Source organism: Thalassophryne amazonica, chromosome 10, assembly GCF_902500255.1.
Source record: "Thalassophryne amazonica chromosome 10, fThaAma1.1, whole genome shotgun sequence".
Taxonomy (NCBI): domain Eukaryota; kingdom Metazoa; phylum Chordata; class Actinopteri; order Batrachoidiformes; family Batrachoididae; genus Thalassophryne; species Thalassophryne amazonica.
The window spans coordinates 98,976,166-99,040,180 of NC_047112.1; the positions used below are offsets into that span (position 1 = coordinate 98,976,166).

A 64,015-nucleotide genomic window follows, 5' to 3' on the forward strand; every position below is an offset into this window, starting at 1 on the left:
GTTTATCACCCTCAATCAAATGGGGCGGTGGAACGGGCTAATGGCATTTTAAAGAACAAACTAGCAAAAATCATAGCAGACAGCAATGGCAAACTAACCTGGCTGGATGCGTTGCCGCTTGCTTTATTGTCAATGCGCTCACAAACTAACCGACTAACCCATTTGACACCATTTGAAGCTCTTACAGGTCGGCCGATGCCTATTCCATACCTGAGAGGACCCTACGAAGGACCATCGCTGGAGCAGCTACAAGACGAATGGCATAATTATCTGAGACAGTTAACCCAAATACACAAAACTATCTTTTTGCAGGTCAAAGGTGCTACAGAAGACAGAGAAGCAGAGATTCCACTCGAAAATCAGAGCATCCAGCCTGGTGATCTGGTTTACGTCAAAGTGTTCAAAAAGAAGTGGGACAGGCCCCGCCGAGAAGGTCCTTTTAAAGTTATTCTTGCCTCACGTACAGCAGTCAAAGTAGACGGTAAGGACACTTGGTTTCATTTAAACCACTGCTGTAGGGTTGGTGGCCCAGCGCCCCTGCGGCCTCGGCAAGCTCGTCTTGGCAGAGCCGCCGGGCCAAGGGGGGAAGCACGAGAAGCCAGAGACCCTACAGCAGCACCGAGGGACGGCCACGCCTCCCTGCAGCCAGAAGAAGCACTGAGGGAAGGCCACGCCTCCCTGCAGCCAGGCGAACACCGGCCAAGGCGCTCACAGAGACTGATTGAACAAAGACGACGCACAGCTTCAGAGAGTAGTGGATCCCTGCCAGATAGAGCAGCGACAGACTCAGATGCAGACTCAGAAACAACTGGAGACGCAGGCCAACAGACAGACAATACAGACCGACAGATAGACAGGCCACAGGAGACATCAGACTCGGACAGCAACTTAGTAGATTTACCGACAGAAGAACCACAGGAAGTACAACCCAGACAAAGCACAGATACACCACACATCCCTAGTGACAGCTCATCTAGTGACGGCTCACTCAGTAGCACATCTAGTAGCACATCTCAACAGTCATCAGAGCAATGATTAAGGAATTATTCAAGGGATTGACAATACTACTGGTGGTCAGTATGGGAGAAAATAGACATCCAAAACATACAACGGACTGTGCCGTGGCCATGGCCGCAATAGCAGCTAAACAAGGCATTCTAAACACAGGAAAAACATATAATTTGGTATACATTAAATCAAAAGCCTACAAGAACATAGGAATACAGGGAAAGCTGGGGGATTACATATTAGGCAAAGCCATTAGCATCAAATGTGAAGAGGAGGGAACACTCAACATAGAGGTAATTTGTGATAAAGGAGGATGCAGGGAAACCAAGCAAGACGTAACTGTTACAGTACATGAAGCCACAAAATGGGTAAAAATCAAGCCAAGGAAAAAGAGGACAATTAGAAGCCTAGAAACAAGCAGTCACTTAGGGAGATGGGATCCCAGTACAGACCTAGCCCGCACACAAGGGTTGAAGACCAATTTATTTTACCAATGGTTGAAATTTTCGGCTAGGCAGATCAGTGAAAAGCCTTGCATAGCCTGTCACCGGAAAGGTGTGATACCTCAGGCTAAACCCCTACCTGATATCAACAACTGTTATAGGAGCCCCCAACATAACTCAGACCAAGCAGAATGCTATACACAATGTGTTATGAAAATGGCAGTAGGTGATGAAAAATATGCTGCTGACAGTAAACTTTGTCCAGTGCCCCTAAGTACAGAAGGAACCGTTCCACCTATGATTAAAATAGAGAAAGGGATGATACACCCATTCTGTATAGCTAAAGGCTTAGTAGCACAATACATAAGCGATTGGCAGGTAGGGACAACCCAGTCAAAACACCACATACAGTGTATGCAAAAGCAGCAAGAATACAAACCGGCCAAAACAGCATGGAACATTACCGTCTGTCACACCCTGCCAGCAGCAGGCATACAGTGTAAACAAATAGTACCGGCCACAGGGGGGTCTGTAATTGGACTGAATCTCACCCATGCTTCATGGGTATCTACTCCAAATTTAGCTAAGGGAACGGTACCCTTAGCTGACATCTTTTGGATATGCGGACAAAGAAGGAAACTCCTGTCATCGCTGTCCCCTAATTGGAAAGGCCTTTGTGCTCCTGTGATGCTCACAGGAGCTATAACAGTAATTGAAATGCCAAATTCAATACAACCCATGCCACAGAAACTTCGTAAGAAAAGAGGAATAATGACACTTAAAACAGACTACAATGTCACAGTAAGAAACGGGATACCAGAAGGGATACCCCGACAGTTAGAAGCCATAGACAGTAGCAGAGTTAAAGCAGATGAAGACGCGGATAAATGGGGATGGGCATTGGCGCTGTTCGGGGTTACTCCAAAAATCCGTTCTAGGTTCCAGGAGGTGCAGTGGATTAATTACTTGTGGTATAATCAGCAAAGATACCTGAACTGGACATTGGCAGCAGTAGGAGCCTTAACCGAACAGCTGCACGCCACCTCGCTAATGACAATGCAAAATAGATTAGCTATCGAGATGATGATGGCTGATGAACAAGGAGTTTGTATTATGATCAAAGCCACCGAATGTTGCACAGCTATTCCCATGCGTACAGGGGAAGACGGAAATTTGACAGAGCTCTTAATCACACTTGAAGAGATGCAACAGGAACTGTTAAGTAACTCCATAGGAGGGAGAAATGAAACTGACGATTCTGGATACATTGTAGGGAATGGAATGAATATTGGCCCACTGTTTTCACTGTTTGGGGCTCTAAGGAGAGGGTGGATATCATGGAAAGACTGGTTATACCAGATAGGTGTAGTCTTGGCACTAACAGGGGTGGCGGTCTTGCTGGTAATATGTTGTGGTATTCCCTTGATAAAATTTCTGGTCAATAAACTGATTGCATCTACAGTAGGACAGCTCCCACTGTTAGCCGTCCGAGCCCTAGAAGAAAGCACAAACGAAACAGACAGAGAACCAGAATATATGGAAATGGATGAAATACCAATTATCCTCCCCAACAGCCCCCAGCTACCTAATATTGTGGCGTATACCCCAGATAGGGAGGACTGGGATGGACCATGCTTGGTGATATTGTAGACGAGGAAGAAGACATGCACGCACATTTACATTCACACACATGCACCCACAAAAATGAGGGACAGGATAGACAATATCTGAAAGAATGACATGGAGCTGTAATAATGAACGTATATGTATATTACTAGGACACAGGAGTATGGCTGAGAGACCAGACTCCCCTGATCAGGGACCTATGCCTGATCTGCCTCTATCAAGTCTGATTGGACTCTCAGAACTGTTTGGAGAAGAGGATATACTGGAGGGACGGTCGAGCCATGACTGGTCGCCACAGCCGCCATCCATCCAGCACCTAAACCAGTTGGCAACAGAAGGATCTTCATCGTTCCAGCACCTGGCGATGACGGCTTCACAGAATCTGCCTGCAGCAAGAGTCGGCCCGAGGACTCCACCATCACCTGAAGGACCCTTTGGACTCAGGAACACACCCCTTCCGCAGATGCCATGGAGACAGTCACATGTGCCAGTGGCAATGATACCCTCCAGGGGAGGCAGCCAAGGTCGGCCATATGCAGCAACCGCCCGAGTGCATCCTAGACCCAATTCACTGCTAGGACCTGTCCCCAGCTTTCCACCCCCAAGGCAGGAGAGATATTCCGATTAGCCCAGTACCTCTGGAGGAGGATCAGCAGGGGTGGACCTTAGTCGAACTCACCGACCAGGACAGAGGGGAGCTTTGTACAGGCTGCTAAATGCCCAGAGTGTCCCAACCACTTGCCTGTGCGACATCAACAATACTCCCCCCACACACGAAATGCCTTCCCCCTTGTACTTCCTGTCCCCTGGACTGCACAACCTTAATCTGGTCATGGTCACCCCACTGGACATGGCAATCTTGGTTCGAGAGCTTCGTCTTCCACAAGAGTCTGTTCCAAAAACCTTGGAGCAGCTCCTGCCCCTCACAAATCACATTCCCCATGGGCTATTTGAGGAAATCATGCCACAACTGAGTCAGACAGCTGAATACCTGTTAAGGATACACCGTGACAATGCCAACATCTCTTGTGCTCAGGAGGGCCTCCATACTCAACTGTGTGGTCTTCAGTCTAGTATGGACATGCTAGCCAGCATGATGGAGCATATGGAAAGGGAACAGCTAGGGCTGGCCACCACCACCCTGAATGTGGGCAAGAATTCTCTGGGGGCCCTGTACAACCTGGCCAAGCAGCACAAGGAGCTGGAAAGATCCATCAGAGAACTGCGCGACTGTCTGAAAGCCAGAATTCCTGATCCTTCCCCCACTACCCCTGAAAGGCCAACCTCCCCATATTCCCCAACTTCTCCCAAAACTTCAGACGCTGAGTAAATGCTGAGGAGCGCGGACTGACGTAATGGCACTGAAAACGGACGATGACCTTGGTTCTTGAGCTTGAATTACGGACTGGTTTCAGAAATCTGAGTGTAAATAAAAAAAAACAAAGAAGGATATATGTTAGTAACGAAGGTCGGGTAAATGTCTGTCCTTACCATCATCTGCGTAACACAGATAAAGCTAAATGCATACACATAGATATCACATTGCAAAGTTATAAAAAGGGGACCCTTACACGGCGTGTTTGGAGATTTAGTAGTAAAGATGCACCATAGGGACCCCTTTTTCTTAAATTATAGCATGCCTTAGACATGCATCGCCTAAATTTGGCATCTGGCCAAAAAGGGCATTAGAAAACAAGCTGAAAAAGAAGAAAATCAAAGTGGAAAATGTTGAGAAATGGCCTATAATGAAAACCATTATATGATTGACTAAGGCAAATGACTTAAGGACGGACATGAAGGGAAACCATTTATTGTGTTTATCATTTAACTAGACATAGCTGCGCTAACCTTAGAATAGTTTCTTGATTGGTTGACTAAATAGTGGTAACGTAGGGGTTATTTGATGCATTTAAGTAATAAATGTGTGACTCTTTAACAAAATAATATGTAGAACCAAGTATAATGGGTTGGAGCATCTGGTTGAGTGAGACAATAGATGCCAGAAGATGATTGGTTGCACTGATGTCAATGTAAAGCCTTTACTTTGCCATGATTAAGAGGTTGCTGTAACTTGTTTTATGTGGCCATTTTAAGTGCCTTGAATTACACCAAAACTCAATGTTTGAATGTCACCTTGCGTTGATATAATCCAGCTAATTGATCACCTTGTGCCTTAGTATGTAGGTTCACCTGCACTTACACTTAAATATATTTACCGTGTGAAGTATCACTTATATTCATATCCGCACCAGAGTTATCAGTAATTCGAGTGATGTGTTTTTCTTTTTTATTGCAATGCATAAATGAGGATGTCTTGTCAGTAAACAACCCAAGAGTATAGTTGATGTAATGGGACTCTTTCGAGTCCCAGAGGAGGGACTGTAGAAGAATTTTTAGGTCCTTATTTGAACTATGATGAACTATCAAGTGTCCTGATCTGAACTGTATGTCCTCTGGCTGAACTAGCAGGTATTCAACCGAAAAAAAGGGCTCTATTAGTCATTCAGTCTGTCAGGGGCTTTCCAAGGCCTCTTAGGTGCTTTCCCGCAGGCCACGTGCAGGGGCCTCGGGCCAGCTGCACCTGTGGCTGAAGGTCTTTTAAAAAAATCAGTTGTAAATCCTTCACGTTTTAATGGGAGCATTTGTCACATTGAAATAATGGCCTAACACCTGCTTAGGGTTCACTAGAGGACGCTTCCAATAGAAAACCATGTCTTGGGAATGAAATAAATAAAAAAGTCGAAGGAGGAGCGATGCCCGCGGGTCTCCAATAAATAGATGAGCGCGGTTGTCACATATTCAGTCTCTCTAGAGGACTCAGTTTGTCTAAGCTCTGTGTCGAAGGCTTAAATAAACTTAAAAACTCTGTGCATTTTATCTTGCTTAAGGCTGAATTATTCTAAAGTGTTGTGTCCTTTTCTAGCATATCACTTGCAATTAGTTTGTGTTATCTAAAAGACGACATCCCGAGAAGACTAAAGACGAACCACGACAGTACAACCAATACATGGTAGGACTTTTACTTTCTGGTTTTCCACTTCTGATGTTTCCAACAGAAATTCAGAATAATAAAGTTGAGTCTTACCCTCAAGGCACTCCTTCTTTTTGTCCAGTTTTTCCAGAGCTTTGGCCCTCCTGAACAGCGCCTTGATGTAGCGTGGATTCAGGTCAACAGCTTGAGTGCAGTCCTGAACCACTTCTGCCCATTTCATCTGAAATGAAATCATTGTTCGAGATTAGCAGTTGTTGAAAAACTACTCCCCATTACAGTTAACATTTAGTGGCTGGAGCTGACAGAGAACTCTGCAGAGCGGAGAGCAGAAAAACATCAGTTTTCATTACCAAAATAAAAGAGCACACACAACTGATGCATATAGAAGGAAAGACAAAAATGCCAAACTTTCATTCTGCAATAAAGCTGGATTAAAGTTCAGTTAAGTTTCAATAACTGGGAAGTGGAGCTGTGCTTCTATGCAAACTTCAAGTCTGTATTTGGGATGCAAGGCCTATATAGGCTCTGAGACTCATTGGTGAAAGTATTCATTCCCAGATTGTGTAGTGTGAAGTGGAGGACAGTCTAGAACACAGTAGGGCAGTTGGATGATTCCAGTCCATTGCTGATAGGTAACAAATATCACGATGTGGAGCCATCACCGCAATGCTACACCCTCCACCATCCAACACACACACACACACACACACTTACTTTACCTCAAAGCTGATGTGAGCAAGGGGCCACATAAAAGGATGATACTACAATCCAAAACCTTCAAACATAAAGGGATATCATTGGGAAATTTTAAAATACAACGCCAATTCCAATGACGTTGGGACGTTGTATAAAATGTAAAAAAAAAATAAAATACGATTTGCAAATCCTCTTCAACCTATATTCAATCAAATACACCACAAAGACAAGATATTTAATGTTCAAACTGATAAAATTTATTGTTTTTGTGCAAGTATTTGCTCATTTTTAAATGGATGACTGCAACACATTTCAAAAAAGCTGGGATAGTGGTATGTTTACCACTGTGTTGCATCACCTTTCCTTCTAACAACACTCAATAAGCATTTGGGAACTGAGGACACTAACTGTTGAAGCTTTGTAGGTGGAATTTTTTCCCATTCTTTCTTGATGTACGACTTCAGTTCAACAGTGCTTCATAATGCGCCACACATTTTCAATGGCCGACAGGTCTGGATTGCAGGCAGGCCAGTCTAGTACCCGTACTCTTTTACTACGAAGCCACGCTGTTGTAACACGTGCAGAATGTCGCTTGGCATTGTGTTGCTCCAAAACCTGGATGCACCTTTCAGCACTGATGGTGCCATCACAGATGGGTAAGTTGCCCATGCCATGGGATAGTGGTATGTTTACCACTGTGTTACATGCCATGGGCAACTTACACACCCCATACATCACAGATGTTGGCTTTTGAACTTTGCGCTGGTAACAATCTGGACAGTCTTTTTCCTCTTTTGTCAGGAGGACACGACGTCCATGATTTCCAAAAACAATTTGAAATGTGGATTCATCAGACCACAGCACACTTTTCCACTTTGCGTCTGTCCATTTCAAATGAGCTTGGGCCCAGAGAAGGCAGCGGTGTTTCTGGATGCTGTTGATATATGGCTTTCGCTTTGCATGGAAGTGTTTTAACTTGCACTTGTAGACGTAGCGACGAACTGTGTTAACTGACAATGGTTTTCTGAAGTCTTTTCTGAGCCCATGCGGTAAGATCCTTTACACAATGATGTTGGTTTTTAATGCAGTGCCGCCTGAGGGATCGAAGGTCACAGGTATTCAATGTTGGTTTTCAGCCTTGCCGCTTACATGTAGAAAGTTCTCCAGATTCTCTGAATCATCTGATTATATTATGGACTGTAGATGATGGAATCTCTAAATTCCTTTCAACTGAACGCTGAGAAACATTGTTCTTAAACTGCTGGACTATTTTTTCATGCAGTTGTTCACAAAGTGGTGGTCCTCGCCCCATCTTTGCTTGTGAATGGCTGAACCTTTTGGGGATGCTCTCTTTATACTTAATCATGACACTCACAATTAGTGTCCTCAGTTCCCAAATGCTTATTGAGTGTTAGAAGGAAAGGTGATGTAACACAGTGGTAAACATACCACTGTCGCAGCTTTTTTGAAACGTGTTGCAGGTATCCATTTCAAAATGAGCAAATATTTGCACAAAAACAAAGTTTATCAGTTTGAACATTAAATATCTTGTCTTGGTGGTGTATTTGATTGAATATAGGATGAAGAGGATTTGCAAATCATTGTATTCTTTTTTTTTTTTTTTTTTTTTTTTTACATTTTACACAACATCCCAATTTCATTGAAATTGAGGTTGTAAGTAAACCCTCCCAAGTGAGGTAGCACTGGCTGTCCCCATATGGGGTAAAATCCCGCAATATCATGTTGCGGTTCTGATGAGACTGCATTGCCCTACTGCTGCACATTCACACAGAACATTTACTGAAATCAATTTTCCACTGTACATATTCCAACATATAACCAAGACAAATTATACAGTGAAAAAGAAAAATTGTTAAGATTTAAGGCATAAAAAGAATTCTCTTTGGCAGTACTATCATTTTATTTATTAGCCTTTAAATTGAGGAATCATAATATGACAATTTGTGCAGCGTTCGGGTGCAGCAACAAGCTTTGCGGAGTGAGCTCTCAAGTATTATATGCAATATTAATGATGTGGGGAAATGACAAAAACTGCTGAATAAAGCTTAGAAAATTATTACATTTTTTGTGTCGATCTGTATTCTGTAGTGACTTCAGTTTTACTGCCTGAATGCTTTGTCAGAAATATCACACCATTCTTTTAGTGATTCAATTAGAAGTCTCACTTTCATTATCCCTTTTTTATTAGCCTCGGATTTCTTGTTCACATCAAGTTTTCCATCATGAGATATTCTGTAAGAGCAAATTTATAGAATGGAAATGCCTTTTCTCTAAATTTGGTGGGTCACATGACAGTGACACTGTATATTCTACTAATATATGCTGATGAGATTAATTTGTCTATGATATACTCCATATTCCAGCGTAGTGTTTTCAGATTTCTTTCAACTTGGTCCAGAAATGATTGAATAATCTTACTTCAACCTTGGCTGCTGTGGCTGTTTCATTTTATTTATTTGAAATTTTCATGGAGAAGCACTCCGTAAAAGCGGCACCGCAGGTTGGGGCAGTCTTTAATATGATGTGAGCATGTGAAGCTCTTACTTTCACCCCTGATTATTTACCATCTTTAACTTAACTTCATAATAAAATTAAGGATCAGACTAGTATCTTGTGTGGTGGCAGGGGTGAGTGCTGTCCAACAAGTAAAGTGTAAAACCACCCTTAAAATTGTCATGTCCAGACATGTCATTCAGCTGCATATCCTCAAAATGTCCGGTGTTGAATCAATTTTGACACCTATCCCATCCCGTGAATTGTTTTCCTCAATCTGAATTATTGGTGACAGTAATGTGCATAAGTTTGCAAACCACTAATAAATGCCACAGATGAAGAAGTAGTTGCCACGCCATCACATGGTAATTGGTGGCCACTAGGCGCATGAAAAAGGAACAGAAAAACAATGGATGATGGCAAGTGTTACCTGAAAAGAAGAAAATGGAGCAAAAGAAAATGATGAAGGATGTAGGATGATGTGTCTTTCACTCCTGATTATTTCCCATCTTTAACTTAACTTCAGAATAAAATTAATTAAGGATCAGACTACAACCCCTGGCAAAAATTATGTAATCACCGGCCTCGGAGGATGTTCATTCAGTTTAATTTTGTAGAAAAAAAAAAGCAGATCACAGACATGACACAAAACCAAAGTCATTTCAAATGGGAACCTTCTGGCTTTAAGAAACGCTATATGAAATCAGGAAAAAAAATTGTGGCAGTCAGTATCAGTTACTTTTTTAGACCAAGCAGAGGGAAAAAAATATGGAATCACTCAATTCTGAGGAAAAAATTATGGAATCATGAAAAACAGAAGAACGCTCCAACACATCACTAGTATTTTGTTGCACCACCTCTGGCTTTTATAACAGCTTGCATGGACTTAATGAGTGACAAACAGTACTCTTCATCAATCTGGCTCCAACTTTCTCTGATTGCTGTTGCCAGATCAGCTTTGCAGGTTGGAGCCTTGTCATGGACCATTTTCTTCAACTTCCAAAGATTTTCATTTGGATTTAGATCCGGACTATTTGCAGGCCATGACATTGACCCTATGTGTCTTTTTGCAAGGAATGTTTTCACAGTTTTTGCTCTATGGCAAGATGCATTATCATCTTGAAAAATGATTTCATCATCCCCAAACATCCTTTCAATTGATGGGATAAGAAAAGTGTCCAAAATATCAACGTAAACTTGTGCATTTATTGATGATGTAATGACAGCCATCTCCCCAGTGCCTTTACCTGACATGCAGCCCCATATCATCAATGACTGTGGAAATTTACATGTTCTCTTCAGGCAGTCATCTTTGTAAATCTCATTGGAACGGCACCAAACAAACGTTCCAGCATCATCACCTTGCCCAATGCAGATTCAAGATTCATCACTGAATATGACTTTCATCCAGTCATCCACAGTCCACGATTGCTTTTCCTTAGCCCATTGTAACCTTGTTTTTTTCTGTTTAGGTGTTAATGATGACTTTCGTTTAGCTTTTCTGTATGTAAATCCCATTTCCTTTAGGCGGTTTCTTACAGTTCGGTCACAGACGTTGACTCTCCCAGCCCCAACCAGTCCCAGCAGAAGACTGCCCCTCCCTGAGCCTGGTTCTGCTGGAGGTTTCTTCCTGTTAAAAGGGAGTTTTTCCTTCCCACTGTAGCCAAGTGCTTGCTCACAGGGGGTCGTTTTGACCGTTGGGGTTTTACATAATTATTGTATGGCCTTGCCTTACAATATAAAGCGCCTTGGGGCAACTGTTTGTTGTGATTTGGCGCTATATAAAAAAAAAATTGATTGATTGATTGACTCCAGTTTCCTCCCATTCGTTCCTCATTTGTTTTGTTGTGCATTTTCGATTTTTGAGACATATTGCTTTAAGTTTTCTGTCTTGACGCTTTGATGTCTTCCTTGGTCTACCAGTATGTTTGCCTTTAACAACCTTCCCACGTTTGTATTTGGTCCAGTGTTTAGACACAGCTGACTGAACAATCAACATCTTTTGCAACACTGCGTGATGATTTACCCTCTTAAGAGTTTGATAATCCTCTCCTTTGTTTCAACTGACATCTCTCGTGTTGGAGCCATGATTCATGTCAGTCCACTTGGTGCAACAGCTCTCCAAGGTGTGATCACTTCTTTTTAGATGCAGACTAACGAGCAGATCTGGGGCCTGTACTACGAAGCAGGGTTAACTTACTCAGATGTAACCCAGGGTCAACCTCCTAAACCGGGGTTGACAAAACCTGGTGTTCTCAAGTGATGTTAATCGGTACTACGACGCTGAATAAGATGTTGATTTGTTGAATTTGTGTTAACCTATTTGGAGTTTGTGCACGTTTACATAAAAAGGGGCAGGTTGCAGCGCACGTCACCATTTTTCAATGATGGCGCGGTCACCTTACTTTAGCTACGAGCAATTTAAATTAATGTTAAGGGGTTAATCGAACATATCGTCTGCCAATAAAACAAGACAGGCTTGTTGGCAACGTATTGCTGATCGGGTAAACGCGTACGTACAATTCAATTGTTCCCCAAATCTGTTACAGATGATTAACCTGTGGAATGTCTAATATGTGTAAAAAAAAAAAAAAAAAAAAAAAAAAGACCTTCTTTCATTAATTACGCCCAGATGCAACACGATTCAGAAGTGGGCATAGGCCTACTAATAAATGTTAGGTTAATTTAATGTTTCCTAAATAGGCTACCTTGACTGTATGATTGCTATTCCTAATCCTGTCAATATGTCAGATGCAATAGCAGTGCCAAACGCACCTGGCTGGCAGCAGGTGAAGATGAAATATAAAAACATCCTTCAAAACGGTAGGTTTACATTCATAGCTTGATAAGCCCCATTTCACCTACTTAATGGATATGCATTAGACCTATTTTGATATTAGTAATTACCCACGATTGCATAATACCCTTCATTGATTTGCATTGCGGATAAATGGCCAGGGAAAACGACAAATGCATCCAACAGTTTAGATAGAGCAAGTACTACCTTGCGAATCATACGACATACAGTATTCTTGCTCAGATGTTCAGCATCACCGATGGAATACATAAATTGTCCACTGGCAAAATAGGCACAAGGCACATTATCTGCTCGATCGTTGGGGCATTGCTACACTGTAACAAAAAAAAAAAAAAAAAAAAAAAAGACTTTTTTGTACAGGAAAACGCTGGCAGCTGTGGTTACCAGGGAATTCCATTTAAAACATACAACAGCACAGTAGATAACATTACAGACATAATATGTATATGGATTTACAATGAATGAACCACGGCTGACTCACATTGAAAGAACTGCTAAATCTACAAACAAGAGCTATCTTTTTCTGTACATTCAACTGCAGTAATATTTTTAGAGGAATTCCCTGGTAACCACAGCTGCCAGTGTTTTCCTGTAAAAACAACAGTTTTTTTTTTTTTTTTTTACAGTGTACGATGGGTGATGTTACAGACTTCTGGCCCGATCAGCTGACAAAGATAACGAATTCCCTCGGCTAAGAATCTATATCTTTCATAGAGAATATCATCCGGTTATGTCAGCGGATTCTGGCGGTCTTTAAAAATCCTCGCCCTGCGAAGACAGCCCCTCACAATTTGTGCCCCAATATCAAACGGATCATCCAGGTAGGCCGGCATTGTCTTCGGAGTGATTGAAGGTGGATGGACGGTACTTATACTCAACAAAAATATAAACGCAACACTTTTGGTTTTGCTCCCATTTTGTATGAGATGAACTCAAAGATCTAAAACTTTTTCCACATACACAATAACACCATTTCCCTCAAATATTGTTCACAAACCAGTCTAAATCTGTGATAGTGAGCACTTCTCCTTTGCTGAGATAATCCATCCCACCTCACAGGTGTGCCATATCAAGATGCTGATTAGACACCATGATTAGTGCACAGGTGTGCCTTAGACTGCCCACAATAAAAGGCCACTCTGAAAGGTGCAGTTTTGTTTTATTGGGGGGGGGGATACCAGTCAGTATCTGGTGTGACCACCATTTGCCTCATGCAGTGCAACACATCTCCTTCGCATCATCCGTGAAGAGAACACCTCTCCAACGTGCCAAACGCCAGCGAATGTGAGCATTTGCCCACTCAAGTCGGTTACGACGACGAATTGGAGTCAGGTCAAGACCCCGATGAGGATGACAAGCATGCAGATGAGCTTCACAGAGACAGTTTCTGACAGTTTGTGCAGAAATTCTTTGGTTATGCAAACCGATTGTTTCAGCAGCTGTCCGGGCTGGTCTCAGACGATCTTGGAGGTGAACATGCTGGATGTGGAGGTCCTGGGCTGGTGTGGTTACATGTGGTCTGCGGTTGTGAGGCTGGTTGGATGTACTGCCAAATTCTCTGAAACGACTTTGGAGACGGCTTATGGTAGAGAAATGAACATTCAATACACGAGCAACAGCTCTGGTTGACATTCCTGCTGTCAGCATGCCAATTGCACGCTCCCTCAAATCTTGCGACATCTGTGGCATTGTGCTGTGTGATAAAACTGCACCTTTCAGAGTGGCCTTTTATTGTGGGCAGTCTAAGGCACACCTGTGCACTAATCATGGTGTCTAATCAGCATCTTGATATGGCACACCTGTGAGGTGGGATGGATTATCTCAGCAAAGGAGAAGTGCTCACTATCACAGATTTAGACTGGTTTGTGAACAATATTTGAGGGAAATGGTGATATTGTGTATGTGGAAAAAGTTTTAGATCTATGAGTTCATCTCATACAAAATGGGAGCAAAACCAAAAGTGTTGCGTTTATATTTTTGTTGAGTATATAAAGGGAGTGGTTAAGCGAAAACCTCAAGCTAACCGAGAACATAACCTGCTCGGAGCAGGTTTGGCACACAGCATAAATTGCCATGGCAGCATACCTCGATCACAACCTATCCACCTTTCGTAGTACGGGTTAACCGGGAAGTTACTCCACACGTCATCAACTTACTCCCGAAGTTACCCTGATAAGCCAGTAACCCCGCTTCGTAGTACAGGCCCCTGATTTGATGCAGGTGTTAGTTTTGGGGATGAAAATTTACAGGGTGATTCCATAATTTATTCCTCAGAATTGCGTGAGTCCATATTTTTTTTCCCTCTGCTTGGTCTAAAAAAGTAACAGTTACTGACTGCCACAATTTTTTTCCTGATTTCTTATAGTGTTTCTTAACGCCAGAAAGTTGCCATTTGAAATTACTTTAGTTTTGTGTCATGTCTCTGATTTGCTTTTTTTCTACAAAATTAAACAACTGAATGAACATCCTCCGAGGACAGTGATTCCATAATTATTGCCAGGGGTTGTAGTATCTTGTGTTGTCGCAGATATGATGTGTTTAAGTATGTTTCTGTTTGACACACTGATGGTATTATTTTCTATTTTGCCTCACAACATCAAATCAATCAATCAATTTTTTTTATATAGCGCCAAATCACAACAAACAGTTGCCCCAAGGCGCTTTATATTGTAAGGCAAGGCCATACAATAATTATGTAAAACCCCAACGGTCAAAAACGACCCCCTGTGAGCAAGCACTTGGCTACAGTGGGAAGGAAAAACTCCCTTTTAACAGGAAGAAACCTCCAGCAGAACCAGGCTCAGGGAGGGGCAGTCTTCTGCTGGGACTGGTTGGGGCTGAGGGAGAGAACCAGGAAAAATACATGCTGTGGAGGGGAGCAGAGATCGATCACTAATGATTAAATGCAGAGTGGTGCATACAGAGCAAAAAGAGAAAGAAACAGTGCATCATGGGAACCCCCCAGCAGTCTACGTCTATAGCAGCATAACTAAGGGATGGTTCAGGGTCACCTGATCCAGCCCTAACTATAAGCTTTAGCAAAAAGGAAAGTTTTAAGCCTAATCTTAAAAGTAGAGAGGGTGTCTGTCTCCCTGATCTGAATTGGGAGCTGGTTCCACAGGAGAGGAGCCTGAAAGCTGAAGGCTCTGCCTCCCATTCTACTCTTACAAACCCTAGGAACTACAAGTAAGCCTGCAGTCTGAGAGCGAAGCGCTCTATTGGGGTGATATGGTACTACGAGGTCCCTAAGATAAGATGGGACCTGATTATTCAAAACCTTATAAGTAAGAAGAAGAATTTTAAATTCTATTCTAGAATTAACAGGAAGCCAATGAAGAGAGGCCAATATGGGTGAGATATGCTCTCTCCTTCTAGTCCCCGTCAGTACTCTAGCTGCAGCATTTTGAATTAACTGAAGGCTTTTTAGGGAACTTTTAGGACAACCTAATAATAATGAATTACAATAGTCCAGCCTAGAGGAAATAAATGCATGAATTAGTTTTTCAGCATCACTCTGAGACAAGACCTTTCTGATTTTAGAGATATTGCGTAAATGCAAAAAAGCAGTCCTACATATTTGTTTAATATGCGCTTTGAATGACATATCCTGATCAAAAATGACTCCAAGATTTCTCACAGTATTACTAGAGGTCAGGGTAATGCCATCCACAGTAAGGATCTGGTTAGACACCATGTTTCTAAGATTTGTGGGGCCAAGTACAATAACTTCAGTTTTATCTGAGTTTAAAAGCAGGAAATTAGAGGTCATCCATGTCTTTATGTCTGTAAGACAATCCTGCAGTTTAGCTAATTGGTGTGTGTCCTCTGGCTTCATGGATAGATAAAGCTGGGTATCATCTGCGTAACAATGAAAATTTAAGCAATACTGTCTAATAATACTGCCTAAGGGAAGCATGTATTCTGGACTTCAGGGTTCTCACCAGCATTATAACAGTGTAATGGTTATTTAATGTTCAAAAATAATAATCACACCAAAGAAGGCCCTTTATAAACTCATAAAGCAAAATCTTCAGCGGGGTCGAAGCCTAAGCAATCCCCGAATCCCCACCTTCTTAAGGTGATTTTTCCATCCCATTATGCTGAGAAAAAAAAAATCCTGCTGTTCTCCTGGACTGGGATGAAAAAAATTCATTCAAGTCTACTATACAAATGTGGGACTGAGTTTGAATAACGTCACTCTGGAGCAGAAAAACATTTCATCCATTTGTTTTGTAGTGTCAGCACGGCACTTAGTTTGCAGTGAAATCTGTAATGACACCTCTCATTTGCTGCTGTGTGGACGAGTGGCAGCACAACATTTATCCTTCAGTCTCGGATCAGGACGTGAAAATGTGAGACTTAATATCTACTGTAGCATTTCATCAGAGACATTTCCAAGCAATTTTATAGATACGAACATCATGACATCAGCCCACAGACTAAATCCGATGAGGGCCAGGAAAACAAAAATAACCCAGAAACATTTGCCACGGAAGGAAATCCGTGTTTCCGGGAATCTTTCATCACTGGAAGAGAATATGAATAAAATCCAACTTCCTGTCATCATTTTTAACTTTTGAAAGACTGATTTAAGACACTTTAACACCATTTAAGGCCCTTGTTTTTATATTAATTCAATGCAGGAATCCTGCACAGAGGTCTAAAACAAGCTGTGATAAGTTAGAGAATGTTTGAAAACACTAATAATATTGTGGGAGTTTAGAGATATCTCGGAACTGTAAACACAGCAGAACTAACTTTGTGCAATATGACACCTTTAATAATTGTCTTATGTGAACAAGAATTTAACACAGACTAACAGACATTTACCACTGCTCATAAAACATATATATAAATTCCACAGCAAGCCATGGAGAAAGTCTGCATTTTAATGACCACAGAGCAGCACACACCCAGTGCGGTGCAACAAGGTGATTTATTTTATTTATTTAAATTGTACCTTTGAAACATTAACTAACATTCAAAGTAATGTTACACTAAAGTTAACTCAAAACATTGTACATTTAAAGTTTCAAACATTAGACAGGTGTTTCTATGTCACAACAATGTAGGTGTTGCCTACCTGCTGTTCGTACGCTGCTGCTCTGTTCTGGTAAAATGTTGATAAGTCAGACTTTTGGTCATTGGGGCAAAGGGAAATGGCCTCTGTATAACACTGTATGGCATTCTCATACTTCCCAGCCTTGAAGTATTTGTTTCCCTTGTTTTTAGCTGCCTGGGCACGATCCAGAGGACTCTGAGCAGAAGACAGAAAGAGGGAGAGAAAAAAGGGAGGTAAATTTGTAACTTACTGAGTGAAAGAATAAACACTTTTTCTACAGGTTCAGCTGAAACGGGCACTGCAAGTTCTAACAATTCTGCAAGCATATGCAATGGTTCTCAAACTGAGATCCTTACAGACCTGGGCCTGTATTCACAAAGCATCTCAGAGAACTCCCAAATTGGCCTAAGATTCCTTGCTAAGAGTGATCCAGGAAGTGTCTGAGAGCAACTCTAAGCAAGGAGCAGAAAGAAACTTATCTTTGTGAGGAGGCAGGGTTGACCCTGTTGCTAGGTATGACACAGTCTTCTAAGAGCTGTGATTGGTTGTCACAAAAAGGGAAAGAGAAAAAAAACAAAACAAAAAAAAAAAAACAGAGTTACAGAGATTAAAGTGGTGAAAAACAACAACAACAACAAAAAAGTTAAAACCCAAAATTCCCAAGGCCACCCCCCGAAATTTTTTGAATCTGGGGCTATTCCAGACAATAATTTGCAGTGAGTGCAGCATCCATTTTGATGAGGAAAAAACCCAACTTTCTTTATTCAAAATCACTTCAGTAGTATTCTGCCCTTACTAGGAAGCAGCCATTTCCTAGCTTGCAAGATAGTTCTGGAGGAAATCACTGATCAAATTAACAAATTGAAAATATGGCTTGACTGAAGCAAATTGCCATTAAACTTAAATAAAACAAAACTAATGTTATTTGGGAACTGCAGAATGAATGAACAAGTACAGATAGATGTGGTGCAGATTGAAAGGGTTCATGAAAATATATTCCTTGAGTAAAAACAGATGCGAAAATCAGTTGGAAACCACACATCAAATATATACAAACGAAATTATCAAAAATAGGGGTGGTGGCCAAGTGGTTAATGCACTTGGTTTCAGTGCGGAAGGTTTCCGGTTCGAATCCCACCCCTACCACATTTCTCCATGTAATGTGGAGTTGCGTCAGGAAGGGCATCCAGCGTAAAACTTGTGCCAATTCAACATGCAGATCCACCTTGGATTTGCTGTGGCGACCCCGAGTACAAAACAAGGGAGCAGCTGAAAGGACTTACTAGGGATAGGTATTGATAAGATTTTATTGATAGATGCCATTATCAATTCCGCTTATCGATCTGATTCCTTATCGATTCCCTTATTGATACCTCTTGGGAATTTTCTGTACTAAAAGTAGGCTTTTCAGGTTTTCTATGTCAACAACATGTTATTGCGTCTTAAAGCAAACAAATATGAAAATGGTCACTGGATCTTTGAACTCTAGACTAAAATATAAATCTGTACATGGTGGATCCTAGATCTCTGAACATAAATTTACTTTCAGATATTAATGAGACAAATGCAACTCAGTACTTCTGAGCTGAGCTGCAGGGTCTGCAATCAATATAGAGAAATGATCATTTCTATAAACACCCTCAAAACAACGTCCGCTCTGAAGGCCTGATAAGCAAATCGCTACGCAAAAAGGCTATTGATGTCGGTGGATCGAATAATTTCTTAATTCTTGAAAAGAACCGGTTTTTGATAGAGAGTCGTTTGATTGAGGAGAGTAATGTCAACTCAGAACATGGCGCCATTTTGGTGCCAACTGCGCTGAGCTACTGAATGAACCTTTTATCTTTTCAGCATTTTTAAAAACCAATTAACCACAAACAGTAACACATCCATGTACAGGTACTATCAAAATAAATATAAAAATAGTTAAGGTATCAAATTTACAATTTATGATGATTTGCTTAATTAATTTAAAGTCTGATTTACACTTCTGCAGCTCTGTAACTGTCATGCAAGGACGTGCGTGACAGTTTTAAAGTTCTCAGTCGCTGGATTATGCTTCATTCTGGACTAATTTGGAAAGCTTTTACAATCATCATCTCCGATTCAAAGGTAAGCTGTACGATTTCCTCTTACCGACTTTGTGCTGTAAAGTTGCAGACTTTTCTGATCCATTTGTAATCAGTGTGCGCACTGCAAAAACTATTAAAATATGATGGCAGACGAAGCAGTGAAAGCAGAAAAGTGTCAACTCACAGCCTTTTGTGTCTGATTTAATAGGTGCATGTCAGGCCGCAGGTCCGAGTCTGAGCATGGTGTGAAAAAAATAAACAGCCGGACTTTTAATAACAGAAATGACTCAGGTGCCACTTTCCTCAAATCGGCGAGTGTCAGAGCGCTGAACTTTAATTTGTACCTCTGTTACTGTGCATGTCCAGACTACTCTGGGTTTTTAATGGAAATACATTGGGTTCAGACGGGACATTATATCTGATGTGAGCAAAAAATCCATTATATACAGTGTTTATTACATGGAAAATTATACAAAATCATCGGGACTTTTTTGTCCGGTGACTGCGAATATCCGGTTTATACGATGACGGTTTAGGTGAGTTTTACTGTACATGGGAATGAACAATAAATTTACCTCTCAAAACTTTGACAATGAAGTGTTCTATTACACACAGCTGACTATTTTCCCAAATGTTTCTTCTGTTCAGATCTGAAGGGAATCTGTACATCTTGAAGCCCTTGCTGTGTCTGTGCATCCAAATGCACAGCAACTCGGCATTTTCAGTGAATAAATAAATAAGATGGATTTACATGCAGACAGATTAACAGTGAACACTATTTTAAACCCTAGATGGCACCACGAGTCACGTCTGCCTCCCTGACTCCTCATGTCGTTACTCTCTCAATCAAGGGACTCTAGTTTTGCGGTCAACTGGCACTTAAAAAGTTTAAATTGTCACAGCATTTCAATAATCAGGTCATCACAGACCTGATCAGTGAACGTGATCACAAAGCAACCAGAGCTTTAAAAGTTTAAAGAGTCACAGCACTTCATTCACGGCAGCAGTTACCACAGCCAAATTCGTCAGCATTCTGTATGCAAAAAATAAATAAATAAATAAAAATATCATACACCAACAATAAAATAATGTTAAATTACTCCGTTTCTGACCCGCATCACACCTTCTAGTACCGACCTGAACCACTCTGTGGAAACGGGGCTGTAGGCATATGCTGGTCATCAAGGTGTGACAGCTGCATTAATTTATGCCAGCATTTTCAATAAATAGCAACCATGCAAGTCTAGAAACGCAACCATGTGCCATCACACACCAGCCCTACACAGGGACTACGCGAAATGTGCGCAATTTTCCAGTGTACTCCATACACATTTTAGTGCAACTGTATGCAACCCCGGTGTGAAAGGGGCTTTACTCAAAACCGGCAGGTGTGCCATGTTGTTCAAGAGATGAAACTTCAGCCACTGACCCAACAACGGGGCAGTTTACATGTGGCCAAGTGGTTAACGTGTTTGGTTTCAGTGCAGAAGGTTACGGGTTCAAATCCCACTCCTGCCACATTTCTCCATGTAATGTGGAGTTGCGTAAGGAAGGGCAACCGACGTAAAACTTGTGCCAACTCAACATGCAGATCCACCTTGGATTTGCTGTGGCGACCCCCAGTGCAAACAAGGGAGCAGCCGAAGGGACTTACTTACATGTATATAAAATTTCGCTCCAGTTTACCCCCATTTCGTAATTATCCCCATTTCTACATATTCTTAGAACATGTGCTAAAAGATACACACAATTCTGCCCACTTTGTGACATTAAACCCTCCATTCTGCTGCACTCCCGTCACTGCCCACGTCTTAGCCATCAAAGTCATTACCGAGCTTGTCACACTGACCTTTACATATTTGCACCCACTGTTCGGGGACCCGTTAGAAAGATATTGAAAGGCTAACCTAATTAAAACGACGTGGGCGTCTGTCGAGTACTCTAGACGCTGACACTTTTTGCTTTCATGACTCTTCGTGCTGGCACTCACTGGCACATGTTTGAAACTGGCTAACTAACCCAGGCTAGTTAGCTGTTGCTATGAAGCGGTTGCTAAAGGCCAGCGGCAGCAGTCAGCAACGTGTCCCTAAAAGCACTCGAACCACGATACGTTTCATTCAACAAACACGAAATATGAGGCGACACTGCAGAGTCGTGAGTCGACCCAGTTACCGTGATCTCGGGCTCTCTGCTTCGGGCGGCGCCGTCTTGGCCCGGCACAGGACTGGCGCTACCTTCTGGAGTTTTCCGCTCTCCTTTCGTATTTTCCTTCGTCCTGCTGCGGTTCCACAGGTAAACCGCCCCAACTCCCAAAACTATTGGGGCCCCGACTAACAGTGCCAGCTGCCAGCGGGGTAATCCAGTCCCGGACTGCGGCTCCACTGGTTTTGAAGCAGCCATGATGAACAAGCAGGGGACGGTTAACCAGCAGCTCGTGAGACAGACCGTCTGCGAGGTCACCACTAGAGGGCAGAGCAAAACCAGCGGACCCAGAGTCCCTTAATAGAGAGAGTAGCGTCAACTCAGAACATGACGCCATTTTAGGTCCAACTGTGCTAAACTACTTTTATGTTTTCAACAGTTTTTAAATTGTTTAACCAAATACAGCAGCATCAAAATAAATATAAAATTAGTTAAGCTATCAAATTAACATAAATTTACAATTTATGATGATTTATTTAGTTAGTTTGAAGCCTGATTTATGCTTCTGCAGCTCTGTAACTCTGTGTCATGCAATGACTTTTGTGACAGTTTTAAAGTTCTCATCACTGAATTATGCTTTATTATGGATTATTTTGACCCTCAACAAGCTTTTTTCTACAATCATCACCTCCAATTCAAAGGTAAGATGTACAATTTCTTCTTTTTCAGACTCTGTGTTGTAAATTTGTGGACTTTTCTGCCAAACGTATGTGATCCTGAAATGTAATCAGCATGTGCACTGCTAAAACTATTAAAATATGATGGGAGACAAAGGAGTGAAAGCAGAAAAATGTAAAATCACAGCCTTTTGTGTCTGATTTAACAGGTGCATGTCAGGCTGTGGGTCTGATTCTGAGCACGGTTTGAACAAAATAAGCGGTCAGGCTTTTAATCACGGAAATGACTCTGGTCCCACTTTACTCAAATCGTCAAGTGTTGCTGAACTTTAATTTGTACCTTTGTTACTTACATTGTGATTGGACAGGAAATTTTATCCAATGTGAGTGAAAAATTAGTTCGACAAAAACTGTTATATACGGTGTTTATTACATGGAAAACAATGCAAAAACACGGACTTTTATTGTCCAGTGACTCCGACTATCCAGTTTATATGATGGCGATTTAGACGAGTTTTACTGTACATGGGACTGAACAATAAATTTACCTCTCAAAACTTTGTTGATGATGTCGGCTTCCATCCCACACGGCTGACTTTGTTTTCCCAAATTTTTCTTCTGTTCGGATCTGAAGGGAATCTGCACATCTTGAAGTCCTTGTTGTGGCTATTTGTGCATCCAAATGCAGAACAACCCGCATTTTCAGTAAATAAATAAATAAAATAGCTGGATTTACATGCAGACAGATTAATAGTGAACGCTGTTTTGGCCCCAAGATGGTACCACGAGTCACGTGACCGGTCATTTTGACTCATCATTTTGCTACTCTCTCAATTAGGGGACTCTAAGCGGACCCAGAAATACGCCAAACATGGAGCCATTTTGTTTCCAAACTGGTTCTTTTCAGTGGAAGTTTATCCACTAATCAGTGAAGTTTATCTGTCCTTTCTTTAGTCATGGAGTTATGGTCTTGTTCCATAGGTGTTCTATGAAGGGAATAGACCACAAATGTGATCATAAGGGACACTTACTAATGGTGGCTTTAAAGATAAAAGAAATAAATTACATGTTGGTGTGTGTGTATATGGGTATAACCAAATTGTACAGAATTAAAATATTATTTTGGTTCTGAGCAAACTGATAGAAGAATGGAAAGTGTTGTTTACAACTGATAAAATAATATAGTTGGAGGAGATTTAAATTTGTCGCCAGATATGATCGTCTTCCGTCAAGGGGTCACCTTCATAATTATAATGATACTATATTTGATTGTTACAAAAAACAACTTGACAGACGAATGGGGAATGAGAAATCCTATTACTACACAATATACTTGGTTTAATGTATCAAATAATGGCCAGTGCTCAAGAATTGATTATTGGCTAATCTCAAATAATTTAGTTAATAATGACTCCAAATGTGAAATTTCAGCATCACCTTTAACTGATCATTGGATCATTTTGCTGTATATCTCATTATCCTAAAATGTATCTATTCATAATTTTATTTGGAAATTCAATAATACTGTTTTGGAGAATACAGATTTTTGCAAAGAGGTCATGCAGCTCATTGAAGAAATTGTTGTACTGGAAATGTCAACGTTGAGTAAGTGGAAGTGTTTTAAATCTAAAATTAGACAGGTTGCAATTAAGATAAGTAAAGCATCCTCTAAAATAATAATAGTAATAATAATAATAATAAAAACAAAAAACAGAAACAGCAGAACATTGCAAATGAAATCAACAAATTATGTGGCAGATTTAACAATGGAGAAAAATTTTAAATTGAACAGTCTTCAATCTCAGTTAAATAATATGTCTTTGGATAAGCCAAATACATATTTCTCCTTCCTCATTGTATCGAGGAAGGGGAAAAATTCATCCTATTTCTTTAATCTGGAAAAGCAGTGACAGGCAAAGATATACTTTTATTGAATAATTGGAGACCAATAACCTTATTGTGTAACGATTACAAATTACTGGCACGAGCTTATGCAAAGCTATTAAATGAGGGGTTAAAGCAAATAATAAATGAGTGTCATTCAGCCTTTATGAAAGGTAGAAGTATACACAATCATACCAGGTTGATATTAGATATGCTCGATTATAACGACCTTATTGATACTGATAGTTTGGTGTTGTGGTTCGGTCTGTGTTGGGGTTCTGGTCTCCTCTTTGATAATCTGTTACCAGCTCTGATCTGTCTTCTTCCATCTCTTTAGGTTATCTTTATATTTCCCAGCCTCTTATCTTGTGTCACATATTTTCTGGTCTAATATTCTTTGCATTTGTCTGTCATGTTCTGTCTGTCTCAGTAGTTTTTGTCATTTCCTTCTCAGTCATTTCCAGCTCTATCACTCCTTGTCAGTTTCACCCTTTTTCTTGTCTTGTATTCTCTGCATTGGCCCTTTATTACCTTTCAGCGTTCATTCTCTGCTTCCCTCTAGTGACCCTTTATGTCCTCACAGTTCTTAGTCTCTGTCTTTGCTTTACCTCCATCTAGTGCTCATTTTTGTCCCTACACATAATTAGGCATTATCATTTACACCTTGGTTGATCTGCACCTGGTTTTCATTTATCTTTGATGTCTTTTTAGTAGAATGCAATGAGCCCCAAACCTGGGGTCTAAAGTTGCACTCTAGGCTCTATAGTTATCCTAACCAGATCTGGCATTGTATCCGAGGGCTCTCTTCAAGATGGTGATCGTGCACCTGTATCTGATGAGACATGCTACTTAAAGTGACTCTGGCTCTTCTTCAGTGCGGGTCCATTATCTCTGTTTGGTTGTCTGTGTATGTATGAAAGGTTTGCACTTTGCAGCCCGAGTGCTTTCTGTCCTGTCTCCTGGGATCATGTTTGGAGCATGAGTAAAAATGTTTTTTGCACTTTGGAGCTTAATTCACTCTTTAACAGGAAAGACTTTAGTTGGAATCCAGTTTGAATAACAAGAGACTGAAACCTGTTTGAACATTATTGTGTATACCAGAAATATCCTTGATTGTGGTGGTTCATTTTGGAAATGCACTCCAAACAGCAGTGACATTCGTCGGCTCTGCTTTTTCTGTTTGGTACTCTCTTTTATGTAAAGACTTTTTAGTGCACTCCCCTCAACAGGAAGGAGTCTTCTATTGAAGTCACATTTTCAGAAGAGGGAAGGAGTCCCCAGTTCTGGTGAGTATTCCTCTGGAGCTTCGACCGGCAGTGCAGTAGCATTCCTCCGTGGCCCTCACCAGGATTTGGAAGAGGACTCCCAACTCTGAGTTTTGTTGCCACATTATGCGTTTGACTGGTTTCTTTATCATGAATAAAACTGTGCTTTAATGCCACTCTCTTCGCCTCGGCTGTCCTGCATCTAGGGGTTCCCCTTGTCCCTTGGTTCACCTCCTCCCGACTGTAACAGTTTGTTATTTCTTGAGTTTTATAAGGCTTTCAACTCTGTTGGATTTTTTTTTTTTTTTTAACTAGAAGCGCTGCACTTTATAGGGTTTGGTAAAAAAAAAAAAAAAATGTAATATTATCAAGATGTTTTATACTGATATTTATAGTTCTATTTCCTTGAACACTGGAATGACCCAGAGGTTCATGGTGCTACATGGTATTCGGCAATGCTGCCCAATCTCCCAGAAATTCTTTATTTTGACCACTCATTTGTTAACCATGCTCATTAAGAACAGTTATGAAATAAAATATATTACAATTTTAGGTAAGGAATTTAAAATAAACCAGTTTGTGGATGACACAGCCATCTTCATAAAAATAAATATATGGTTGAGAAAGCTCTTAACATTTATATTTGTATTCTTCAGGGCTATCCTTAAATATCCAAAAAATGTTCACGCACACCAACGGCCATAAGACAGTGTGCTCTGTGACAGTCCATTCGATCCCTCTTGCGGCAGGTGTCGGCCAAATTCCAGGTGTCACACATGTACATCCAACACCACTTGCTTGACACATAAAATGTGGTGCCATTCACGCTGTCAGCACAAAAGTAGTGAGCAGACAATCACTTTCGAACTGGATGTGAAATTTGTCTAGTGCCCCCACGAGTGTGGCGTTGCAAAAGCAACATACATGTGGAGTGTGCATGGGTCATGTGCACCACCCCCCGCACACACACACACACACACACGGCGTGTGGGGGGAGCACACTTGCATGACATGCTGATATGTAATTACAGACATGATCACTTGGGGGCCGGACAGCCACGTCTGAGGGCACACAGCCGGGCTGCAGTGGCCACACAAAGCACACGTTGGCAGGCTGCTCCATGTGAAACGGACCGTCGGATCACACAGCAGGTGATCTGAATGTCACGTGTGTCCGGCACGACACTCATGTCCGGCAGAACATGCGCGTCGCAAGACTATGACAAGCCAACAGCGCCACAAATACGTCACTTTCAGTCATGTATCACCAAAAATACGTCGTAACAAATGCCGTCAGTTATTATGGCGCTTTTTTTAATACGTTTATCTCTTTGTTGATTTTAGATATTTTATGCTCCTGTTATAAGACAGAGATCGTAGTGCAGTGGTAAAGTTTCCATCTGGTAATCAGAGCTTTTGTAAATTGCAGGTTCGAATCCCATGAGTGGCATTTATTTTTATTTAACCAGGGTTATTTTATCGCAGGGTTCTGTATTGCGTACGCTTTTATTTATTATTTATATCAACCCAGTGATATTCACTAATTATACAGCTGGTTTTTATTTTATTTTTCTCCACATCAGCAGCAAGATGTGGTGCAACATGTTCCAGCTGCTCGCATTGTGTTCATGCACGCGCACGATGGTTCGTGGTTCCCCATTTTGTGTTTGGTTCGTGGATTTTCTTCCGGTTTCTGTGTCTTTCGTGTTATGTGTGAAGGGGCCCTAAAGGATGTAATGGATTCTGATGGAGACCTTTTGGACTACAAGGCTTGATCAAAAAATATGGCATTAGTTGTAGTCAGGGGGAATATAATAAGATTTGTAAAGCAATCCCCTTATAACTGATTAAATTAATCCAAAATACCTTATTATATTCAAATATAAAAATTGGTATTTTCCAAAACTGATGATTAATGGTTGTAACCTAAATGATAAATGGAATAACAAACTGATGAGTGCTGCCTTAAAATCTGTTGTGATTCTAACACAGGATTTAAAGCACAAGTGACTGACAAGTGTCTATGATAGTAAAAGCTCACTTTATATAAAGGTTGAGTGGATCCTTGTCATTTGATTGGTGCTTTGTATGTCACATGACATGAATTAATTCATCCCATTTGTGTTGCATTGCATTGAGAGTGCAGCTTGGTTCCACTTAGAGTGCAAATTTGGTTCCATACATTTGGTACCATTGCACTCTGCGCACAGACACACGCACGTGCGCACGGCCTCATGCACGCGCGCACCACACGTGTTCATGCAAGTGCATGTATGCGCGTCCATAGGTGTTCGTGCCACGTGCGTGCACACACAAAACAAATCCACTGTGCTGTCTGGAGGCTGTTGGCAGGAAGTTGGAATGAAAAGCTGGACTCATTTCTGATGTGTTTTTTTTCCCTGCACTGAGGATGTACACAGTCTTTTTTGGTAGTACACGCACGCACAAGCGCCAACCAGGTTGCATGTGTGTGCACACGTGCGCAGGGGACAACGACTCTACTGAGACATAATTTGATTGAGCTAACTGATGCTGCTAATTCTAGTAACACACACACACACACACACACAAAACAAATCCACTGCGCTGTCTGGAGGCTGTTAGCAGGAAGAAAGAATGAAAAGCTGGACTCATTTCTGATGTAATTTTTTTTTCACTGCACTGAGGATGTACACAGTCTTTTTTTTGGTAGTACACATGAGCACAAGCGCCGACCCGGTTGAGTGAGTGTGTGCGTGCGTGCAGGGGACAATGACACGATGATTTGATTAAGCTAACACACACAATCCACTCTGCTGTAAGCCGTCTGGATGAATGAAGAGCTGCTCAGATGAAAAGCTGATGTGATTTTGGCTGGACTGAGGAACTACACAGTCTTTTTTTTTTTTATGGAAGTCCAAAGTCAGTGCACAGCATCACTGGACTACACGTCACAATTTGGACATAGCAGCAGTGGAACGCCAAAATGTAAGTCTCTTTTCTCTTGTTTATAAATTAATAAAATGTCAAATGACAAGGATCTATTTTAGTCATTATATAAAACAAATAATGAATGTTTTTACATTCTTTCAATGGAATGAATATTTAATTCGGTGAAAGCTGGAACAAACCATTCAACTTGGATTTGCCTCATTGAATGGTTTGTTCCAGCTTTCACCTCATGAAATATTCGTACCATTGAAATCATAAACATTCATTATTTGTATACTAGATATATTAGATGGTGTATTTCTCCAAAGATTAAGGAAACTCATTTTAAGATATTTTATAAGGTCTACCTGGTTGCAGAACTTAAAAAAAGATTTAAATTTTAAGTTGAACTGTGTGCCTTCTGTAATGCAGCAGATGAAACATCAGAACATATATGGTTTTCTTATGCCCTGTGTTTTGGAAGTTTTGGGGTAGAAATAAGAACTGATTATTACTTAGAAAAAATGACATCCCAGCTTTTGAGATGTCTCTGATATAATAAATATGATTATTCTAATAGGTAAATCTCTTATTCATTGTAGTAAGTGGAGAAATGGCAAATCCTCCTTAGACTGGTTTATAAAAAAATTAAAATTATTTTTCCTATCCCTTAAAAATATTCCCCAACAAAAGAGCTAGAAAGATCTGTGGAGATACAGTATATCTCGTTTCTTGCTTATTTGAATTATACCCAAGTTTTACCCAGTATGCCTTGTGATCCATAAAACCCCAGTCCTTGTATTTTTTTTATTTTTTTATGTATGTTTTGTAATTCTTACTTTACATTTTTCTGTATTTTGACACTTTTATTGTATGAAAATGTATAGTCCCGGTGAGAAGATGTATGGTTTCCTATGTTCTGTTTTACTGTGTTCATTAAAAAAAAAAAGTTTATCTGTCCTAAATCTACGATGTGACAGGGTCCAAGAATGGGAGCAAAATGCGATCTGCAGATCCCAAATGGAGAAAGATTTGGGGACTCAAAATCAAGCCGTATACCGTGCACCTGGAAAGTATTCACAGCGCTTTATTTTTTCCACATTTTGTTATGTTACAGCCTTATTCCAAAATGGAGTAAATTCTTTTCCCCCTCAAAATTATACTCATAATGCCTCATAGTGACAACCTGAAAAAAGTTGATTGATTTATTTATTTTTGTAAATTTATAAAAAAAAAAAAAAAAAACTAAGGAATCAACTTTTTTACATACATAAGTACATAAGTACATTTACGTAAGTATTCACACCTTTTGATCAATACTTTGTCGATGCACCTTTGGCAGCAATTACGGTCTCAAGTCTTCTTGAATATGATGCCACAAGCTTGGTGCACCTATTTTTTTTTTGGCAGTTTTGCTCATTCCTCTTTGAAGCACCTCTCAAGCTCCATCAGGTTGGATGGGGAGCGTCTGTGCACATCCATTTTCAGATCTCTCCAGAGATGTTCAATCTGATTCAGGTCTGGGCTCTGGCTGCGCCACTCAAGGACATTCACAGAGTTGTCCTGAAGCCACTCCTTAGATATCTTGGCTGTGTGCTTAGGGTCATTGTCCTGCTGAAAGATGGACCGTTGCCCCAGTCTGAGGTCAAGATCACTCTGGAGCAGGTTTTCATCCAGGATGTATCTGTACATTGGTGCATTCACTTTTCTCTCAATCCTGACTAGTCTCCCAGTTCCTGCTGCTGAAAAACATCCCCACAGCATGATGCTGCCACCACCATGCTTCACTGTAGGGATGGTGCCTGCTTTCCTCCAAACATGACACCTTGCATTCACACCAATGAGTTCAATCTTCATCAGACCAGAGAATTTTGTTTCTCATGGTCTGAGAGTCCTTCAGGTGTCTTTTGGCAAACTCCAGCTGGGCTGCCATTTGCCTTTTACTTAGGAGTGGCTTCCATCTGGCCACTCTATGTACAGGCCTGACTGGTTGATTGCTGCAGAGATTGTTGTCCTTCTGGAAGGTTCTCCTCTCTCCACAGAAGAATGCTGGAGCTCTGACAGAGTGACCATCGGGTTCTTGGTCATCTCCCTGATTAAGGCCCTTCTCCCAAATCGCTCAGTTTAGACAGGCGGTCAGCTCTTGGAAGAGTTCTGATGGATCTGAACTTCCATTTATGGATGATGGAGGCCACTGTGCTCATTGGGACCTTCAGAGCAGCAGAAATGTTTCTGTACCATCCCCCAGGTTTTTGCCTCCAGACAATCCTTTCTCTGAGGTCTAACTTTACAACTCAACTCAACTTGAGTTCAATATCCAAAACTAGTAAGAGCTCTTTATGTTAAAGAGAGGTAGCAAGTGGACATAACTAAATGCTGCTGCATTAGAGTGACCATTTGCATGTTAAAATGTGGAATTTTCCTGATTGTTTGTTTGTTAAACTGTTGTTGAATATGCTTATTACCGTCACAAGGTGACAGTAATGAAGGCAAACAAGGACCGTACTGCAGACTCAGTCTGGCCCATTTCACAGCTATGTGCTGGTCACAGCTGTGTGCTGGTCAGTCTGCGCAGTGCTAAAGCCTGACTGCTCAATTTATGCTGGAGGCCAACTGTCCTCAAACAGTAACCAGCATTGCCCAGCTTCCAAAGTAAACAGGATTTGCATGGATTGAGGGAGCTGTGTAAACCAGCACCTTATTTCACATTGTCACAGAGCTGTGAGAAGAACCACTGCTTTCTGGAGTCTTACTATTTCTCAGCATGCTATAAATAGAAGGGAAACTTGCAAACTACTCTGGTAATGGGATACGTGCTTTTTTGTTGTAGTTGTTGTTATTATCTTTCACTGGAAGTGGTTTGTAAATGGTAAATGGACTGCATTTATATAGCGCTTTTCCATCTGCATCAGATGCTCAAAGCGCTTTACAATAATGCCTCACATTCACCCTGATGTCAGGGTGCTGCCAAACAAGGCGCTCACTACACACCGGGAGCAATAGAAACTTGTGAAATTTATCTACAATAAAAAAAAAAAATAGTTGAAACTGTAATTTGTTTAAAGTGTAATGTAAGTATATGTTGCTGAGTTCAAAATAGTCAATTATACAGTACATGGTCACTGTAACTTGATTTTAAAAGCCTTAAAATTAGCCTCTAGCCCTCTGTGACCCTTAACTGGAGTAAACGAGTATAGAAAATGAATGGATGGATGTACACAGCTGGTAAAATAAGTATTGCGCACCATCATTTTTCTCAGTAAATATATTTCTAAAGATGCTATTGACATGAAATTTTCACCAGATGCTGACAACAATCCAAGTAATCGACACTTACAAAGAAAACAAACCATAGCTGTTCATAAATTATGTGGACAGCTCATGGATAAGACATGCAAGTGGAAGTATAAGACATGGAAACCCAAGACCCCAGCTGAAATCTATCAGTAATTAGAAAGCAGTCCTGCCCCTTGTCAGTGCAAAGTAATATCAGCTGGTTCACTCCCAACTGATGGTCTGTAAAATGTCTCATTACCAAGCTGTCACACGATGGGTAAAAGCAAAGAGCTCTCTCAAGATCTTCCCAACCTTATTGTTGCAAAACATACTAATGGCATTGGTTACAGAAGTTTTTCTAAACTTCTGAATACTCCAGTGAGCACTGTTGGGGCCATAAACTGGAAGTGGAAAGAATATCATTTCACCATAAACCGGCCATGACCAGGTGCTCGTCACAAGATTTCTGACAGAGGACTGAAAAAAATTGCCTGAAGAGTTGTCCAAGAGCCAAGGACCACTTCAGAAAGACCTGGAATTAGCAGGTACAATTGTTTCAAAGAAAAACAATAAGTAATGCACTCATCCACCATGACCTGTGTGCACGCTCACCATGCAAAACTTCATTACTAAAGAAAAAGCATGTTGAAGCTCATTTAAAATTTGTTGCACAACATTTGGACAAACATGTGAAATACTGGGAGAATACAGTCTGGTCAGAGGAGACCAAAACTGAACTCTTTGAATGCCATAATACATACCATAAATGGCAATGCACATCACATCAAAAACACCATACCAACAGCGAAGTTTGGCGATGGGAACATCATGGTACGGGGCTGTTTCTCAGCATACAACACTGGCACGGCTCATATAATTGAAGGAAGGATGAAAGGAAAAATGTACTGAGACATTCTTGATGAAAGTCTACCAGAATGATGAAGATGAAACGAGGGTGGACATTTCAGCAAGACAGTGATTTCAAACACACAGACAAGGAAACTCAATTGGTTTCAGAGAATGAAAAGAACCCTGCTAGAGCGGCCCAGCGAATCACCTGACTTGAATCCAACAGAAAAGAACTAAAGATCAGAGTTCATAGAAGAGGTCCACTGAACCTTCAAGATTTGAAGACTTTTTGTGTGGAAAAGTGGGCCAAAATCACACCTGAGCAATGCATGGGACTAGTTTCTCCATACAGGAGGTGTCTTGAAGTTGTCATTAACAACAATGGGTTTTGTATGAGCATTAAATAAATTTAAGTGTTCAATACTTTTTCACAGTGTCATTCCACTTTATTACACACAACTTATTTTTTGTACTTATTTGTTTTGATTTCTTTGTATGCATGGATTACTTGGGTTGTTAACATCTGGTGAAAATTTCATGTCTATAGCTCCTTTAGAAATATATTTATTGAGAAAAATGGTGACGTGTTCAATACTTATTTTACCTGCTGCATGTGTGTGTGTGTGTGTGTATATATATATATGTATATATGTGTATATATATATATATATATATATATATATATGTACACGAGGTCTGTTAGAAAAGTATCCGACCTTTTTATTTTTTTCAAAAACCATATGGATTTGAATCGTGTGATTGCATCACCCAAGCTTGAACCTTCGTGCGCATGCGTGAGTTTTTTCACGCCTGTCGGTTGCGTCATTCGCCTGTGAGCAGGCTTTGTCACCCCTCTCGTCCACCCATCTGTCTCAATGTGCCGAAAAAGTGCTGATGTCCATGTCTTTTCACAATTCCTGTGCTATTCAGACAACATACCGGATCAAGACAGTGTCCAGTTTAGAAATGAATGGCACATTCCACTGTTACAGGAGTTTTTGTCATGGAAAGAGGAGTGCACCTGGAGGTCTCTCACAGTTTCTGGAAAAAAATTGATGCAGCAAAGCTCCAAATCGTTCAGACATTTATTCGCAATAAAAATCCGAATAGAGGGGTGGACCACTGCTCACACAAAGCCTGCTCACGGGCGAATGACGCAACCGACAAGCGTGAAAAAACTCACGCATGCGCACGAAGGTTCAAGCTTGGCTGATGCAATAACACGTGATTCAAATCCATATGGTTTTTAAAAAAAATAAAAGGTCAGATACTTTTCTAACAGACCTCGTATGTATATATATATATATATATATATATATATATATATATATATATATACACATACATACATACGAGGTCTATTAGATAATAAACCGACCCTTTTATTTTTTTTTTAACTATATGGATTTGAATGACGTGCGATTACACCAATCATGCTTGAACCCTCGTGCGCATGCGTGAGTTTTTTCACGCATGTCGGTGACGTCATTTCCCTGTGGGCAGGCCTTGAGTGAGATGTGGTCCCGCCCTCTCGGCTGAATTCCTTTGTTTCACATGCTGCTCGAGATGGCGCGCGTTGCTTTATCAAAATTTTTTCTGGAACTATGAGGAATATCCGAGTGGACACTATTCGAGAAATTAAGCTGGTTTTCGGTGAAAAGTTTAACGGCTGATGAGAGATTATGGGGTGTTTCTGTCGGTGTAAGGACTTCCCACGGAGCGGGACGTCGTGCAGCGCTTCCAGGCGCCGTCGTCGGCCTGTTTCGAGCTGAAAACATCCTAATTTAAGGCTTAATTCACCCAGGACGTCGTGAGAGAACAGAGAAGATTCAGAAGAGGCCGGCATGAGGACTTTATGCGGACATTCCACTGTTTAAGGACATTTTTTAATGAAAGACGTGCGCGCAAATTCGCCGAGTCGTTTCCGTGACGACTCGGCAAATCTGTGTGCGCCGCGACAGGAAAAACACCTCCGTGTTGAAAACCATTTGTAAAATTCAGGCGGCTTTTGATGGCTTTCAACAAGTGAGTAACTGAGAAATTGTTTAACAGCTTGGGCATGTTCCAACTTGCCCGTTAAGGTTTCCAACACGGAGGTGTTTTTCCTGTCGCGACCCCCCGCGGTCGGGTCCGGCCCGACATGTGACTCTGCCCGCACGTTCTTTCGTTACAAAATGTCCGTTAACAATGGAATGTCCGAATAAACTCCTCATGCCGACTTCTTCTGAAAGTTCTCTGTTCTCTGACGACTTACTGGGTCAACAGAGCCTGAAATGTGGAAGTTTTCAACTTGAAACAGCGAGACGCTGCCGCCTCAAAGCGCAGATCGCCGTCAGGCGCCGTGGACCGTCCTTAAAGCGACACTACCAGACCAAAATCTCTCATCAGCCGTTAAAATTTTTACCGAAAACCAGCTGAATTTATCGAATGGTGTCCACTCAGTTGCGCCTTACAGTTTTGAAAAAATTTTGATCAAACAAAGCAGCAGTCTCTGAGCCATTCCTAAACAATGAAAAAAATCGACGAGAGGGTGGGCCACTCCTCACTCAAAGACTGCCCACAGGCGAATGACGTAACCGACAGGCGTGAAAAAACTCTTGCATGCCCAGGAGGGTTCAAGCATGTCTGATGTAATCACACGTGATTCAAATCCATATGGTTTTTGAAAATTATATATATATATATATATATATATATATATATATATATATATATATATATATAAAGCCAAGTGGCCTTTGTGTACGTGTATGTGTGCATGCATGTGTGTATAACTTCAATCACGTACAAACTGGGGAAAGCTGACATTTGCTGTTTGGTATGCTTATGTATTTTGGGTCAAGGATAAATGCCGTGAAAACAAAGTTGATAGAACTAATATTTTGTAAGAAAGTAGGGATATTATGTAACAACAGTGAACAATGGACATTGATAATTACATTCTGAACTCACACACCATTCCAGCAAGGGGTGGGAAATCATCTATATATTAAAAGTCCAGTGGTCTTTGTGTACACACACACACACACATATATATATATATATGCAGTTTATACGACATTCCTAGACTATGTGTTACGGTACTTATGTCTTTCATGTAAATTTTAACACAGAGTCAGTGAGTCTGTGTGAAGTGATGTAAGAGGATTTGTTGCTTTAAATAGCGTGGGTGGTGTTGCCTGTCTTCTTCTGTCAGGTTCATTGAAGAAGATCAACAGTAAGCGGACCACACGTTTTGGCTTCAGAAGCCATGCATGACCAGTGATCATTCAGCACTGCACAAATATTTGCTCATAATTATTTAAAAAGCACCTGCTGATTTTCCCGTTGCTGACAGTATACATGACACTGCTGCACAGAAGCAAATGCAATGAAGAAAGAAGTCCCAGTTCTAGCAATGCTCATGCACTGTAGTATGAAAAGCTGTGCTCCCTCCCCATACAGTATGACACCAGCCTCAGGCTCACGCTACTGCAGAGTTCCCTGCACTCCATAATTATTGACAGGTTTGACGGGCTCAGCAAGTGGAAAGTATGGGCAAATTTGTCTCCCCCCAGGCCGATGACAGTAATGGAAAGAGTAAAGGCAGTGGCCACATCTCCCACCAGCACTAACAAATTAGCCGTTTCTCATCCACCTCCCTGTTTATTCCAGTCACTTGTATTTCCTACCAGTGCTGTTAGAGATTATCGAGGATTCGCTTATTTAAGAACTTGAGGAAAAGCTCTACTGTTTATTTTTGGAGTGTCTACAAATAACTACAACACAGGTACTCAGGGCAGCAGTGAACTGAAATAATTTCCATTTGCTCTGCAGGACAACACTGTAGTAGATCGGTCACACCATCGGCGTAGTGACTCAGGACCTGTACGACTCCATCATGTCGCTCAGGCTGCTGCCTGCTATCACGATGGACAATGACGAGGATGACGATGGTAACTTTACAAAGTGGATGAGTAGTTATTGGGGTCATGGAGCAGAAGCTAGGAATGCCAGAGATAGAAAACGCAGCTTTCGAAGACCATCGAGAATGCACAGTGATCGAAGAGCATCACTGCCATCCGCGGTAAGCTTCTATAGCCTCTAATAAATATATACACATGTGATTGCACTGATACATTTATAATGTCCATCCATCCATTTTCTATACCCGCTTACACCAATTAAGGGTATTTTATAATGTAATTATAGTAAAATAAACATTTTTCCATTTATCAGACAATATTGTACAAAGTCATGTAATGTATATCAAAAATGTGTGTGGCCTGTTAAAAGATAAAAGTTTAATAAGAAAGAAAGCATGTTCATGTTTATATTTTGGTTTATACAGAATTTATAATGTCCAAATGCTGTACAGGTATGCTTAAACAGCCTGGTCTAAGATTGGGCTGGCTTAAACCATGCTGTGGTGCATAACACGGGCTATGTAGGTCTGTTACATGGCATAATTATATTGTGTCCTGACTCCTGACCTCTAATTTGACTCAGCCAAATGAACATCAATATTGTCTACTGATTCAGCTACAGTATGAACACTAACAAACGCACGCATGCACACACACACACACAGCAGTGAATTAACAACTGCGGTTTCCCTGTACTGGTTTTCAGCAACATGCAAAATTACAGCCTGCTGTAACAATCAAAAGTTTGGAGACACTGGGTTGAGTATATTCTGATTATATATATATATATATATACACATACATACACACACAGTAGTGTTCAGAATAATAGTAGTGCTATGTGACTAAAAAGTTTAATCCAGGTTTTGAGTATATTTCTTATTGTTACATGGGAAACAAGGTACCAGTAGATTCAGTAGATTCTCACAAATCCAACAAGACCAAGCATTCATGATATGCACACTCTTAAGGCTATGAAATTGGGCTATTAGTAAAAAAAAAAGTAGAAAAGGGGGTGTTCACAATAACAGTAGTGTGGCATTCAGTCAGTGAGTTTGTCAATTTTGTGGAACAAACAGGTGTGAATCAGGTGTCCCCTATGTAAGGATGAAGCCAGCACCTGTTGAACATGCTTTTCTCTTTGAAAGCCTGAGGAAAATGGGACATTCAAGACATTGTTCAGAAGAACAGCGTAGTTTGATTAAAAAGTTGATTGGAGAGGGGAAAACTTATACACAGGTGCAAAAAATTATAGGCTGTTCATCTACAATGATCTCCAATGCTTTAAAATGGACAAAAAAAAAAAAAAAACAGACGCGTGGAAGAAAACGGAAAACAACCATCAAAATGTATAAAAGAATAACCAGAATGGCAAAGGCTCACCCATTGATCAGCTGCAGGATGATCAAAGACAGTCTGGAGTTACCTGTAAGTGCTGTGACAGTTAGAAGACGCCTGTGTGAAGCTAATTTATTTGCAAGAATCACCTGCAAAGTCCCTCTGTTAAATAAAAGACATGTGCAGAAGAGGTTACAATTTGCCAAAGAACACATCAACTGGCCTAAAGAGAAATGGAGGAATATTTGTGGACTGATGAGAGTAAAATTGTTCTTTTTGGGTCCAAGGGCTGCAGACAGTTTGTGAGCCGACCCCCAAACTCTGAATTCAAGCCACAGTTTACAGTGAAGACAGTGAAGCATGGTGGTGCAAGCATCATGATATGGGCATGTTGCTCCTACTATGGTGTTGGGCCTATATATCGCATACCAGGTATCATGGATCAGTTTGGATATGTCAAAATACTTGAAGAGGTCATGTTGTCTTATGCTGAAGAGGACATGCCCTTGAAATGGGTGTTTCAACAAGACAATGACCCCAAGCACACTAGTAAACAAGCAAAATCTTGGTTCCAAACCAACAAAATTAATGCCTCGCAGATGTGAAGAAATCATGAAAAACTGTGGTTATACACCTAAATACTAGTTTAGTGATTCACAGGATTGCTAAAAAAGCAGTTTGAACATAATAGTTTTGAGTTTGTATTGTCAACAGCAGATGCTACTATTATTGTGAACACCCCCTTTTCTACTTTTTTTTTTTACTAACAGCCCAATTTCATAGCCTTAAGAGTGTGCATATCATGAATGCTTGGTCTTGTTGGATTTGTGAGAATCTACTGAATCTACTGGTACCTTGTTTCCCATGTAACAATAATAAATTACTCAAAACCTGGATTAAACTTTTTAGTCACATAGCACTACTATTATTCTGAACACTACTGTATATCAAAAATGTGTGTGGCCTGTTAAAAGATAAAAGTTTAATAAGAAAGAAAGCATGTTCAAGTTTATATTTTGGTTTATACAGAATTTATAATGTCCGAATGCTGTACAAGTATGCTTAAACAGCCTGGTCTAAGACTGGGTTGGCTTAAACCACGCTCTGGTGCATAACACGGGCTATGTAGGTCTGTTACATGGTATAATTATATTGTGTCCTGACTCCTGACCTCTAATCTGACTCAGCCAAATTAACATCAATATTGTCTGCTGATTCAACTACAGTATCTAACACTAACCAAAGCACGCACGCACGCACGCATGTGCGCGCGCGCGCACACACACACACACACACACACACACACACACACACACACACACACACACACACACACACACACACACACACACACACACACACAGCACTGAATCAACAACTGCAGTTTCCCTGTACTGGTTTTCAGCAACATGCAAAATTACAACCTGCTGTAACAATCAAAAGTTTGGAAGCACTGGCTTGAGTATATTCTCATTATTTATATATATACGTATGTGTGTGTGTGTGTGTGTGTGTGTGTGTGTGTGTGTGTGTGTGTGTGTGTGTGTGTGTGTGTGTGTGTGTGTGTGTGTGTGTGGAGAGAGTGCAGAGGTATGCCCGGGTGAAGACTAAATAAGCAAAAAAATAAGATATATCGTCACTCAATACTTCAAGGCCAGAACATCAGGATAAATCGAGTGTTTAGTTTTTCCATCACTGCAGAATATATGAAGCAGCATCCACCGTATAACTGGTCAAGGCTGAACATGAGCTTCTTCGAGTTGAGCCCCTCCGACCTCGAAACTCTGTTTGTCAGCATTGACGCACCGATTCCAGCGGTTAATTTTTTTCTATGCCCTGTAGTTCCAGAGTTAGACGTGTTTTCCCTTGCACTAATTCTCACATTGTTCTGGTTTTAAGCTTCTGCTACAACATTCCTCAACCCCAAACACTTGATCTCCACCTTTTCCCACCAGGTGCATACTGCACCTGACCACACCTCATTTTAAGACCAACTAGTGCAGTGCCCGTGTGAAGTGTGTATTCCTATAGAAAATTGGGCGCTTAAGTAGATTTTTCATGGATGGTAGTATGAGGCTGTGTTTGAGGGTGGGATGTACAAAGAGGTGTACTCACTTTTAGATAGTTTTAACAGACAAAGTGTACATTAGGACATTAAGACATGGTTGATACTGAGTTACAAAGAGACACGCAAATACAGATATTTTAAGAAAAAGATTGACATTCATCTAACATGGTCAGACATATATAGACACATAGAGATATAAGAAAGAATAAACCCAGTTAGTGTTCATGAAGCACAAACATCTTCCGGGATGGGCAGCGCCGTGTGAAGACACGTTTTGCCGGGCTCCGCAGGCGAACTCCTTGTTTTCTGACTATTACGTTCCGAAACAATGCAACATAATTACACTTTAGTGGAGTGACGAATATTAGCCCGCTACCGGCTCACCTCTATGATGCCACCAAAAAAGCCGCCTAACACCACCAGGAACGAGCAAGACACGAGAGCCGCAGCTAGCGCTAGCCCGGTCGATGCTAGCACAACTCATACAGAGCCACCGGCGACTTCTGAGTCTAACAAACAAGTTCTGGAAGCAGTCCAAGCGCTGAAGCAACAATTGGTCGATACGATAGAAGAAAAAGCCAATGAGACTCAGATGGAGGTACGCAACACCATCGGGCAAATTAATCTGAGGCTAGACGAGGCCGAGAACCGCACAACACTGCTGGAACAAAATGTCGGGGCTCAGTCAGACTCTATTGCCACTTTGGAGAAAGACATGGCACAAGTGAAGAAGGAGCTCGCTGCAGTCAAATCCAAATGTGAGGACCTAGAGGCACGTTCACGTCGCTGCAATGTCCAGATCACTGGAGTAAGAGAGGGCAGAGAGGACGGGTATGTGGTATGTGTCCAGGTATGTGGCGGACATGCTGAAAGCTGCGCTCGGTTTGGAGAAGCCTCCGTGCTTGGACAGAGCGCATCGGACCCTCCACACAAAACCACAAGATGACCAGCCACCACGTGCTTTTGTTGTAAAGTGTCATTATTTTACTGAAAAAGAGGCACTTCTGAAGAAGGCAGCCGAGACCACATCCGCATCCTGCCTGATTATACGCAAGCTGTGAGTAAACAACGCGCTGAGTTCACGGAGGTGAGAAACATGCTCCGGGGCTGTGTCGGAGTCCGCTATGGGCTGAGATATCCGGCGACGCTGAGAGTCTCCACGACGGATGGGAAAGAACATACGTTTAAAGATCCCAAGCGTGCAAAGGACTTTATCCTGAGAGAAATAATGAAGGGATAAATACGGAGGACATTCTGCTCGTAATTTCCGAGCCAGTTAAGCATGGAGCCGTGTTTGGTCCATCTGAACTGTCAGATGAAGACTTCTATTGGAACCAGGTTAAGCATTAAGGATGATTTTTACTATTTCTCTTACGCTCGCTTCACTGGACTGCCTCAAGTTTAAGAGTGGACAGAAGGAATGCTTTGATGTTTTTCCTATTCTAAGTGAGTGTGTATATATATATGAGGGTGTGCAGGTGTGCGGGCACCCGTATATACAGACATATATTTTCTTGTTTGCAATACTTACCACAACGTGGGTTGCGTTATAATCAGCATGTTAATTTTGCCGCCTGTGGGGGCCGCCATGGTAAGCACTGGAGACCAGGAAGCACACAAGTCCCCTTCTGGGACTGGGTTTTCTTTTTCCAATTTCTTCTTGTTTTATGAGATGTTCAACCCCCTGTGTTCTGTGTTCTGCGTTCTGCTGTTGGCGAACAGTTAGGTGCTTTGTGTGTGTCTTTTTGGGTTTTTTTTTCTCACGTTTATGGGCCACTACTCTTTCATCAACTTTACTACCATCTCTCTTATATCTTATGAATGGCAGGTAGTCCCACTACACTGGTGAGCTGGAATGTTCGTGGCTTAAACAGTCCCATTAAGCGCAATAAAATATTTTCCCACTTAAAGAAATTACATAGCCAGATAGTTTATCTACAAGAAACCAAATTGGTCAATAAAGACCACTCAAGACTTCTCAGGGGCGGTTTACACAGTGCTTTCATTCGGATTTTGAGAGTAAGAGTAGAGGAACAGCTATTTTAATTCACAGGGAGGTGCAATACACAGAGACTAGGAGAATAAGGGATAAGAATGGTCGCTTTGTCATTACCCAAGAGACTCTGTACAATAGGCCAGTCGTCCTTGCCAATGTTTACAGCCCTAACTGGGACAATGTAAACGTTTTTACAACTTTATTTTCTAATCTGCCTGACTTGGATTGCCATGACTTAATACTGGCGGGCGATTTGAACTGTGTCCTGAACCTGGCTCTGGACCGGTCTAGCACCAAAGTGTCAACGTTAAGTAAATCCGCCTTGTGTGTCAACAATTTCATCAAAGCTTATGGGTTGGTGGATCCATGGCGGCTTAAAAACCCGACATCCAAACAATTTTCCTTTTTCTCGCCAGTACAATCGATTACTTTTTGATTGACCATAAGCTGCTGCCTCTGGCCACCCGTACAGATTATGACAGTATAGTCATTTCAGACCACTCACCAGTAATTCTACAATTGAATTTTCCAGAAAATATCACTTGTCCCCCTCCGTGGCGGTTAAATATCAGGCATTTATCTGATGAAAGATTTGTGGAATTTATCAACAGTCAAATTGACCTCTTCTTGGAACTGAATCTGACCCCCGGGATAAGCTATTCTACCATTTGGGAAGCTCTGAAAGCCTATCTGAGAGGGCAGGTGATATCTTATACGGCAGCAGAGAAAACGGATGAAGCGAGCGTTGGAAATTTTAATGGACATAAAGGAACTGGATCGGCAGCACTCAGAATTGCCCTCTGATGAATTACATCAGAAGAGAATCTTACTCCAGACCGAATATGACTCGATTACAAATGTCAAAGCAATTGATCTCCATCTGAGGTCTCGGCTCACCCACTATGAGCATGGCGATCGCGCTAACAAGTTATTATCCTACCAAATTAAGCAAATAACCGCTGCAGGCTCTATTTCTGCAATAAAAAATGAACACGGACATGCATTAACAGACCAACAGGACATAAACAATGAGTTCCGACTATTCTATGAGAAGTTATACGCTTCTGAAGCTGCCGACCCAACTCAAGTTGAAAATTTTTTGAGCACCCTACCCCTCCCCATCTTAGAAGACAATGACAAAAACGTGTTGGAATCTGACATCACTCAGTCAGAAATAAGTAATGCCATTACAAAAATTAAATCCGGCAAGGCCCCTGGCCCAGATGGATATCCGGCTGAATTTTTTTAACTATTTGCAACCAAACTGGTCCCATTGCTATTGAAAGTTTTATGACATTGGTTTATGACAGGAAGACTCTACCTGCAACAATGACACATGCCACAATCTCATTACTGCTTAAAAAAGCAAAAAATCCATTGCTGTGTGAATCCTACCGCCCAATTAGCCTCCTGAATTGCGATTATAAGATTCTAGCAAAAGTATTGGCAGGCAGACTTGACAAGGCTCTTCCAAAGTTGATACATCCAGACCAAACAGGGTTTATCTCAAGGAGACAGATATCTAGTAACTTACGTCGGGTATACAATGTGATCTATCAGCATATCAACTTCGAACCTGAAATAGTAATTTCCTTGGATGCGCAAAAAGCTTTTGATAGAGTGGAATATAACTTTCTGTTTGCAACACTGAAAAAATATGGATTCGGTCCTGTCTTCTGCTCCTGGATTAGTATTTTGTATGCATCGCCACAAGCAGCAATACGCACAAACAAGGATCTGTCCAGTCTTTTCCCTCTATCTCGCGGGGCCAGACAAGGTTGCCCGCTTAGCCCCTTATTATTCAATATTGCTATTGAACCTTTGGCAGTACGACTGAGAAACGATCCGCAGCTAGTTGGAGTACGAAGAGGAGGACAAACTCATAAACTATCTCTGTATGCTGACGACCTCCTCCTCTTTCTTTCAGATCTGTTCAGTACCATTCCCTGTGCTCTTAAAATCTTCAGTTCATTTGGTCAGGTGTCAGGTTATAAGTTGAATCTTTCTAAGAGCGTTCTCTTTACAATAAATAGGAACGCGCAGCAGTTGGACTTCCGGAGCTTCCCCTTTAAGGTGTGTAAAAACCACTTTAGCTACCTGGGGGTCAGCGTTACTTATAACTACGAGTCGTTGTTCTCCAAGAACTTTACAGGCGCGCTGGATAAAGCTAAACAGGACATGGAGAACTGGTCCAAACTCCCGTTGTCGCTAGTCGGAAGGAAGGGTCAACTTAGTTAAAATGGTAATTCTGCCCAGACTTCTCTATTTATTCCAGACTGTACCGGTTTTCATTCCCAAATCCTATTTTAAAGATTTGAATAGTCACATGTCCAGGTTTCTCTGGAATAGAAACATACCTCGAATTAGGAGAGAGTTTCTAGAAAGATCGAGAGACGATGGTGGGCTTGCTTTACCAAATTTTCTTCACTACTATTGTTCCACGAACATTCAGAAACTGCTACTTTGGCTTGCAGATGCTTCGGACATGGAGGTTCCAGCCTGGGTCCCGATGGAGAAGCATTCTTGCAACCCAGCATCACTTGGCTCATTATTGTGTAGCTCGCTACCTCTGAGTAAACATCACTGGACAAACAATCTGATAGTCAAGGGCTCACTGAGAATCTGGTTTCAATTCCGTACTCACTTTGGATTTAAAGGCGCCATAGCTGCAACTCCCATTCAGTCTAATGTTAATTTCCCCCCCTCCTTGATCGACCCGTCTTTTCTATCATGGCACAGGAAGGGTCTGTCGTGTAAAGAAGCTTTTCAAAGATGGCGAATTGGCCTCATTTGAGCAGTTGAAAAAGGACTTTGACTTATCACAATCGGACTTCTTTAGATATCTACAGATTCGCAGTTTTGTGAAAACAACTTTTTCCCTGACTCTTCCACAAAAGAACTGGCTGGACGAATGCTTAGAGTTGGACCCATGGGATAAAGGTCTGGTGTCATCTTTGTATAGTAAAATTCAAGGTGCGTCATCCCCATCAACAGAGCACCTGAGGAATCAATGGGAGGAGGAATTAGGCGAACTATTCACTGATCGGGCCTGGCAATTGGCAATTACTAGAATTCACACCTCATCGATTTGTGTCAGACATAGTTTAATACAGTTCAAGATATTACACAGACTACACATATCTCCAAGTAAACTTTCCAGACTATACACAGGTTCTGACTCATCCTGTGTAAGGTGTGGCTAACGCCCGGCAAGCCTCAGTCATATGTTTTGGTTGTGTCCTAAACTTCAGAATTTCTGGCAAGAACTATTCGGAACATTCTCCTCCCTATGTAACAAGCCTGTCGGTCCAAACTGCATGGTGGCCCTGTTTGGCGTCACCCCACCGGATACAGCTGTGACAGCCCAGCAAGCCAACGCGATCGCCTTTATAACTCTGCTCGCAAGACGCCTGATCCTGCTCAACTGGAAAAAAGCAGCTCCGCCTTCTCATAAACTCCTGCTGGAAGATATTATGTCCCACTTAAAACTGGAGTCTGGCAACCTTTTGTTAATCTTTTTATAAAAAAAATATCCACCTTAGAGTCCAGCCCCGAACCTTACAATCTGACTGGTTCTGATCTAATCACTATTGTGATGTTTCTTTGTTGTCTGAACATTTGTGTTGCCATCATCATTTATCTATTTGTTTACCCTAATGTGGTCTGATTTTTTTTTATTTTTTTTTTGCATACTTGAAAGCACCAATGCTTGTTCTATTGTTCTCTTGTTCTTCTGTTCCTGTATGCGGATTAAATTTTGAAATTTTGAAATAACAATAAAAATAATTTTATAATAATAATGAAGCACAAACATATGGATGTGAATACAGTAATTATTGATAATGTGAGTCAGGGACATTTAGGTTTGTTGTGAAATGTGTGGATTGATTGCTAACTATTGTGTTTTCATATATTTTGGCTTTTAGCAAGGACACTGTAGGTAATGTGAAAGTACCACTACCGGTCCCTTTTGCGTTTTGGTCATTGGGGGAAAGCGAAAACAGGAATACAATAGAATGATTTTAAAATGTGTTTTGAAGGATTTGTGTTTTTTGTTTGTTTGTTTGTTTGTTTTTTGAGGTGAAGTAAAGGGTATGTATGGTGGAATATTGAAATAAGTATGAATTTGTTTAGATGATCTGCAGACAGTTTTAGCTATAAGGTCAAGTGGGAGGGAGAAGCGTTGGCTTTTTAAATACTTGAAATATAAAAATACTGTCATCGAGAGGATTTAGTACTGCTATAACAGACTGATGCTGAAGGTGGCAGCAATGCAACAACAAGGACGCCGGCTGCCGTTATATGCCATAGATGAAGAGAGGTGCACTTAATTTGTTCACAGCGGTACGTTTTGACGACGGAGCACATTTCAGTATACTGTATACAAAATGCCACAAAAAACAATTTAAATAATAATTAAAATTACATAAAAGTACTTAATTTACTCATATTTGCAGTCAGTCTGGATAAATTGTTGGACCCATTGATTGTTCAGCTAACTAGTGCACTAAACACCATAGAAGAAGAGACGTTTGGAAAGCTATGCATTTTCAGAGTGGGTCAACCCTGTAATGAAAATAAAGGTTTTGAAAATTATTCCCCAAAATTTTCATAATAAAGGATGCACATCATCATGCTATGCACAAGCCATATCCAAAAGCTGAGGCCGATCTGACAAACAGTCAGAGGGATATGCGAGCCACATGCTTGCACTCACACAGACGTTTCTTGCTTTATAGATAGATATGCTCATGTACTTGTGAACAGATGAGCGCAAGTACATTTTGTGTTCAAAGAACATGGTTGCTCGTCATACAAATGCCAACTGAGTTAGCCGGGAACTGCTGCACTGTGTGCTACTTTGCAACACTTTGTCCAGTGCCCTATATGTTTGTACCGTGTGAATAGGTTTGTTCTAGTGTGTAGACATACTCCTCCAGCATCTGTTACATTCACATGTTTTGTTGTCCAAACCCCAAATCACTGCCATTAGCATATGCATGTATCAAAGATTAAACCATACAAGTTTAAGTACACACAGTCAGTAAAGTGAAACTGTGATTCACTTTATCGGCCTTCATTGCCTGAGTCTTCATCACCTTTTTTATGTACAAGGTCTGTTAGAAAACTCTGTTAGAAAACTATCCGACCTTTTTATTTTTTTAAAAAAAACTATATGGATTTGAATCATGTGCGCTTGCATCAGCCAAGCTTGAACCTTCATGCGCATGCATGAGTTTTTTCACGCCTGTCGGTTGCATCATTCGCCTGTGGGCAGGCTTTGAGTGAGCACTGGTGCACCCCCCTCATCGGATTTTCATTGTCAGGGAAATGGCTGAGCGATTGGAGCAGCACTGAATCAAATTTTTCCAGAAACTGTGAGAGACAGCCAGGTGGAAACCATTCGGAAGATTCAGACGGCTTTCGGTGAGGATACTCTGGGCGTCACACAGATTAAGGACCATTACAACCAGATTAAAGACGGCCCACAGCAGTGGAGGGCGCTCTTCTGCAATTTCTCTGGTAGTCAGACAATGTCCCGGATCAACACAGCCTTCACTTTGGAAATGATCTGGTCGTTTCAGCCTGTCGATGGCCGCTCGGAGTGCGGCGCGCCCTCTGCTGCTGTGGGCCATCTACAATACAAATGAATCTACAATAGTCAAGCAGGTTGGTGATAATAAATCAACTGTGGGAGCAATTGTAAGAAAATGGAAGACATACAAGACCATTGATAATCTCCCTCAGTCTGGGGCTTCACGCAAGATGTCATCCCGTGGGGTCAAAATGATCATGAGAACTGTGAACAAAAATCCCAGAACTACACGGAGGGACCTGATGAATGACCTGTAGAGAGCTGGGACCAAAGTAACAAAGGCTACACACTACACAGAGAGGGACTCAAATCCTGCAGTGCCAGGCGTGTCCTCCTGCTTAAGCCAGCACGTGTCTAGGCCCGTCTGAAGTTTGCCAGAGAGCATATGAATGATCCAGAAGAGGATTGGGAGAATATCATGTGGTCAGATGAAACCAAAATAGAACTTTTTGGTAAAAACTCAACTCATTGTGTTTGGAGGAAGAAGAATGCTGAGTTGCATTCCAAGAACACAATAATCTACTGTGAATCATGGGGGTGGAAACATCATGCTTTGGGGCTGTTTTTCTGCAAAGAGGACAGGACGATTGATCTATGTTAAGGGAAGAATGAACAAGGCCATGTATCATGAGATTTTAAGCCAAAGCCTCCTTCCATCAGTGAGAGCATTGAAGATGCAATGTGGCTGGGTCTTCCAGCATGACAATGATCCCAAACACACCGCGCGGGCAATGAAGGAGTGGCTCTGTAAAAAGCATTTCAAGGTCCTGGAGTGGCCAAGCCAGTCTCCAGACCTCAACCCCATAGAAAATTTGTTGAGGTCCATGTTGAAAGTCCATGTTGCCCAGCAACAGCCCCAAAACATCACTGCTCTAGAGGAGATCTGCATGGAGGAATGGGCCAAAATACCAGCTACAGGGTGTGCAAACATGGTGAAGATTTACAGGAAACGTTTGACCTCTGTCACTGCCAACAAAGGGTGTGTTACAAAGTATTGTTATTGACCAAATGCTTATTTTCCACCATCATTTACAAATAAATTATTTAAAAATCCTACATTGTTATTTGCTGGATTTTTTTTTTCCTGTTTTGTCTCTCATAGTTGAAGTGTACGTATGATGAAAATTACAGACCTCTCTCATCTTTCTAAGTAGAACTTGCACATTCAGGGGCTGACTAAATACTTTTTTACCCCACTGTAGTTGCCACTTATGCCTAATCAACATACAAGTCGCAAGTACATAGTTTAATGTTCATCTTACAATACAGACCATACATATGTCTTCATATCTCCATATCATCTATGTCAACATGTTGAAGAAAGTCCAGAAACATCCTCCATATTTTGTTAAACTCTGGTTTTCTTCCTCACCACATATATGTCTTTTTCTAAAGCCAGACTAGAAATAAGATTATTTTTTTTCTGTCTGACAGAAGTAACCAACATTGGACAACCTAAATTCTTCCAGCAGAGGGCAATGAAAAACCTGGCATGCAGTGGCCACAGATCAACCATTTTTCTTTCTGTACTGGAACATGAACAAACATCTGGATATAGATTTAAACTCTGCAAAATTTACTGTGAATATTTTAATGTGAACAAAATTTCTAAACGGAAATTATTAAAAACACAGTAAGGTAAGAGGTGAACAGTGCTTGGCAACAGTAAGACTCAGAGTGTGAAGTGATGAGGCACAGACAAACAAACTAATGGTAGTCGGATTGATCCAAATATTGATAATATCAATATCACCGTCGGTATCAATATTATTGATACAAGTTTGATATTTTAGTTTCAGTTTCTCTCCTGTATCCACTGCTGCATTCAGTAAAGAAGTGCAGTGAAGGCGAGAAATTTTGTTTATTTTTGTATTGTATTTCCTGAACATACACTCTACTTGAAATTCTACTTGTTTTCTAACATTTGTTGTGGAGTCATTATTTTAAACACTTTGTTTATTCAAGAAAAAATAAAATCCACAAAAGAAGTGCAATGAAGGGAGAATTTTATTTAAAATTTTTTGTCATAATTTCTGAACACTACCTGAAAAACAGAAATTGCTTTAATTTGTTCTTGAGTGATAATTTTGTGCACTTTGTTTATTTAAGGAAACAAAATTCAGATATGACAATGTAGGGGGAAAATTGTTTTATTATATTGTTTCTGAACTAAAACTTTTATTATGATATTAATCTATTTTCCATTTAACTACAAACTTGCCCAAATTCTGCCCTGGGTTTAACTAACTAATAATCCAAGGGAAAAATCACAAAAAAAAACCTTAAAGGTCAATGAAAAATTCATTGAGATTTAGCAATTTGATGATGCATCCATCTTAATTATTATTATTATTAAGTATTAAGTATTATTATTAAGTATTAAGTAATTATTAAGTATCAGTATCTGCAATACTGGCCCAATATTTACTTGGTATCAGATGGATACCAAATCTTGCAATATTGCACACCACTAACACAAACTACTAACAAAGACTTGGAATACTACTGCCTGAGGTCACAAGGCTCAAGCAAAGTCACTGACCCTGCATTCAAGCCTTGGCAATACGGCAAAAAAGCATTATCACAATGTTTTCCCAGATTTATCAGTATTGATATATGTTCATTCATTTTCTATACCTGCTTATTTAACGGAGGCAGCGAGTGTCACTGTGCAGATGTAGTTAGTAAACCTCACTCCCAACAGTTCAAAAGGATTGTCTGGTCACAAGGCCAAAGCCCTGGGTTTTAGCTTTCTGGTTAGAGAGTCCGACTTCCATGCCAAGGACCGTGAGTTTATGTCCCAAGGGGAGCGAATGGGCGGAGTCATAACAACACAACGCAGACTGCAGCCACTACAGTGGTGCTGTGACTCGGATGGGAATGAGTTTAAGGGGGGGTGAGTGTAATGGAGGCCAGCAGGTGTTGCTGTGCAGATGTAGTTAGTAAACCTCACTTCCAACAGCTCAAAAGGATTTTCTGGTCACAAGGCCAGAGCCGTGGGTTTTGGCCTTTTGGTTAGAGAGTCTGACTCCCATGTAGAGGATCGTGAGTTCGTGTCCGAGGGGAGCGAATGGGCAGAGTCATAACAACACAACACAGAGTGCAGCTGCTACACTTACTCCAATCAAGGGCCATAGGGGGCTGGAGCCTATTTCATATACATTGTGATACAGAATTTTATAACATTGCCAGCGTGAAGAGTATCCTGTCAATGCATGAAACCCGAAGAAAGTAATGGATCCTTTTGTAAAACCTGTGTCTTTTCACACACACACACACACACACACACACACACACACACACACACACACACACACACACACTCCTCTTCAACCGCTAAGTCCAATTAAGGGTCTCTGGGTGTTGGAGCCTATCCCAGTAGTCAAAGAGCGTGAGGCGGGGTACACCCAGGACAGGATGCCACTCAGGGTCACAAACAGACAAACAAACACATTCACCCCCACTCGCACACCTACGGACAATTTAAAGATTCCAATCCACCTAATCTGCATGTCTTTGGATGTGGGAGGAAACCGGAGTACCCGGAGCAAACCCATGCAAACACGGGGAGAACATGCAAACTCCACACAGAAAGGCCACAGGTGGGAATCGAACCCATGACCTTCTCGCTGTGAGGCAACAGTGCTAACCACTAAGCCACCGTGCTGCCCAGGTCAAGCCGCGTTCACACCGGGCGCGACGTGAGCAACGGTGGCAACAGGTTGTCATGTAATCCCTATGGAAGGACACGTTGTGGTGCCACAAAAGTTCAAGCCACGCAACGCAACAAGATGGATGCGAATTAAGCGATTTTGCCGTGTTTGTGGCGTGATATCGGGTTGCATCGCCCTCCTCCCCAAGTTGAAAAATCTGAACTTTTTCATCTTGTCGCACCACAATGACCGGTCAGGGACTGGATATGTAGTGACGTGAAGATGTCTGGAGTTTATACTTGATGTGGACATGTCCTGTATCTGGCAGCCAGACTGTGAGCAGGAGGGGAGAGCGAGCAGCACCGCAGCAGCAGCTAGTTTTTTTTTTTCATGTGCGCGTGCGAACGAATCGTCTGTGAAGATCATTTTATTAACTACACAAATGTATGATAAAACAAATGGTGACTGGTTTATAACACAATGATGAGAGTTTGAGGGGAGAGTGAGGAACTGCAGGGGCAGCCAGTTTTTTTTTCTTTGTTTACATGTGTGCGCACAAACGGGACAGGAGGTCCTCAAACTGGGTCCTGGAGAGGCAGAAGTACCGCTGAAAGTGGCTGTCATCCAGACGCAGCTCCTGCAGCAAATGATGAAACTCCCCGAATTGGGAACGTCTCATGAGGATGTTGCGAACCCAGCAACGGCGCCACTGGCGACGTTTGTCGGCTTTCCACAACAAATACAACACAGCAACTCGCTCCGTGTGATCAAGGTCCGCCATGTTGACTCTACGGCAAGCGGAATGGAAGCTCCTCCTATTTGATGATGCAGGCGAATTTTCACAGCGAACGTTTCCGCACAAGCAGTGCGACACACCGGGCGACGGTGGCGCGTCCATCGCCAGGCGAAGGAAGCGAATTTGTGGCGTCATGTCGCGTGCGGTGTGAATGCGGCATTAGAAAGTGTCTTTCACAGAGATGTAGCAACGACAGCAGTGCATGGCTAGAGTTTTTATTGTGAAAGATCAGGGCAGGAGATGTGTCTTCTTCTACTAGTTGGCTGCAGCTTGACAGTGACTTCAGTGTAGCAAAGTGTTGGCAGTCTTCTTATATATACAGTTGTGGTTGGCAGCTTCCAAACACTCATCATGGGCATGAATGTTTTGGTAATATATACATACAGCCCCACTAATATTTGGCTAAATGTCCCTTAGCAAGTTCCAATGAGTGCTGTCAAACACATCCTCTTTATGCAAATAAAGAGAAACTACCAGTTGTAGCCATTCATGATCACAGAGCCTTCAGCACCGCTTATTAAAATATTGAAGTGAATGTATGTATGTATGTATGTATGTATGTGAGCCTGTATGCATAATTCGGACCCTGTGTGGATTAGAGAAGATGCAAAATAAATTCTAAATTGTTTGCCCAATTGTCATTAAAAGTCATTAATGGTGTATGTTGTACAATCACTCCAGTCTGGCAAAAGAACAGTTCAAAGACATCATTAAATGCCTAAACTTACAGTTGTATGCAAAATTTTGGGCACCGCTGACAATTTTCATGACTTTCCTTTATAAGTCATTGGTTGTCTGGATCAGAAATTTCTGTTAAATATATCATATAGCAGATGAACACACTGATATTTGAGAAGTTAAATTAAGTTTCTAGTATTTACAGAAAGTGTGCAATAATTATTTAGGCAAAATTAGGCAGGTGCATAAATTTGGGCACCCTTGTCATTTTGTTAATTTGAATACATTTAGCACTAATTATTTAAACACAAAATTGGTTTGAGAAGCTCACTGACTGCTGACCTCCTTACACAGGTGAATCCAGTCATGAGAAAGGGTATTTAAGGTGGCCATTTGTAAATGTTTCCCCTCTTTGCATCTCTTTTAATGAGTGGCAACATGGGAGCCCCTAAACAACTCTCAAATGACCTGAAAACAAAAATTGTTCAACATCATGGTTTATGCAAATTTATGCACCTGCCTAATTTTGTTTAAAGAATTATTACACACTTTCTGTAAATCCTATAAACTTCATTTCACTTCTCAAATATCACTGTGTTTGTCCGATATATGATATATTTAACTGAAATTGCTGATCCAAGCAACCAGTGATTTACAAAGGAAAATCATGGAAATCATCAGGGCTGCCCAAACTTTTACATACAACTGTACCATGGCATTCATGGATTATGGATCAACTGCTATCCATTATGTCACTAAACTGCAGGGAAGCCGAGATTCTGCAGAGACTTCACATCCCTGCAGTATCAGTGCAAAAACACTGACCATCTTTCAGTATATTATGACAAATATGATACTGATTTGTCATTGCTACATGTGAATCAGTGTGACAAACATTTTTGTGTTACTTAATGGTACATGTCTTGTTTCTTTGTGTGATTCAGTCACAGTTAGATGCAATGAAGTTAAACAGACTCCATGCAGCAACAATGGCTCCTGCACCCATCCACACCAAATCAAGAGAGGAGAAGGGGGAAGTCAGGCCGCACCAGAGAGCGCGCCGAGGATCTTCAGACGACAGCAGCTGCTCCAAGTCAGCCATCCCAGAGAACCGCATCAGCACCATCCCAGAGCTCGCAGAGTTCTTCGAGAAGAGACTCTGTCTTTGTGATAAGAGGCCCGTATCTCTGGTGAGGACTTTGTTGACCCAGATTCTCTCTTTCTCTAAGTATTGCTTTAGGCTGATTGAGGATGGCTTTAAAAGGGAGTCACTTTCCATTGAACCCCATGCTAAAATGTTCAACTTTAAGACAGAAATAAATATGTTTACAGCCTGGTACAAAAAACAGTTTTGTCAGTGCATCCGGAAAGTATTCACAGAGTTTCACTTTTTCCACATTTTGGAGTCAATTAATGTTTTCCCTTAAAATTCTACTCACAATACCCTATAATGACAACATTTTTTTTTTTTTTTTGCTAATTTATCAAAAATAAAATAACTCAACTTGAGGGCTCAACTCAAAAAAGCTCGTGTTCAGCCATGGCCAACTATATGGTCGATGCTGTTGTGAAAGTGTAGTGACACGGACCCACAACAGGGGGCGCAAATGAACGGTCAATAGATGAGCCAAAAATTAACAATTTAATGTTGTGAAGGAGCACAACGAACATACAGACAATCACAGAATATGATTACAGTCAATCCACAAAGGTGACGTGTGGGCAGGTTCGAGGATAGAAGACGTCTGTCCTGAGAAGAGCCGGAACCACACGATTTCCGCCGCCACCGAACCTGGTGAATACTGGAGCCGCCAAGTCCCGAATTCCCAGGTGATCACCGTCCCGACTGTCGGATCTGGTACTGCTGGCGAGAACAAAGACAGTCAAGTGTAGGTGTGTGCACACCCAGTAACAACAACGGTGGGAATGCCACCTCCACCTCTCACTCAGAAAACAGGTACGTGCAGCAGTTGAGAGTACTTATCACAGAATAGCGTGGGGAGCGAAGACGTCAGCTCTCCACGTCTCTCACACTCAGCCTCCGGTTGCGAGCACTCACGGAACTGACTGCAAACACTGTGTAACAAACACTTGTCAGAAAAGACAAAAGCAACGGCTGAGAGTTTTACCTCCAATGAAGTACGATATCTCGGCAATGAGGTGGAGATGACGTCTGGTCTTTATGGAGTGAGAGGACGTTGAGTAGATGGGTGACAGCTGTCAAGAGGTAATGAGTGACAGCTGTCACCCCCGGCTGTGTCCGTGGCGGCAGCGCCCTCTCGTGCCTGAAGCCCGCACTTCAGGCAGGGCGCCCACTGGTGGTGGGCCAGCAGTACCTCCTCTTCTGGCGGCCCACACACAACAGGACCCCCCCCTCAACGGGCGTCTCCTGGCGCCCGACCAGGCTTGTTCGGGTGACGGTGGTAGAAGTCGGCCAGGAGGGCCGGATCCAGGATGAAGCTCCTCTTCACCCAGGAGTGTTCTTCGGGTCCATACCCCTCCCAGTCCACCAAGTACTGGAACCCCCGGCCCATCCGATGGACGTCCAGGAGCCGGTGCACCGTCCAAGCCGGCTCCCCATCGATGATCCGAGCAGGAGGCGGCGCCGGTCCGGGAGCACAGAGGGGTGAGGTGTGGTTCGGTTTGATTCGTTCTGCCTGTCCATTGGTCTGCGGATGATACCCAGACGAGAGGCTCACAGTAGCCCCCAGTTCCCGGCAGAAGCTCCTCCAGACGTGTGAGGAGAACTGGGGACCACGATCTGAGACGATGTCGGTGGGTATCCCATGCAGACGGACAACGTGGTGGACCAGGAGGTCTGCTGTCTCCTGGGCTGTTGGGAGCTTCGGGAGGGCCACGAAGTGGGCCGCCTTGGAGAATCGGTCCACTATCGTGAAGATGGTGGTGTTGCCCTGGGACGGCGGGAGGCCCGTGACGAAATCCAGGCCGATGTGGGACCAGGGGCGATGAGGCACAGGTAACGGCTGGAGAAGACCTTGGGACCTTTTATGGTCTGCCTTGCCCCTGGCACAGGTGGTGCAGGCCTGGATGTACTCCCGGACGTCGGCCTCCATAGACGCGCACCAGAAGCGCTGCCGGACAACTGCCACGGCCCTTCGCACCCCTGGATGACAGGAGAGCTTGGAACCGTGACAGAAGTCCAAGACTGCAGCTCTGGCCTCTGGTGGGACGTACAACCGGTTCTTCGGACCTGTTCCTGGGTCCGGGCTCCGTGCCAGGGCCTCCCGGACGATCTTCTCCACGTCCCAGGTGAGGGTGGCCACGATAGTGAACTCAGGCAGGATGGGCTCCGGTGGATCTGACAGTGCAGTTTTGACCTCCTCTTCGTGTACCCGGGACAAGGCATCCGACCTCTGGTTCTTGGTCCCGGGGCGATAGGTGATCCAGAAGTCAAAACGCCCGAAGAACAGTGACCAGCGGGCTTGCCTGGGGTTCAGCCGCTTGGCGGTCCTGATATACTCCAGGTTCCGATGGTCAGTGAAAACCGTGAACGGCACAGACGCTCCCTCCAACAGGTGTCTCCACTCCTCAAGAGCCTCTTTCACCGCAAGGAGTTCTCGATTGCCGACGTCATAGTTCCGTTCAGCCGGGGTCAACCTGCGTGAAAAGTAGGCACACGGGTGAAGAACCTTATCAGTCTCTCCGCTCTGGGATAGCACGGCTCCTATCCCTGAGTCAGAGGCGTCCACTTCAACCACGAACTGGCGGCTAGGGTCGGGCTGCACCAAAACTGGCGCAGTAGAGAACCGTCGTTCTCGCACCGATCCGACCAGGTGAAGGGGACTTTTGGAGAGGTCAGGGCTGTCAGGGGGATAACTACCTGACTGTAGCCCTTAATGAACCTCCTATAGAAATTAGCGAAGCCGAGGAACTGTTGCAGCTTCCTACGGCTTGTTGGTTGGGGCCAATCTCTCACCGCCACAACCTTGGCCGGATCAGGGGCGACGGAGTTAGAGGAGATGATAAACCCCAGGAAGGACAAAGACGTGCGGTGAAACTCGCACTTCTCGCCCTTCACAAACAGTCGGTTCTCTAACAACCGCTGCAGGACCTGACGTACATGCTGGACATGGGTCTCAGAATCCGGAGAAAAGATGAGAATATCATCCAGATATATGAAGATGAATCGGTGCAGGAAGTCCCGCAAGACGTCGTTAACCAAGGCTTGGAACGTCGCGGGGGCGTTGGTGAGGCCGAACGGCATGACCAGGTACTCAAAGTGACCTAACGGGGTGTTAAATGCCGTCTTCCATTCGTCTCCCTTCCGGATCCGAACCAGGTGATACGCATTTCTAAGATCCAGCTTAGTAAAGATTTTGGCTCCATGCAGGGGGGTGAACACGGAATCCAACAATGGCAACGGGTATCGGTTGCGAACCATAATCTCATTCAGCCCCCTGTAATCAATGCATGGACGGAGTCCGCCATCTTTCTTGCCCACAAAAAAGAAACCTGCCCCCATCGGGGAGGTGGAGTTCCGGATCAGCCCGGCAGCTAATGAGTCCCGGATGTAGGTCTCCATTGATTCGCGCTCAGGTCATGAGAGGTTGTACAGCCTGCTGGATGGGAACTCAGCGCCTGGAACCAAATCAATGGCACAATCGTACGGACGGTGCGGGGGAAGGGTGAGTGCCAGATCCTTGCTGAAGACGTCAGCAAGATCGTGGTACTCAACCGGCACTGCCGTCAGTTTGGGAGGGACTTTGACCTCCTCCTTAGCCTGTAAACCGGGAGGAACCAAGGATCCTAAACACACCCGATGGCAGGTTTCGCTCCACTGAACCACCACCCCAGATGGCCAATCAATCCGGGGATTGTGCTTCAACATCCATGGGAAGCCCAAAATCACGCGGGAGGTAGAAGGAGTTACAAAAAACTCAATCTCCTCCAGATGGTTTCCAGACACCACCAGAGTTACTGGTTGTGTCTTGTGTGTGATTAAAGGGAGGAGGGTGCCATCTAGTGCCCGCACCTGCAATGGCGAAGGAAGCACCACCAGAGGGAGCCCTACCTCCCTTGCCCATCTGCTGTCTAGCAGATTCCCTTCTGACCCCGTGTCCACCAGTGCTGGGGCTTGAAGGGTTAAATCCCCGCTCAGGATTGTAACTGGGAGTCGTGTGGCAATCTGTGTGTGTCTCACGTGAATGTTTTGAACCCCCCTTAGCCCAGTCTCTGAGGGCGGTTGTTGTTGTGGCCGTTTGGGGCAGGTTTTCTGTGTGTGCTCCTTTGAGCTGCAGAGAAAACACTCCCCGCGGATCAGCCTCCTCATTTTGGCCCTGTGCGTTTCCCTAACAACGCCAGCAGGAGGAGCTGTTGCCCCACAGAGCGCTGCGGCTGTGGAGCGTGGGGAGGGCGGCCCCTTTTCGAACCCGGAAGGGAGAGGGACGGAGCGTATCTGGCCACGTCCTTCGCCTCGCTCCCGACGGCGTTCCTCCAACCGATTGTCTAACCGTATAACGAGATCGATAAGCCCATCTAAATCCCGCGGTTCCTCCTTAGCTACCAGATGCTCCTTCAGGACCAACGACAGTCCGTTTATGAAGGCGGCGCGGAGCGCAACGTCATTCCAGCCGGACCTCGCAGCCGCGATGCGGAAGTCGACTGCATATTCGGCTGCACACCGGCGCCCCTGTTGCATTGACAGCAGCATTGTTGAAGCGGTCTCTCCTCTGTTAGGGTGATCAAACACTGTTCTGAACTCCCCCACAAACCCAGTGTATGCTGATAACAACCGTGAGTTCTGTTCCCAGAGTGCCGTAGCCCAGGCACGTGCCTTACCCCGAAGCAGAGCAATCACATAAGCTATTTTACTAGCATCTGACGCGTACATAACGGGACATTGTGCGAAGACGAGCGAACACTGCATGAGAAAGTCCGCGCACGTCTCCACACAACCTCCGTATGGCTCAGGAGGGCTTATGTATGCTTCAGGGGATGGTGGGAGGGGTTGTTGAACCACCACTGGAACGTTCATATCCTGCACAGGGTCGGCAGGAGGAGGAGCTGCAGCAGCGCCCTGAGCGCTCGCCGCCACCTGCGCGGAGAGAGCCTCCACCCTGCGGTTCAGGAGGATGTTTTGCTCGGTCATTTGATCCAACCAAGCCGTAAAGGCGGTGAGAATGTGCTGCAGCTCACCAATCATGCCTCCTGCAGACGCCTGCGCTCCCTGCTCTCCCATTGGTCGTTCAACAGCTGGGTGACGCCCCTCGGAGTCCATGACGCTGGCCGAGATATCCTGTTGTGAAAGTGTAGTGACACGGACCCACAACAGGGGGCGCAAATGAACGGTCAATAGATGAGCCAAAAATTAACAATTTAATGTTGTGAAGGAGCACAACGAACATACAGACAATCACAGAATATGATTACAGTCAATCCACAAAGGTGACGTGTGGGCAGGCTCGAGGATAGAAGACGTCTGTCCTGAGAAGAGCCGGAACCACACGATTTCCGCCGCCACCGAACCTGGTGAATACTGGAGCCGCCAAGTCCCGAATTCCCAGGTGATCACCGTCCCCGACTGTCGGATCTGGTACTGCTGGCGAGAACAAAGACAGTCAAGTGTGGGTGTGTGCACACCCAGTAACAACAACGGTGGGAATGCCACCTCCACCTCTCACTCAGAAAACAGGTACGTGCAGCAGTTGAGAGTACTTATCACAGAATAGCGTGGGGAACGAAGACATCAGCTCTCCACGTCTCTCACACTCAGCCTCCGGCTGCGAGCACTCACGGAACTGACTGCAAACACTGTGTAACAAACACTTGTCAGAAAAGACAAAAGCAACGGCTGAGAGTTTTACCTCCAATGAAGTACGATATCTCGGCAATGAGGTGGAGATGACGTCTGGTCTTTATGGAGTGAGAGGACGTTGAGTAGATGGGTGACAGCTGTCAAGAGGTAATGAGTGACAGCTGTCACCCCCGGCTGTGTCCGTGGCGGCAGCGCCCTCTCGTGCCTGAAGCCCGCACTTCAGGCAGGGCGCCCACTGGTGGTGGGCCAGCAGTACCTCCTCTTCTGTCGGCCCACACACAACAGATGCTGCTTCATGTATTCTGCAGTGATGGAAAAACTTTAAAACTTCAGTCGTTCTGACTCTGTTATTCAAGGATTTGCCCACACTCCACCTCTTTACCAATTTTGGGCTGGCTGGGGCTTTGGTGGGTTTAGTACTGCCAAGATGGCGAAACCCAGAGCTGCACTGTTTGAGCGATGTGCTCCAGTCTAGTGAAACATGAGCGTCGTCACGGCTTTTTTGCACAACATTGAGGCACCTGCATGTTCCATCATACCCAGAAAAGTGTGCCGGCCAAAATATTATAGTACGTGTTCCCTTATACCTAACCTAAATCTCCCCCAGTAATTGTTCATTTGACACACAGTCATTCCAATGGTACCCAAGAATTCTTCAAAGAGACCTAGTACCAAAGACCTTCAGCGACTGCTTTAGGTCACTGGTTAGTGTCCAAGCATATAGTAAGACAGGATACACCAGGACCCTGAAGAGTTGACCTTGATTGGACCTTTGGAATTAAGGAAACCCAGATGAGGTATACTGCTTGCATTTTGAGGGAATGTCAGTTAAGGTGTTGTGACCAAATATATGTAGATTGCTGTTTTTGGAAGTTTTGGATGGACTACTGATTAGTCCGCATCATTGACAATTGGAGCCCTAAGTGGTTCTGTAAGGTTGAGGATGTGAGCTCCAACACATGTTCCTTGTCATCCGAGCACAACCTGCAATGGCTCAGCTTCAAATCCATTCACCTTTTCCAGATATGTGATCACTTAATCTGTATAACAAAGTTGGTTTATTCTTTCTTTTGTAGAATGATTATAAACTGTGTCTGATCTGCCACGAGAACCTGCGTAAGAATGGAGCTGGAGTTGAAGAGCTGCACTGTACACATTGCTTCCACAAAGAGGTAAAACACCTTCAATACGTTCTTTCCTTTTCTTTGCATGACTTCATCTTCTACAGTGTGAGCTCTGCCCTGCTTTTCATGTCAAAGTGCCTCACCTTATTCACATCCTAATCTCATTATATCACATTTACTGCGCATGAAGACAGATCCTTCCTGGATCATCATGCATGCCGTGAAGTGGCAAGGAACCTTTTTTTGAATCTGTGCAGATGCATGAAGTGATTTAGCAGTTTGGTCCTGGACTTGACACTGACAATGATGTGTGCATTTGGTGGCTGTGGAAGGTGGCGCGGAGGTTAGAGCAGGGTCGGCCCCGCAGCAACAGTGAAGCGGAAGCCTGTCCGGTGCGGAGACTCTTAGCTGAGAGGAGGAAGTCGGCAGATGGACCAATCTGCAGGGAGAAAGACCAGAACACACCCCACCCTCAACTTTCCCTGAAGAAGCAACACTGATATCATTTTTCTTTGAAAGGAGTAAAGTCATCCTGGGATGGATGTGATTTATTTTCACAACAGCAGGTATATGCAGGCATGAGGCAGACCTCAGGATCCTGGACTGAAACTTTACTGTTGTACTGTTTGACTTTAAAAGTGTGAAACTCTCAGGGTCTTGACTGTGCTGGAGCTAATCCTTAAAAAGTTGTGTGTGAACCCTGCTCCTGTGTCATGTTGTTGTCATTACAGTGTTTGCCATTCACTGTCAATAACCAAAATGTTAATTTCCATAATGTAATTAAGTCATCGTCTTATTAAAGAAAATCCTTCTTGTTTGACATTTCAAGTAAGCCTTGTTTTGGGGATTGTTTAACACCCACAGGAAACATGAGAACCCAGTTAGTCTGCTAAATAAACTGTCAATACATGATCATTTCTTGCTTGTGTTTATCTGGTATTCTTTTTAAAGTAACTATGAATTAGTTTTCTGCCACTGGATGTCATGATTGCGCCACACTTCAGGACATATACAAAACTTCCCTCCTTCCTCCCAAAACTCCACTCACACTGAGCAGAACGAATAGAAGTTGGAGCCTTTTAACAGGTGTAACAGCTTCCTATAACCGGAGTACATATCTCAGGCTGCGCGGTGCATTATGGGTATGCTAAATTTTTTGGCTATCAATCCACATTCAAAGATGACGGAGAGCAGTGAGGAGTGCTATGATTTGGACCATTTCAACTGCTGGAAAGTTGACGATTTAGAGCTTTTTGTAAGCTCTGCGGATTGCCTGTTACAACCAGGACTGCGTATGGCAGTAGAGAGAAACAGAAAGAAGAGCTGGCTGCCCTTGCGTATGCTGCAGCGGTACAGAAACTACCATTGGTGCTGGCAAAGGAGGAAGAGAGAGCTGCTGTGGAAAATGCCGATCAGTCCTTGTTGATAGTTGGAGACAAGCAAATTTCTGACCCCTTGAAGGCAACTGACGGATGGTTAGACAAAGTCCAGGGTCTGAAACTGTGGATATTGCAGAATATTTGCTAAGCAGGGATGAGAAATCGCTACTCCACCGGCTTCGTAATGACTACAAGGAAGGTGGGTCTCACATATAACCTCTTTGGTGTCACGTTTGTTTTGATAAGTTGACAGACATACAATATGTGCATGCATGCAGTTCGTTTATAGAACATGTCAATATTACAATATTATGCGCCATGTCATTCATGGCGCGACATTACTGTCATAAGCCGATGCACGAAAACGGCGCCATCAACTACATTATAATTTGGCACAGTTTCAGGATATTGACAAAATAAATGTGTGCAAGAAACTTACAATTTTAGTCCGTCTTTTACGTCCGTCTGGATCTTTCTTTTCTGTGGGGAAATTGTGTAGAATGAACGGAGGTTTACGACCACATTTCTTCTTCTTTCCGTCTTTGGGTGGACTCGGTGGAGCCTTGCAAACGTGTGTTTTCAGCCAACTTTCAAGCCTATAAATTCCGTTCAAGCATTTGAAAACAGCACAATGCGCACCTGTCATTATTGTATGCGTCGCTTAAGGCTTAAAGCCTTTGAAACAATCCCTGTAAGCCTTAACTTTCACAGTCCGCTAATGCTACCGTATACGAAATTCAGTGGTAGCAGTGTGAGTTTGGTAGCTGGAATTTTTTACCCCGTTTGACCCACGCATGCGCAGATGCGTTGAGCATTTTGCTTATTTGGGAAAAGCTAGATGTATATGGATTCTAGTCTGACCACATTCTTGATTAGAGGCAATTTCAGACATTAAATGTGATTTTTAAAAATTATTATTATTTTTATAATTATTATGTTTCTCTGGAGAGTGAAAACAATTCAACAGCAGTGCGGTGAGCTGTGAGTACTACTGTCTTTTTATAAATGGTGATAACAGCCACAGTTTCATAGGGTTGGACTCACATTTCTGCACTATACGTGCACACAGGGACACACAGAGGATGCATGGGACAGAAAAGCTCATAGCACAGAAGGAGTGTGGCTTCACTTTCTGCACATGATGCTATTACTCCACTAAATATTTACAGTGCCTTGCAAAACTATTTGGCCTCTTGGTTTTTCATGCATTTTAATTTGTTTATGCCATTTCAAATACAAAAAAATAATCAGGCTTCCAAATATAAACATTTCTAAAATGATCTTCCTTAAACTCAAACTCAAATCAAATCTCTACAACTTGATATAAATTAATTAAAAATATAAAAGACACAATAATGGGTTACATAAGTAATGGGCGCCTTTGATATAATACCTGTAAATAACTGCCAGTTTTCTTCAGACAAGTCAGTGGATGGATACACGAACATTTCCAAGTCACTGAAAATGTCTTTGTCTTTATTTACATCAGTTATGAAGAAATACAAACAGTATGGCACTCTACGGTAAATATATGTGGAGTAGATAGTTCTCAAAAACTGAGTGAGTTGACAAGAATGAAGTGTGACAAAAGCCGCCTGTGATTGGAGAAATTGTGCATAGTGCATGTTTTGCATTTTGCATCACCAGTTATACACCTTCATGTTATACACCATCTAACACACAATCCCCCTCCGTGTCAGGGAAAAAAAGTCGGTGTAATTGATTACTGGCTGTGAGGGCTTTGCCAGCAGGAAGTCCCCCAGACTCCACACCCACTCCGGGAGCCTACCCACCTCAAGCAAGGTGCCTAGGTTGTACAGCTCAGGGAACCAGTCAAACACCCAGTGATTGTCTTCAACTAGATCCCACACCTGATTCAGATACCCATATCATCTACCAGGGGTGCAGCTACTGTGAAGCCAGTTGAAAAGCAAGTTCAATCTTTAAAAAATGTCTTTGAGCCCCCTGAGATCCAGATTACTTCCTGGCAGGTTCATGGTTGGCCAGTTCCTTCTGATATATTTTTTGAAATGTCAAATCAAACCCAATGACGCAGCCAGAGGATGAGCAGATGGCAGGTACAGAACAAGGTGTTTTATTATAATCCCCCAAACCCCCTGTAGTTCCAAAACAGCAAACAATGTGAATAAGACATGAATATCAAAAATCCAGAGAACCATCAACAACAAAAACTACCAGGAAGGGCCACAGCAAAAATAATCAAACACCAAAAACCAAATGAGGAAAAAAAAACAGGTAAAGACAAAAGAACGCAATTACTCACAAGATTACTTACGGGGGAACCACATGAAGGAACTGGCAACAAGCAGGAAAAAGGTGAAGGCTTAAATGCAAAATGACTAATCATGACAGGTGTGTAAGCTGAGAACAGGAAACAAAAACACACATGCAAATAAACAGAACACAAGGTGACAAAAACTTATCAGACAATAGCTAGTGTCGCCGACCGAAC

The 64,015-nt window shown here is 42.6% G+C and overlaps 2 protein-coding genes across 2 annotated transcripts in view; one reads left to right on the forward strand and one right to left on the reverse strand.

Annotated features, from left to right (window-relative positions):
• Positions 1–21,691, reverse strand: part of tomm70a (translocase of outer mitochondrial membrane 70 homolog A (S. cerevisiae)) — a 75,071-nt gene extending 53,380 nt beyond the window's left edge. The window contains exons 1-3 of the mRNA XM_034180596.1: positions 21,404–21,691; positions 17,181–17,354; positions 6,163–6,289 (exon numbers count right to left, since the gene is read on the reverse strand). Coding sequence (XP_034036487.1) covers positions 6,163–6,289; positions 17,181–17,354; positions 21,404–21,631 — 529 coding nt within the window. The 5' untranslated portion in view covers positions 21,632–21,691. The remainder of the gene's footprint in view (positions 1–6,162; positions 6,290–17,180; positions 17,355–21,403) is intronic.
• Positions 21,692–36,090: 14,399 nt separating this feature from the next.
• On the forward strand, positions 36,091–60,663 carry lnp1 (leukemia NUP98 fusion partner 1). Its single transcript, XM_034179229.1, has 4 exons — positions 36,091–36,300; positions 53,209–53,454; positions 60,116–60,211; positions 60,496–60,663. The coding sequence occupies exons 1-4, from the start codon at positions 36,115–36,117 to the stop codon at positions 60,661–60,663; spliced, it is 696 nt and encodes a 231-aa protein (XP_034035120.1). The 5' UTR covers positions 36,091–36,114.
• The last annotated feature ends 3,352 nt before the right edge of the window (positions 60,664–64,015 follow it).

What these genes read in the sequence shown, in the direction of transcription:
- lnp1 (XM_034179229.1), top strand. Translation starts at nt 36,115, where the DNA reads ATGTCGCTCAGGCTGCTGCCTGCTATCACGATGGACAATGACGAGGAT. An exon ending in GAGCATCACTGCCATCCGCG is followed by an intron (nt 36,301 to 53,208) that starts GTAAGCTTCTAT and finishes TGTGTGATTCAG; the next exon opens with TCACAGTTAGATGCAATGAA. An exon ending in ATAAGAGGCCCGTATCTCTG is followed by an intron (nt 53,455 to 60,115) that starts GTGAGGACTTTG and finishes TTTCTTTTGTAG; the next exon opens with AATGATTATAAACTGTGTCT.